A 72,089-nucleotide genomic window follows, 5' to 3' on the forward strand; every position below is an offset into this window, starting at 1 on the left:
GAATACTGAAAAAAATTGAGTTAGATAAGTGATGTTTATATCTTTATAGGGATAAGTACACTAATGGTGCCATGTTGTGTACGGCGCTCACTTTGGTGCCAAAAGTTTCCGTCGGATCACTAAGTGCCAAATCGGAGGAAAACGATCACTTTGGTGCCACCGGCGAGAAATTCGGCCAAAATAATTACGTGGCCTTTATATTTAAAAAAAAAAAAAAATCGATGTGGCTTAAGATTGTCCACGGTGGATAGCATAAAACAACGTTGTTTTCCTTTCTTCGTAAAAAACGACGTCGTTTCTTGCCATCCATCGTGGATTCACATAAGAAACAACGCTGCCTTGCTCCATAGCAAAAATGATGTCGCTTGCAGAGGGAGTAAAATAGGGTTCGTATACGGTTCTCCTCGATGCCGGCCGTAGCTTGCTCACCCACCGTCATTCACCTATCGCCGTTCGCTTGCCCGCCATCGCTCGCCTGTCGTTGCTTAGCCATCGCTGTAATTGCGCCGTCGTTCACGATCGTTTAGGTTTGTCATGTTCTCTACGTGGATCAATTTTGTGAAAAATTTAGGGTTCCGATGGGCAAGTTAGGGCACGGAGGGCAAATTGAGGGCTCGGCTCAAGGGGAAAGTAGTGAGAAAAGTGGTGGGGATGTCACTTTTATGGGGACGGAATAGAAAAATTGATTCTTCCATCATTCGTTTGCTTTCTGTTGTGGGGACCGAATAGAAAAACAGGGTGCGGAGGGGCTTGACTCGGATGGAAATAGTGGTGGGACCGAATTTGTTTGTTTAATTAATTGGACTGCTTTTGTGGGGGAACCAAATGTGAATGTGATTAAATTGAAAAATTGGTGGTGGGGACTCACTTTGTTTATTTAATTCGGTTTCTTTTGTTTCGTAAATGCACCGAATTTGGGAGATTTTAGTCGCATTTGTTCCTTGACAACAAAACGGCAAGAACCTGCATGTGAAGTTGCCGATTCTGTCATGTGTTTCCAACAAAACGACAATGACTCTTTTCCTCTTTTTTTTCATTGGGTGCAGCATCGACATGGACGCAAATCAGGTAGGCGTCATTGTTTGCTATGGTGGAGAGTTTGTTATTGGCACTGAAGATTGGGAATAAAGTGGTGGAAATGAAGGTACTATTTATGTCAATGTTTGGAAGCCATCATATATTGATTTTATGAGGGATTTGGTATATTTTTTATGATGCAAAGTGCAAAAACTACATTACTGTGTTTTTGGGAAAGAATTGAAGGATGGGTTGAGATTTTTTAATGACAATAATGGTATTAAGGATATCATTTACCATTATCTTCACGGTGAAGAAGTTAAGGTATATGTTGAGTATTATAGTGAGGATGAGGATGAGAATGAGGATGAGGATGGGGATAAGCAGACCACCACTGAAGGAGGAGAAGTGAGGGATCATGTTCAAGCGAGTAATCAGGTTGTGGATGAGTTTAGGTTAGATGGAGGGCAAAATGATAGGGAGATAAGTCATATTGATAGAGATGAACAAAGAGGGAGATGTCCTGAAATCTTGGATGAAGATTTGGGTGAAGATGTGGACGATGAAGACTTCATTGGATTAGAATGGGAAATTGCTTTATCTAGTGAATCGGAAAATGAATGTTTGGCTTTAGTAAATTTCCCAAGTGACGAAGATGATGATGAACTCGCACAGTCAAGACAAAAGCAAAGGGAATTTCGAGAAAAACTTGCTTCGGTAAAAGGCCCGAGCCGGTAAATAGGGATGGAGATCCCGCTGAGGGTAATTGAAGTGAAGATGAAGAAAGCTGTGGCAATGAAGTTGCTGGTTCGGAAAATGAGCTTGACAATGATGATGAAGAACTTGCTCCTCGAAGAAAAAGTAAGTACCCTTGCTATGATCCAATTGTTGATAAACCTGTTTTGTCGATGGGCATGAGATTTGATGATGCCAAACAATTCAAGGAAGCTGTTGTGAAGAACTCAATTGATGAACAGATGAGCGTTAAATTCATTAGAAACACGAAGGAGTTTGTGAGAGCTAAGTGCTTACAACCTAATTGTTCGTGGAAACTCTATGCTGCGCTTAGTAAGAATGGGGTCATTCCATATTAGGTCCTTTCAGGAGGAGGATACTTGTCCAATTATCTTTAACATTAAAATGGTAACAAGTGTGTGGTTATCAAAGCATTTTTTCAATACTATCAAAGCAATGCCCGAGATCAAGAGTCTTCAATTTCAACAGTTAGTGAAGGAGCAAGTGGGGGTTAATGTGTCGAGGAATCAATGTAAGAGAGCAAAGATAAGGGTGATGAAGATATTGATGGGTGGGTATAAAGAAGAATATGTGTAGGTATGGGATTATGATGGTGAATGTATGTTTCAAAACCCATCTAGTAGGGTATATGTAGAGGTTGTGGAGAGGCCACTCCCTGATCTTGGGCCTAGATTTGATAGATTTTGTCTGTTTTGATGCATGCAAACGGGGCTTCTTGGCTGGTTGTAGAAGAGTTATAGAATTGGATGAATGCTTTCTAAATGGTTTATGCAAGGGGGAGTTGTTGGCTGCTGTGGGGAGAGATGCCAATAATCAAATGTTCCCGATAGCTTGGGCAGTGGTAAAGATGGAGAACAAGGATATTTGGTCTCGGTTCCTAAAAAATTTAATGGCTGACCTTGAGATAACCGATGAGGGAGGATGGGCATTCATGAGCGACCAACAAAAGGTAATTTCATTGTCAATTAATTCACTCCCTTTTAATATTAGTCACTTGCATATTTTTCTTGACTTGTATTTATTGGTTTGAATTTTTGTAGCGACTTATTCCTGCATTGGCTGAATTGATGCCACATGCTAAGCATAGATTATGCGCGAGGCACATATATGCAAACTGGTCAAGGAACTTTAAAGGAGATAGGCTGCAGGAGCAGTTTTGGCAGATAGCAAAGAGTACGAATATGGCTGATTTCAGATTAGCCAAACAAGGATTGTTGCAGCTGACAAATGAAGGTTTTGATGCACTCTTCCAGACAGAAGCTAAGCACTGGTGTCGGGCCTTCTTCAGCGAAGAGTTCAAATGCGATATCATTGATAACAACCTCAATGAAGCTTTCAATGGTAGAATTTTAGAGGCTAGGTGCAAACCAATCATTAGCATGCTTGATGATATTCGAGTTATGGTTATGACTAGACTGCATAGGCAAAGAGATGAGGCTACAAAATGGAGTAGAGACTGTGACCCTAGGATTGTGAAGAGATTGGATGCAAATATTGCTGCTAGTAGGTTCTGTCATCCGCCTTGGAATGGAGATAATGGATATGAGATTATTCAAAATCAGGATAAGTATGTTGTCAACCTGGATAGAAGAAAGTGTTCATACCGAGCCTGGCAACTGAATGGAATTCCCTGTGCCCATGCCATTTGTGCTATTCGGATGAAGCAATAAAACCCAGATGATTACCTACATGATTGGTACAAAAAAAACTCATACCTTGCTTCATACCAATTCATGATGCAGCCTATCAGAAGCAGCAAATTTTGGGAGCCAACAAATCATGAAAGCCCTCTACCTTTACCGCTGAAGAAGCAAATAGGAAGGCCAAAAAAGAGACGAAGAATGCAGCAAGAAGAGGCATCAAGTCAAAGGATGAGTAGGACTGGATCAAAGATAAAATGCTCCTATTGCCGCAAGGAATGGCACAATAAGAAAGGTTGTGAGCTGAAAAAGCAGCATCAACAGCAAGATGTAATGGCTGATTCGGTGCCAGGGATAGGACCTACTGAAGAGTTTCTTGTTGGGCCTATTGAAGGGAGGACAGAAGGCCCTGCTGTAATGCCTATTGAAGGGCAAACAGAAAGTCATGTTGTAAGGTAAGTATCATGTTTGTCTTAGTAACTTTACAATTCTTATTCGATAGTGTTGTTGGTCATAATCCTAATATAGTACATTGTTGTAAGGCCTACTAAAGGGCCAGAAAAAGGCCCTGTTGTAGGCTCAAGTGCAGGGATAAGGATTGGAATGGGCAGGACAGCAACAACAACAATTGAGTCCACTGTTGAGCAAACAAGAAAAAAATATCATGTAAGTTGCACATCGCTGTGTTTGGTATTTTATGGGCTAAAATTTACATTTGTTATGTGTTTCTCAGGTGAGAAGATGAGCAATTGTACAAGTTGCAGAGGTTGCTACAAGGATTATTGCTACTGAAAATACAGGGAACAAGAGGGGCTATTGGAAAAAGATTAAGGCAATATGGTTATGGGATTTACACAGATGAACGTACTGGAATGACTATTTTGAATGTAAGATTTATAGGCCTCATGCATTTAATTTGTTGTATTCCAATTCATTTGGTTGACAATATCACTATGTTCTTGTAGCTTGGGAGAACTTCGGAGATACTTCTCTCTCAAGGTGGGCCAACTCAAGAATCAAGGGCGCAACCAAAGAAGAGTGCTCCAAAGAAGAAGAAGACATCGGGTACAACTGCGAAACAGCCATCCAAAAAGAACCCAGCACCAGTTCCATCTCAACCAACGATTGGGAGTAGTAGTGATGATATGGACCAACACATGACACGTGGTAGAACAAAAATAGCTGCCGTCAAAAACAAGGAAAAGGAAAATGAGGTGACAGAAAGCCTAGCTAAAGAACCTGCACATCCAATTCGAAAGAGTGCTCGGATTATGAATCAATTCAAAGCTCCAAAAGGAAAAGGAGATCAAGGTGTTGTCAATATTGACTGATGGGAGGGTGCTGGACATGGTCTCTTTTTATGTGATGCTGGACATGGTTTTTTTTTTCATGTGATGTTGGACATGGTCTTTTTCATGTTTTCTTTTTTAGGAGTGTGCTGAATTGATGGTAGTTGTTGCCTGCAATGCCATTGTTTTTTTTTTTTTTAAGAGAGTGTTGAACTTTCGATGATTGGGGAGTGAAGTTAGACATGCTTTTCTTTTCTTTTGTAAACAATCAATCAATGTTAATGGCAAGTACTGGAATGATTATTCATTTTCCCCTGTGTTGGTTTCGGCTAGAATGCTAGCAAGTCAGTTATGCTACTGTATATTTTATTTTTGTTGTTACTGCAATGTTGATGTTACTGCACTGTTGCTATCAGCATTGTTGGTTAAAGTTGTGGATTATAATAACTTTGTGGGGTTTTGATTATATGTGTTGCTATAAGAACACTTTGGATGCTGGTACATCTTGTTGCACCTGGGCTAGTGTAAGAAGATGCACCAGCAACTCAACTGGTGCAAGAACAAGGTGCAAGAACAAGGTGCATCTGGAATGTGACGTTTGACACTAACATGTTCTTTTTTAAAAAACTTGTGCAACATAAGTGATCACTTTGTAATCGCGACCGGCACTTAAATAATCACTTTTATAAAAACTTGGCACTCAAGTGATCACTATTTACAACTTATGGCACTGAAATGGTCAATCGTGAATTTGCCACCATCCTTTAATTTCAGCCATGGTTTGCAGCTGTAGCAAACTTGCAAACCAGCAAACTAGCGAACTATTACCAAATAAAAAATGCAACAAACCATCATCAAATAAAAAAAATGCAGCAAACCATTACCAAAAGCTTTCAATGCAACAAACCATTATCAAATAAAAAATCCAGCAAACCATTACCAAAAGCTTTCAATGCAGCAAACCATGACCAAACAGAAAAATGCAGCAAACCATTACTAAAAGCTTTCAATGCAGTAAAGCATTACCAAATAAAAAATGCAGCAAACCATTACCAAACAAAAAAATGCAGCAAACCATTACTAAAAGCTTTCAATGCAGCAAACTATTACCAAATAAAAAATGCAGCAAACCATTATATTTGAAGCAAAAACTAATCAAAACAAACATTGACAATATACAACTAAACAACCAAACTTTTAAGTACTCACAACTAATGCATTCCAAGTCCAACCTTGCATTTCTACCCATAGATTACAACAACAAAACATTCTGCTCCATACAAAAATTGCAGCAAACTAAAAAACACATTTTACTTATAAATAATCCAATACAAGTGCATATTTCACGTTTTTGACTATGGTAGACATACAAACTTCTTCTCATTACTCTCTTTACATTTGAATAAACTACCTAAGAGAATAAGAACACAATCAACGCTCGATAAAAGTTTCTTTCGATTTTCAGCCTTGAAACCTCCCTCTTCAAATGATCCACCAGAGATGTTAAACCCTTCATTTGAGCTTGCATTGAGTCGACATCCTCCAACTCGGCCATTAACATAGGTGGAGGTTGATTTCGGCCTTCAAGTAACTCCAATATCACCTCTGTCACTCGATCAAAAAATTTTCTATCAATCCATTTGAAATATTGGCACTTCAAGCCTTCTCTATATCTACCGCACCCATGGAATCTTCTCCCGGGATTCAACCGAGTCTCAGATGTTCTTCTCGGACTCGGTAACCCACAATAACAGTAATACTCACCATCTAATTCGCTTTTCTTATAAGAATGTGAGCCGTTGCTGAAGCTTTTGTCCTCCATTTGCAAGAGCGAGCTGATAACTTTGGGAGAAAATCAAAGTATGTACTCGAAATGATCGAATTGGGGATTTAGGGTTTTCAACTTCCGGTTCTAATCGAAATTGGGGATTTAGGGTTTCTTATTTGGGGAAAACGGTAAACGGCATCGTTTTGTTCTTTGTATGCTGATTGTATTCTCCGGCGATCCACGTCGAGGTCAAAAATTAATAAAAAAACTGCCACGTCGGATTTCCGGCCAACCAAATCGGCGATAGCACCAAAGTGATCGTTTTTCAAAATTTTTGGCACTTAAGTGATCCGACGGAAACTTTTTGGCATCAAAGTGAGCGCCGTACACAACTTATGGCACCATTAGTGTACTTATCCCTATCTTTATATATTGTAATTCATTTTATATATCTAATAAGTGAATATTTTATTTAATATCTTGTTCTTCTTTTTTGAAGATATGGATTGTCTTAATGAATAGATTATCGTCGATAAATAGAGTTTACCAGTTAAAGCGAAATCAATATATGTAGTAAGGCATCTAATACTTATTCTAGTTTACCAACATCTCTTGTTACACTTCCATCCAATGGCTTTAGTTCTCATATATAGGTTGATTATGTAATCAAGTTGAGCATCGTGCTATGCTATTTTCTGTATGCTCCAAAAGATGTTAGTTCTTTTCAAGTCCAAGGAGCACTTACTTGAATTGCGATGCCGGGTTACCCTGCATATGGTGAACTTTCAATTGTAAAGAAAACGTTGTAGTTGTAATATCAAATAACCGATTCGCAACACTTCAATTTTAAATTTAAAGCTATTATTAACTTATTAGCTATAATTGTTGTTTCTTTTGATTTTAGGTGATCGAACGTTGGAACAAATTTTTATGGATGTTTGAGGACCAAAAACTCATATTTCTTTTAATGTCATATCTACAATTTTAATGCTCTTGTTTTTATGGTCTAGTCCATTCTATTGTGTTATAAATTTCCCGATACAAAGTTCCAAAATAAAATTTATGGTTTAGTGAATTTTGTTCCATTTTAATGCAGACTTTGTTTCCATTTCCTCTCTTTTTTCTAGTTGAATTCCTTGCCAAGAATTCATTTTCCTTTGTTGATATTTTTGTTCGTTTTGTATTCCCTTTGATGAATGACAAGTTTGTTTGTTATTGTTGTGTTCATTTTCATTTTTTAACTATATATGTTGAACCCTAGAACCAACCCTAGAATTTGTGACACAATAGGTTGCAGATTCTTGGTTCCGACGGGTAGGTTCCAAGTTCCAAAAAAATGATGAACCTGTACCCGAGGATAGGTTCCAAGTTCCAGGCAGAACTTATAAGGAATCTAGAACCGCTCACCCCTAGTCGGAGCCATAATGGTATTAAAATTTCAAATAAAGCATAGTAAGAATGTTGTAAACTCATGGAAGCTAAGCGTCTCCCTAATGGTTTAGGGAGTTGCCCAATAGTGAATGGCAACTATTTTCTTTGCATCAACTTAAATGCCTTACACTCCAACAATATACCCTAAGAAGAGAAGTCGGTATGTCATGAAACTACATTTCTTCAAATAAATGTACAATTGGTTCATATGCAAGGCCGACAAGACATCCCTTAGATGCTCCATCCCTTAGACACTCCATTTTGACCACATCACTAATAATGGTGTTCTTTTAGGACTTTTTAATTGAAATAGATAAACAACATAACTATTTTCCCTTGAGTTCAACCCCCTTTACATATCCACTTGACTATATAAAGGTAGAGTACTCTATCTTTAGTTATAAATAGTCATTTAGGGCCTTGGACACTATGTTCTCACAACTACAACTATTAATGATGACATCCCAGACGTCGTCGTTGACAATGCAATGAGCATGGAAAATACCATTACGTTGGGTGTCCTCTCTTCGCAACAAGCAACAACCACTTAATGACGTAGGTAACATGCTCACCCTCTTCATCCTCCACTTTTTCTTCATCCACCTAATCATCTTCGTATATGTCGTCATTATACTTGACAACATTGCCCATCTTCCGCCATGGGTAGTCGCTTGAATGATCACCTAGTTCATTACACTTGTAGCATTTGATTGGTTGTGGCTTAGCATATGGGTCATAGGCATTCCGATTGGTGTTACGGTTGTTTGCAGCAACCAGTTCTTCGAGCACCTTCGTAGTATTCCTCGAAGCTTGATTCATATTGCTAGTTTGCTAGTTGGAGGATTCTAGAACATTTTGTTGTCTCCCCCTTCCAATCGGTCAACAGGCATAATAATTATTATCCCAATTAGTGGGGCTAATTCTCTCAAGTTGCATCTAGACCTTTCAGGCCATTTTTTAGACATCCTCAACAAAGAACAAACAATATAATGAAATACGATCTAGAATGTTGAGTTACAAGCCATTGATGTACCTAGTAGTCTATTGTGCCTCAGACTCAGCCAGGTTATTATGCTTAGAGAGTCAACGAAACTCCTCCATGTAGGCTTGGATTGATCAATTGATTACTTACAATTCTAGAATTGCTGATAATCAATTAGGAAGAACCTAACCTTCAACATTGTTTCATTCGATTTGTAACGCCCTCAAGACCAACCCCATAATGATTGGCCATAAGGTCCTAAAAGGATCGATCATGGGCTATTGGACATGGATCGATCAGTTCAACTGGTAAGAAATCACGGATCGATCAGTTCAACTGGTAAGAAATCACGGATCGATCATAGACCAACCGACCGACCGACCGATCACAAACTGATCAAGGTGTCGGCCGTCAATTTCTACCAACTATACCGATAGGATAGGATCACCAGCTCATAAGATGACCTTTTGATCACGAGGATTGATCACGGGATGATTTTGGATTGGCGGATGATCATGATCGATCATAGTGCCCAGCCGTGGGTGATTCCGTCTAGCTATGCACCGATATACGGACGATTTGACTCGATCAAATGTGATTATCTTCCAACCAAAAATGCATCATTCCCTATTTAATTATTAGTGAACGAAAATGATTCTTGAATTGGTGATGTCCGATCGTGGATTGGTAATGCACCGACCATGAGCCATACGAATGGATCGGGTGCCAACCAGAATGAGCTCGGGGATAGACCCGGCTATTCTGTCACTAATTCTAAGGTCTATGAGTGTCTCGGCTTAGTGCTAGGCCATAGGTAACCTTAGGATTGGCCTTGAACCAACCGAAGGACAACCAACCCTTTAGGCCGACCAACCGTCCAAGGGAATGGTTCAAAGAAGCATGGGGCGTGATGGCCGAACCTAGAGTGTACATGATTCAAATTTTCGAGGTGTACCTAATAATCCCTTATGCAGCCCCGGAACCAACTTAGACGACAGAATTCTCTAGACCACATTCTTGAGGAAGAAAAGGACAAAATTGAATTCTCTAGAACATCCTGGCTTCTTCATGAAGGATGTTGACTTATCATTCCACCTAGATTTTTCTAGATATGGTCATGATTACCAAGGATTTACCTTGGGGATTAAGTGAAATATCCAAGCCAGGTGTTCCAATAAAAATAAGACATATTGAAACTAGTTATGGCTATCATATAGCCTTGATGCCACCCTATCTTTTAGAGTGCCACCTATCCATAATGAGTTGTCCCCTTAACAATGAGTTAAGTACTAATGTGGTTCAATGAAATGGAGACAAGCAAGGCCTTCAATGATGACACTAAGTCATTAGATCTCCACCTCATAAGCCCAGGTGTCCACTTGAAGATTTGGTAATGATGGCTTGAAATTTTCCTTGGAGAAGAAGTCGGTGACTTATAAGCTCAGGTGTCCTCTAGAATCTTAGGTTATGATGAGCCTAAAGGATAGCCTTGGTAAACAAGGCAAAGGCCAACCAATCAAGAGAATACATTAGGCATCAAGGGGCTTATGTGTCCCCTAGGGTCATAGACACATCATAAGCCTAAAGTGAGCCTTTGAGGGTAAGTAAATAGATTGACCAATCACAATCAAAAACGAATAAGTACCGATATATACATAAGCATGATATGTTGATGTGTTCATTGATATGCTAAAGGTAAGCATGCATTGAAGTATGCGGTAACAGACATCTGCATATATTTGAGGATAGCAATAAGTTTGCTATTGATCTACCATCAACATTGCATTGCTAGTGTTGTACATATTAGATTTTGATGATGAAATGTCCTCCTAGTAGAGAATTAGGGGTTTCACTTACTGAATCCACGACTCATCCCGTTATTTTTCAGAATTGTAGGCATGAAGGAGTTGCAATCTCGCTAGAGAAGCTAAGATTTACCCCAGCCTTTTGAAAATGTGGTAGTTATAAAAATAATGGCTCAAAGGGCAAAAGAAGAAGAAGAATATATATATATATAACAGCTCATGATATAAGGGCTTGTAAACGTAGTTGATGTAATTGTGTGTTGGAGGCCACCCTTCACCTTGTATGCCACCAATTTTACTTAATAGTCCTCTTCGACCTCCATGGCATCGAAGAATTTCTCAGCCTACTAAAGTTAGTCCAAAAAGTCTTCGATAATCAAGTTGTTAATGAAGGTTGGTAAGTCAATCTTATGTTGATATTGCTTAAGGCCTCATCTTTATCCCCCGTTCCGATAGCCACCACAAACAAGTCCATCTAAGAACTCTTTTCTTTTTCTTTGGAGTCCTTAACATAGATTTGTCCCCTCTTTTGGGGATTTGCCTCATGTTTCATAGCTACTACCGGAACTCGAGTAGGTTAAGCGCATTCAGCTAGAAGATTATCTAGTTTGGAGTTCATGGACAAACGCTAGATGGTGACACCGATTGCTCTATAAAGTAGCTGAACTTAGCTCATGTAATGGGCTCGTTTCACTACCCTCAACTACCGGTAGATTGATATTGACATTATTAGTCATCATCATAGAAGAGAATTGCTCTAATACTAAATGACGCAAAGAAATATATACTTAGAAAAAGATTCCAAAGGATCATGTTTATTAAGAATAATGAAGTACCATTTACAATTTCTTAGATGTATATTTATACGGAAGTCACCCTCTAGGAAACAATCAAATAATTAAAATCAAATGACATAATTAAGAAAAATATTGATAAAGGGAAAGTCTTCAAACACACCTCAAAAATCTCCAAAACACCTTGGAAATCTTTGAAGGCCTGAAAATAAAGGAAAACTTGTGAATTTGGAGATCAAATATTGCCCAAATCATATTCCATTTGCATCTTCAAAATTCTCACAATGCTCTTTTTGATTTGATATGTTGGACGTGTCATAACTCCCCCTAGATCAAAAGTTATAACAATTTGAAATTGACCCATCATTTATGGCATAGGTGGGACTTACGTGCTCTTATGACACTCAAAGGTTTCCATATAAGCATTTGCCAACTATTTTACATTAGAAGGTCTTGAAAAATGCAAGAAAATGGGTAATATGTAACAAAAAAATCGAGTGCTTAAGTTAACTTACTAATGGACAACAAATTCATAGGATGTTGGAGAACATGTAAGATAGATTTTAAAGATAAAGAATATGTAAGTGAAACAACCCTTGATCCAACCACCTATGTAGATTAACCATTAGCTAAAATAACTTGAGTTGAAGAACTAGAGTTATGGTGGGAAGAGAATAATTCTTACTTACCCATCATATGACTAGAAGCTCCCTAGTCAATTACCAAGTGCTAAAGGACAAAGTAGAGAAAAATGTCATGTCACCTATATGTACAAGAGTAGCAATGGATGAGAAATTGGAAGCCTCTAGTTGCTGGACACTCTGAAAAGTTGTGTAACCAAATCATGCCGAGATGCAAAGTTAGAAGAACTACCTGCAATTGGGATGGATGGCTTCGTTTTGCCAAAAGACACATTTCCCAGCACTCCCTTCAAACACAACAGCATTTGTAGTAACTAATCATTGATTCCACTTATGCTTGCCATGATTGGCCCAACAAGTGTCCACATCATGACTAGATTTGCCACAATATGTACTTCAACAATTGTCTTGATCAAAAATCTATCCCCCATGTCCACCACCATGACCACAATAGCCTTCCCCTGAACCATGGCCTCTTTTAAAACATCCACCACAATCACAACCCCTACTACTAGCCACAAGTGCTTAACTATCTTTAGAAAATATAGAAGATGGAGAGACAATGCATTGAATCCAACAAAATACTTCATTCATAAAAAGAGCTTTCTCTCTAATAAGAAGTTGGCTCTCATAAGCTGCAAGTTTGTATTTAGCCCAAAAAAAAAAAAAAAAAAAAAACTTGACCACTTGAAATTCAGCTCACTAGGCTTTTAATTCTCAAGATTGATAGTGATGGGCTAATAAGATTAAGTTCTTTCCACATGCCTGTCAAAGCACTATGACTCTCCAAGAGACTTATCTCCCTCGTTAAAATTAAAGATCTTCTCATATAGTTCATGAACTCTAAGACATGTTTTTGTCTTGTGAGTAGCTTTCCATAAGATCATCTCACACTCCCTTGGCAATTATGAGGAACATAACATTAACAACCATGGGTGGTTCCATGATATTCTGTAAACAACACCAAAAGTATATATTCTCTCTCAACCAGTCACCATGCTCTTTAGAATTTATAGCAAGGGTTTGTTGTAAGATTCTTGAGTTTCCCATTGGTATTAATAAAGACCTTGACAACTTGAGCCCATAACAATAACTGGAGGCCCCATTTAATTTGATGGTGGTAACATGAACATTGACATTGTCTGTAAAAGATTTAGTGTCACTCATAATGATAATCTCAATACAAATATATCTATCACATCTCAAGAACACTGAAACTTCAATGCAAGAAATAAAATAGCCCTTGGCTCTATATAATCAACACCGACATATGATCAAACACAATTGACTAAATCGATTTTCACAAAGGGAATGTTGAAATCTCATAAATTTAGGCTGTTGTATAAAAGAAAATATTTGACCCGAAAAAAAAAAATTCATGATTCAATTAATTATATTTTCAATGGAAATCCTGCAACATCAATCAATCATAATTAACAAAATATTCTAATACTTGAATCCACGGTTCAATAAATGTTTTAATTTACAATCGCAATTAAAATTTGATTAATATGATTTCTCCTAGTCTTTTATTTATTGAGACTAAGAAAGAAAATGGGTTGAACTCGCAGCTCTGGGTGGCTCACACCAAAAAGGAAAAGAGTTAATAAAAAATTCTCAAACCAGCAATGGGATCAAGGAATCAAATATTTAGATTTGCTTTGATATCATGTTGCAAAGCTAATTAGAAAACCTACAATAAATAGCCAAGAAAGAGGAAGAGTGGAGAAAAAGAGAAAAACATAGATCGCAAAAGTCAACGAGGGGCTCTTGATTTCTGTATTACTAAAGTCCTACATCCATCACAATATATTTATTTTGAATATAAACTTTGCATGACCATAATGCCCTTACGTATGTAAAAAGGAATAAAATCCCAAAATAAAATCACCACCTCTCAAGTAATATAACCTCTTCCATGAATGACAATCATAGTGTGAATGTCATTTGAAGCTTTCTTATTTTTTGGTAATGGGAGGGGAAACCTTGAACGGAGTTGCGGTTTGATGGAGTCACAACCAACATCCCTTTTCTCCTTGAGTGGTCTAGCCTCATTTACATCTGAATTCGCTCATAAGAGTCGTTTTCTTTTTTTGGTCGAGCAAATGAAGAACCATTGCAATAAGTTTGAAGGATTAAAAAGGCAAGTGCTGAAGTCGCGCCTACTTTGCTCCAAATCGAGCCGCAATTGCTGCTTGGCTGGGTGGAGCTAGCCGTCACAATAATTTGCTGCCTAGGGGTGTGCAGCGCAAGCCGTCCGGTTGAGGGAACCGGGTCAGGTTCCCGGTTCCAATTTATTGGAACCGGTGGGTACCGGTCCGGTTCCCGGTTCCGTGGGCGGATCCGCCCACCCGGACCGGACCGGAACCTTTTTAATATTAAAAAAAAAAATTACTAAGAGAAACCCTACATCTCATCTCACTCTCTAGGGAACCTTTACCTTTGGTCAAAGAAAATTTAACCATCTATGGTTATTTGCAAGTAGGAAATGGGAGAATGTTGCATTCCATCTGTTCTCGTTTTTTTTTATCTACAAGATACATTTATAATTACAACAAATGAATCTTTGTTCCACGTACTTAAATTTGATTTTTCTTTCTTTGGCTTGCTTTGATGTCACGTAATTTTTTTTTTTTGGTAAGTAATGTCACGTAATTGTTTTATGTTGAAAACCAAAAAAATTTCGTCAAAATTGGTTCCATGGATCCACCCGGGAACTGACCGACCGGCGGTCCGGTTCCTGGGTGGATCCACGCAACAAATGGTGGATCCCGGTTCCAATTTTTCGGAACCGGTTCTTAGCAGGCGGTTCCCGGTTCTAGGTCGGGAACCGCCCGCCCGGACCATGCACACCCCTAATGCTGCCCACGAATAGAGAGAGAGAGCAGGAAAAGTACTTGATTATCATCAATAAACGAGTGGCAGGACCACAAAAGTGAAAGTGCCCTGAAAATCACTCAAGATTTCAAATTCAAACTATTTCACGTCTTAGAGATCAGATATGCACAGCACTATTTACATAAGGACCGAAATCAGTGACATAGTTTGAGTATTATCTGCCACTCTTAACGGAAAAAGGAACAAGCAAAGCCAAAAAGTCTGTAGATAACAGCAAGCACAGCGGTACAAACAATGCTGCTCTCCATGTCTTACATTGAGACTATATAACATTCATGCATTACATATACACCCCATTTACACAAATCAAATGGAAAGAGGCACAAAAAGAAATGAACAAATCACGATCGGGGATACACACGACCAAATCAAAGAATTGTAGCTTGCCTACCATATTTCAAACTACTATCCCCGACCGACAGGAGACAGCAGCTTCTAGAAAGGAGCATTTGAAAAAATAACACTCTTCCAATGGCGGCACAACCCATACCGGTCTACCAACAGCTACAAACTCATCAAGGGGCAAAATGCCAGACAGCAGTCCAGATTGAAGTGCACCAATGAACTCACAACTTTCTGGCAGAGAACACATTCAATATTGTGAACAAGGAACTCTAAAAAATGAACACAGCAGCAGCAGAGGACCAATTTTTACTAAAACAAATCAACTTTCTTCTTGTGCATGTCCTGCTTCCATTTTGGCAACTTGTAAAATGCATCCTTTGTCATCCCTAGGACAGCCTGAAATTCCTCTTCCGACAGATAAGCCTAGCATGTGAAAAAGCACGACATGAATAACCATCCAAAAAATTAATCAGCTAAAAAAAAGACCGAGGCTCACAATGTTTACTGACCTCTCTCCTTTTAAAGTCAATTCCAGTCACTGGATTGTCCGATTTAGCCTTCAGTTGATCATAACTGAACACTGTTACCATATTTTCACTGGTGTTAACATCCTGGAGTGGCTCTTGCTTGGCTTCTGATTGCTCCTCATTATTCTCGGAGACAGTCGTAGATCCCTCTGTCTCATTGTCTTCTGAGGCTTCCACCAGATCATCCACTCGGGAAAGGGGTTTTTCACCTTTTGTGTCCACTGCAGACAGTTAATTTTAACATACTTTTTGCCCACATTTGTTCATGCAGAAAATGGATGCAAAAGAGTGCTAAATACTCGGAACAAAGTGAGTTAAAAAAATTTCCAATAATCAAAGATAGGTTTCAACCTTTAAAAGGTTTGTCAAAGCACTACAAGGCTCGAGTGGTAAAATTAACTAACAAGCATGGAGGAAAAGACAGTTTGTCTCTGTCATGATCACACATTGCAGTTAAATCCTTAGCATAGCAAGTACATGCTAAATAAAAGATCTAATGTGGAGAGACTTCCTGCTGAGTTTAATAAATTTTACCTGGCGGGCTACTTTCTGGAGCAGCTCCACTAGACCGAGTGGGGGAGTTATCTGGTGACTTCTCAGCAGTTAGAACAGAAGAAAGAGCTGCCACAGCCGCTGCTCTTTGTGATCCCTGACCAATTCCTGATGGCCTTTGGGCAGAGAGTTTTGATGGTGAAGAGGAATTAAAAGCAGAGGATAAGGCAGCTAATGCTTCAGCTCGTTGCCTGGGTCCGCTACTGTCTGAGCCATTGGATTTGTCAACACCCTAAGACAAACATACACATTAGAAAAAGCATCATAAATTAAATTTCGATTTCACAATTTGGTTAATTTTAGCCCAAAACTAATAAAAATAAGATCATATTAAAACATCAATAAGCTTGAATAATCTGAATCCATGCATAGAAAATAGATGAAGAAATGATGTTTACTATGGGACAAAATACACTTTCAAATGCCGAATTAAAGGAGAGTGAGAATTTCATCACCTCCAGTGGTGATAAATGATGTAAAGAGGCACCTTCGAATGATCTCCTGGACCTTATGCAATCAAATCTAAAGGGAAACTAAAAATTTTATCTCCTCTAATAGTGAAAAATGAGGTGCAGCGGCACCTTTAAATGATCTTCAGGATCATTTTTTAGAATGTCAAATGGCAACAAAGTGGGAAGGTGGTCACTTCCTTTCTTATGACAGATGAATTTTCAACCAATTGAAATGTCTATCTTTTGTTTTAACGGAGTGCGAGATGACTAAAGAACTGCGACTGCAAGGTAGAGCGGCTTTAGAATAATTTTGGTTTTCTATAAACAGTTGACTCTTTGTGGCACATTGAAAACAAGACAAAATGGAACTTGATGATGGACAGAGAGCAGAGAGCCACTGATCACTCTTTCATTCAAAACTGCAGCTAGGAAGGTACCAACTTCAATTGGAGGCCAAGTTGGCAGTTTAAATCTCCAGCAATGGCACATTCTCTTACTTGACAAGCACTACAGACAAGTATTCCAACTTTAGAGAAGTTACCAATGAGATGGAGTCAGGTTTATGGATGCTTCTATACAAGAAGTGAAGCTAATAATGTTAATAATACGCTCTATTAGAGACATTGTGGATAGACTATTGGCAGTAAAAGAAAAGGTAAGCTTATATAAGAATCAATGACAATCCGGTTGGCCTGGGTCATCAGTCAAGCTTATATTGCTATTTTCTGGATACAACATAAGGAAAAGGTAAGCTTATATAAGAATCAATGACAATCTGAGCACTAAAAGCAACTGGCTAAAACAAAATAAAAAACAAGAAACAAAAGCGAGAGGGTTGAGAGTGCAAAGCTTGAGATCGTGAGAACTTGTTACAGGATGGGCAAAGGCCTTGAGGTTTTTATTACGGCAGGGAGAAGTATGCAGAGCTGCACCCAGCTCAACCATAACATATATATATATATATATATATATGTTTCTTATTTTCTAAAGTCAAGCAAACTAAAACCTAAAACAAATTTGAAGAAATACTTTTCCCCAAAAATATGTTGGACCTTGAACAATTGGAATAAAATGTTTGGTTCAAAGTTTTGGACTCAACAGGTTTTGGAACATCTCCAACTGAAGCCTCACTATGAAAATTTTCTCCTGCTTTCATATATAATTTGAAAAAAATAAGCAACTTCTCAACTGTAGCAACTCTGTCTCAATCTTCTCTAGACTGAATATGCTCAGCATTTAATAGGTGGAATGAACTAAACTGATAGCACTAGATATACTTTCTCAACTGAGCCCATGGAGGTCTCTATTCTCAGTATGAAGACTATTTTCCCTCTCTCAGAGTAGTGAGAATCATTTCTCTAATACATGGTCAAATGATGAAAAGACCACTGTATAACTTAAGGTTAGTAGATCCATGGAGCCTGTTGCATCAATATCTTAGTTGTGGCACGTGGAATTCCCTACATTCACTAATACCGAGATTATCAACAACCACTACTGCTGTTCTTGATTCTTAAAAATGCAAGCAACTTCTGCAAAACTATTGTGGAAGACAAGCCATGGTAGGTCCGTCTCCCAATTTGAAAGTGTATATCTTAAGCAAGGAGTTGACGGCTCTCGAACAGGGAGGCTGAGTTAAATGCAAGTCAACAACTAAAGACTTCATTGAATACTGAAAGTGACCCAACACTCATCTGAGTTACCAGGGTTATATTACTTATGCAGACAGAAGCTTGCACAATTTCAGAGTACAAAGTGCCTACAGCTGTCTTCTGTGTACTGCACTAACACCAGTTGCCGTTTTACTTATAAGAAGTGATCACAATGACATTACAAACCTGAAAAATAAGATGAAATAGATTAAAACAGTGTAGGTGAAAAGACACATACTGAATAGGATGACTTCCCAGAGGACGGATTAAATGCAGAAGATAACGCAGCCAAAGCTGAAGCCCTCTGTGTTGGTCCTCCTTGATTGCCATTGGACCTATCCTGGTTCTGCAACAGCATGGATTGCCATAGAGCAATACCACAGGGCAAAGATAAATCACAAGCTCAGAAAGGTCTTAATTCAATCAAGTAATAATTGAGTCAATTAACAAAGATAATTGACATGGCACTAACCAATTTTGGCGAACATTATGTAAATTAAAAGCATTAGTCACTAACATAGTTTTCCTTTCTATTTATTCAATACATCATTCAATAGGATACTCCTCGGTCAAGTTCTAAGTTCCACAAGAACAGGATGCCTAAGCATATCATCATCATCATCATTATCACCAACGCCAACATAACCACCATCATGATGATGATGATGATGATGGTGGGGGTGGCAAACCCAAATACCTCAGTATTGCAAATTAGTTTCAATAGATCATGAACAGAAAACATATAGAAACACAAGGTGCCTCTCAAAACAATTCTATGAATTTGACCAGCAAAGGTGCAGCTGCTGTTGAGAAAGAAAATGAAAAGAAAGAGATAGATCAGTTGCAATAAGACCAATTTCCAAAGAAGGAAAAACAATTTATACTCTAGTTATTTCCCAATTGGTCTCCACAAGGCAACCCAATCAAGCCATCCATGTGAAGAATATCTATTCGGAATAGAACTTCTACCATGAGACCAGTTCATAGAGACATACAATGATTAGAATGTCCAATTGAAAAGCTTAAACCTTGAGCTAGTAAGTGAAAGGAGACGACGTCAATATAGGCTCATGGAAGACGGGAGATGTACTTTAACGCAAAATATGGCAGATTATATGTCATCAATGCAAAGTTGTGAATCAAAAGGAACACAAGCAATAATTGGAGTTTCCCATATAATAAGACTGACAACTTGTCTATCACATATACCTACAACAACAGGTTAAGCTGCAGCATTGTCAACCAGACAAAGCACTTACCTCCACAGCATGACCTAAGCCAAACAATAATGCCACCTTCTTCTGGAATGAATTTCCCTGGACCTGGTTGAATGAGAGCTATGATAAGCAATGATAAAAGATGGTGACTTATTGCTCTTTAGCATAACTTCATTAAGCTTTTCTTGAATATTCAATAAGACGAAGAACTAAATGTTGAGAATTGTATCATATGCATGTAAAATGCCCTAAACAGAGGACCATTTTAAAGCTTCCAAATATACCGATTGGCAAAATTGGAGTACAATTCCATCACACAGAAGCAGAGTAACAAAATCCATGGACAATCCATAAAAAGGCAGCAGGAAGTTAAAATGGCCTTGCACCTCAAGATAAGCATGAAAAAAGATAGAGAGGAAGGTGGCAGATAACAAAATACACAATCTATGTTCATAAGTTGATGAGAGATCCACTTTTTCACTCCATTATCTTACTGCTGTGCATTTGACTAATCTTAATCACTACAGAAATCCTCCATCACAATTATTTCATGGCTCAAGATAGGATGCAACATTAGTTCTTCACACAAACCTGCTCAACTATTAGTGTCCTAAATAGATTTCTGCACATCTTTCAAGTATATTTCACCTAGGATAACTGGCCATCCAAAACATTTATTCAATTATCACAGAAATGGGGATATACACCAAGGCAGAAAAGGCAGTGCCTGTCACCACAGGACGTACATTGGCTTTTGCAGGATCCCATGAGAAATAAGTGGTGAAGAAGCATGGTTCATTTCCTTCAGTGACTCTGTAAAGTGGAACAGTAGGGGCCAGATTTTCTAGAGATGCCGCCATTTCTATGTATTTCTGCCAACAATTTTTACAGTGAATAAAATAATCATTTAACAAAAGAACCAACATGGAAAAACAAATTTAGGCCATACCTGACCACTTTCAAAAGCATTTTGCTTTTCTTTGGAGTCTACACACTGACCAACCCAAACGAATACCTCTGCTTGTGTATCAAGTACTAAGATATCCTCAGTCAAAAGATCATCTTGTGAGAAGTTATATACCTCCTCGACCTACAACGAGTACTTATTGTCAGATATAGCATGCTAATGTTAAAACATGTCAAGCAATGCTGATATTCGTGGATGCAACTTACCTCAAACTTTCCTGCATCATCCACATGGTAAAAAGAGAAAAGAAATACTGTCAGAACTGATGGCCACAAGAATAACATGGGAGATTCGAAAAGCACCTCCACTCTAGAAGCCATCATATATCAATTGGAGAACAAAATACAAGAAAAAAGTTAGCTTCTGCTGAACTATATATGAAGTTTAACCTTTATTGAATGAAAATGTGAACAAGTGTGGATCTCTGGCAATCTCCAAAGAAACTTTTTTGCTGGTGTAACTTTGTTTTCCTCCCAGTGCAAACCAGAAACTTGAGCTTTCAGTTCCTTCTTTAGCATGTTTTAAAGCTACTCCAGGCTGTAATGACAAGGCACAACACAATTGGTCCCAGTAGTAACCAACTTCAAGTATAGTCTAAGCAGCTCACAATGTTAAGTAGCAAAGACTAAAGGATGCACTTTGAGTAAATTAGGTTCCAAGCTACTACATTTACTGGAAGGATAACGCATATGCACTTGTATGTAAGCTACACTCAGTATATATGATGATGTCATGCCCAGAGAACATATACGACAAGCAGTACTGTTCTAGCAATGGTGATGATGCTGCGACAACTGAACAAACAGCTGTTGTTGAGAGCAGCCTGCACTAAAGTAATCACAAGTACCATTCTTAGTGAACTTCTGCATGAACCTAAAACATGCACAAAGGACAACTAGAGCACTGAGACTAACATGCCTCGATTAGCTTATTGTATACCATGGACCAAGAAAAATCTGAACTGTGCAGTTCAATCAGTGACAATGACGGAAATTTTGCATATTTAACCAAACAATGTGGGTTTATTGTACCCAGCTTTTTCCTTTCAATAATTGTTATCGTGGTCTTAGTGCTTTAATGACAATGATATGCACACATATTGATCCTCCTACTAAATGAGGATGCTCTTCACAGGAAAATGTACCAAAATTGTCAATATACATAATTAAATTCAAATAACCAACATGGTACATCTAATAACAGTTGATAATAAGATGGAAGAATTACTTTTGAATTTTAAAGACCCGATATTAGTTTAGCTATCCGCAGATAATTATGAGAAGCTAGACATCAAAATTATGCTGTCATCATGGATAAATTTGATCTTGGCGTAATTTCAAACAGGTCACATCTCACCTTCAAGAACTCAGCAACTTTTGCAGCCAGCTGTTGCTGCTCAAAGGTGCTCTGGTTTCCATGCCAGTTGAAAACAGAAGCTCCAGATTGCAGAAGGAAACACTTGGCAGAATCCAGTGATGTTGCCACCTGAACAATAAAGAATTAACATGGACTGGCATGATTTAGCAATGACTGACGCAGGCAATGTTTAGTAAGAAATTATAATTGAATCACCATTAGTTAAAATCTATCGGCATATACAGAAGACCTGAGGATGAATAAGAAGTAACATGGTCAGAAAAGAGGCAAAAACTACAGCAATTGCAGATTTATTTTACCTTTAAGCTAACTGGCAAAATGAAAGAGATTTGGTAACAGTCGCACAACACAAGAACTGTTCATGCAATATCATTTAGCTTCACTCTTTGGTTATCAGCCTCCTATTTTGTTACACTGAGAAACTAGCAGTGACCTCCTGTTGACTGGTATTCTTCTTTTCATGCTAAATGGACTTGAAAGGCTGTAGGCACCTAAACGAAAGGCCTCTGCCTGTACCATTGGCTCTAGTGAAGTATGCAAAAGCCATTCTCTAAGCTAACAATTCCTTCGCTCCCCAGTATGGAGTAAATCGGGCTACCCATCATCTGTTCATAGTTTGCTTTTGGTGTATCCCATATATTTTCCTAGAGATTTTCACAATTGCAGTCCAGGAGATTAAGACTTACCAATCAATTTACTCAAAAAGAACAGAGGGTTGGTTCCTTTCCAGAGGGGGGAGTCTCCAAATGATATCTTATTTAAATGGGACTCTTCTCTCATCTGGCCATGTACACCGGGGGAGGGTTATTTAGCATAGGTGCCGCTTTCGCATCATCTCCAATGTGGCTACTGATTATTGAGGATGCACTCGCGAAAAGGTGTCATTAGAGGAAATAACAAAGCCACTGTGTTTGCTTTAAACAGATCTCTGTCGTCGACCATGTGCATAATTCTTTTTTTTTTTTTACATCAAGTTAATTGCTACAATAGATGAACTCTGCATTTTCAACTGAAAGACCAAGATAATTGCATTCCGCACAAGCTTCAGCCTTTTCACAGGTTTAGTAGCTTGAAAAACCTTCCACATATTTTCATAGTTAGCAAAATAAATTTAAACAATTGATATTTGGTAAGTCAATTGGCTCAATCAAACATAATGAATTCAATGGCGTGTCAAATCTCTTTCATTCTGACTTGATTTTTGCCATCACTAGGAGCACCTGATTTGGCATGCTGGATTGCCAGCAATCCATAAAATGGAATGTCCATTCCAAGGTACAGGTTGCCCGTGACTTAGCAATTTCCAAAAATTATCAAGAGTAAACTAATCTCCTATTTTTACCAATAATTTTCCTGAGAATTTCAGTGACCGACTGTATGTGCTGCCTGATGTCGATAGCAAACAGTCTCTTCTTAAGTATGCACAATCAATTAATAGTTGACTTAAAAATCAGCAATGTTCAGAATCTACTCCTTTCTGTGACAAATATGTCCACAGTCCTCATAAGCTATAGAATTTAGCGGTTAATAAGACAAAAGAAGCACCTATACAATGAATCAATAAACAAAAATTGGGGGAAGTAGAATGATAATTAGATTTTCTAAAAAGCAAGAACAAGAGGACCCAGAGCAAATGTTGATACCCCAAACTAGGAGGTGCAATTGGGACATTAATTAAACCATAGATACAATCAGATCTTATGTTGTTCTCACTTTTAAAAGCAACTACAGTGATTGAACTTTGTCACATGCCCAATTGTAGGAAGACAAAGTCCAAATGAAAAGATATAAGAGACACAAGCTCACTGGCATTCTGTGGGACAATAATCCCTTTCAATTGTTTTGGCTCACTAAATTTTTAACATGGGCGTTGCTTGGCATTTTGGCTTTCCACATTTAATAAACTCTAAATAAACTTTTCATCCATATTTGAATTTTTTCTCAACAAGCTATGTCAAAACTTGAAACTCAATCTTGTTTTAGAATCAGACATGTGTAAATGAACTATTCCTACGAGTATCATGCTCTATAAATACAGTTTTCATTAAGAATGTAAGAGTTTTCAACCCTCCACTATCATCAAAAGATATAAATGAAGCACACTTCGTTGCTCAAATGGCTAACTATGCACAACAACTTCAACGACGGGGACAACCATCTAACTAACAATCAGCTCAATGGCTAATGACCAACAATGGATTGAACTATTTCATGGTCAAGATTCAACAATGAATGCTTGGCAACGTTCTTCACGCAAAAATATGGAGACGATCTCTGTTATTCACAATTAAGAAGCATCACAAGTATGAGATCCTCTCATTTGCTAACACACTATTCACTTCTTAAATTCTTGACTTGAACAAAAATAATAAATAATAAATAAACAAACATATGTTCAAGTTTTGTACTGATCAAACTATCAGCATCACAGCTCAAACAAGTTGTGGAACCTATCAAAATGAGGAGATAAGTATTCAGAAAACCTAAAGGGCAAATTAACAACAGAAGAGGAACAACAAACACTCTTGTCTAACCATGAACAATTGCTCCATATTTTTCCAATTGATTCAGGCATGTAGTTCCACAAAAGTTAAAGGCACATGTTCAAAAACAGACTAAATGTCAGATATCAATCTGGTGGCTGAAATTAATAGCAAGCCATCTATACATTAGTAGTCCGCAAAACAAAATGAAACTCAATAGCACATACCGCATCCACTTGGACTGCCTTATTGTTGTGAATGGAAGTCCCAGATATACATATTAGTGCCACCGATTCTTGCGTGTAAGTATCATCCGTTAAACCTTTTTCTGCTATTAGCTTCTTGTAACCTGAGCTCAAACCTCCCTAGGAAAGATTTCAGATAGAAAATGAGCCTCATAATCCAAATTACATATTCCAATCCTGCTGCATTTTGAACCATTGCATCATCTTGAAGAAGCACAGAAGATACCTTGAGGATCACCATAGGCTGAAAAAGCGCAATGAATTGTGCTGGCTCTTTCCCTTGAAAAATACGACCCTATAAGGAAAATCGATTAAAAATATGCGATATGTCATTTCCATTGCCCAACTGGAGAAGACCCAGAAAACCATACCTGAACAGGTCTCCCCTTTAACGAGTTGAAAATTGTGTTAGACAACCGAGCAGCCATCTTTTGTTCTTCCTGAAATGAAGAATAAGTTGTAAGTCTCCTCTTCTATCATAATCTGGTAATCACAGTGCTTTAATGACTGACCTAGTCAATAAACCAGCTAACTGACAGGTTCGTGGTTCAACTAGTTCAATCAATGGAACCCCCGTTCAGATTATGTTAAGTACGGTTACTTCATAAACTGGTAATCACAGTGCTTTAATGACCAACCCAGTCAATAAACCAGCTAACTGACAGGTTCGTGGTTCAACTAGTTCAATCAATGGAACCCCCGTTCAGATTATGTTAAGTATGGTTACTGATATTACCTCGTATAATGAAAATTTTGGCTCAGTGTTTTATTATTTTGTCATAATTGAAAATACCATGTTCAGATCGCAATCTTGCCAGGCTTGTATCTTATTTTTCAATGAATATTGCATCTACACTAATGGCAGTAGTGACTAAACTCTATTTACATGTGTGTGAAGTATAGCATGGACTACTTGGCCCGGTGTCTCATTGCTTTGTTTAGAGCCAAAGCTTCTACCACTCTTTAAGATATATAGTGTGGACAATAATGACAAATGAAGCATTGCGGTGGAATGGTGTTGCATGCATGCTGGTGCCTGAAAGAGCAAGATAAACACACACTGCACGTGTCTCCTCACGCATTTTCCCAGCACGATGGGAGCAGTCCAATGTTTTACGCGGTTCGACTGTGATCAATACCAATCCAATCCATTTTAGACTAGTCCAGTTTCAGAGGGCTGACCAAACCAGACAACAGACTGACCATGGGTCCAACCAAATCAGCCAATCCAGTCCACTTTCCCAAACATTGGCTAATCATAAACAGATAATATCTACTATAGGTCTGGAAGATAAACTACAGGTTTTTGAACTCTTTCGGCCATCCACTTCCTCATTTTCTCCTTTCTCTTCCTCTGAACTCATTTCAATGACAAACTAAGGGCAAGATCCATAGATACATTTTTTTGGCCACAAGGGCATGCCTATAATCAAGAAGGCATATGTGGCAATAGTCAGTGTCCCCTAAGAATTGGTAAAATTATTTTAAAGACATGAGCCCTTTTAAATAAGCAATTTAACTGTCTTCCTATGCTATACAATACCTTGCTTTAACATGAATCCAGATTAGTTAAAATACAAAAAATCCATCCCACAATCATTCAACACATCCTGTACTTAAGAGATATTTACCTCAACGCTATCCTTTCCAATCCAGCAGCTCAGGAAATAATCTTCTTTCCTTTCCCCAGAGTGGTAGGTGTAAAGAATGATGTAGCAATCTCCACTATAAAACTTACCAATATCCTCATTGGACAACGGAGTCTTGGCACTGCCATTAATGCGCCAAACCTACCAATTCAATCAGTACTTTGAGAAATAGAGTCCCAATTATCCTTAAAAGAAGACATATGAGATGGAAATAAAAGCTAGACCTCCAATTTTCCACCTCCTTCCAGTAAAGGTGGGACTTCTTCATTCACAGAAGGACCTTTTGCCATTCCCTTGACACCCATTCCTTGTTGCTTAAGTAAAGCTGAAAAAAAGTACAAACCAATGATCAATAGTGATTATGCTAAGTGAAAAACTCCACCCATTCAGAGTACAAATGAGAACATGAAACATCACCTGCTACTTTTCCTCTCCCTTCCTCAGAAGGAGGAGCTGCAGAACCAGATGGCCATGTGTCAAATTTGGATTTAAATGAGTGAGTCTCATAACCCTGAATAACTCTGGTTATGCGTGTTGATTTTGGTCTGTTCTGGCTACTGATAAAGTCCTGCAGACAAGTTAGGTTTTAGTTATAATTTATCCAGTTAGGACAGACTAAAGACGAACCTCTACACTCTACCTCAGCTGCTTGGATGGCTGTCTTTCTTTCATCCACTTGCGTAACTCGACCAACCCAAACAAAGACCTCAGCACCACAATCCAGTAAGTAACATGTGTTGTTTTCTAACATGCCCTTGGATAATTCACCTTCCACAAGCTTCAGCTGACCATCAACAATGCTACAAAGAAAAGCAACTTGACTGAGCACCCAGAACAGGTAAAGGCCCACTTTCTTGAACAGTGATGTTTACCGCATGAATGGCGGTGATGGTCACCTATGTTTATCTTATAGCTTAATAAATGAAAGAAATTTACCACTAGAGATACGATTGCATAAGCCCCAGAAGTACTATAATTAACAAGAAACGGCAAGTGTGAAGACAATAATGACAGACATAAGCAAATAACCACTAGCATCTGTTCCAGTCATTATAGGGTCATATCTTAGGAGTACCTCTACATATTTAAACATCAAAATTTATATGGGAAAATATGAAAATTAAGAGTCAGGTAGACATGCTTGCCAAAGCAATTCTCTCAGCTTGCAGTCACTACCTGCATTCCAAGAATTCAACATAGTTTCTGTACTATTTATTGCCATGACAACAGCTACACAAACATGATATGGGAAAGCCATATACAAGTCAAGCCCATTTTTAAAAAATTTGACTGATCTTTCAGAATATTCATGTAATTCTCCATGTACACATATTCCTCTTTCATAAATATTAATTGCTCATATTATGAGAAAACAACTAAAATACTTCAAGGCCCAATTAAAAATAAGCATGTCTCAAGCTGCTGGCAAACTTTTGGCAGAGTAATATGTATGTTCCCTTCTAAGGAGTCTTCTAGGAGTTAGGATGCAATAATCTTTGCCCTCTTTTCCCATCTTTAAGTGTCACGTGCACTAATTTCTAGTCATCCAAAAGCAAAGCTCTTCTTTCTGGGTTATTTGATCAGAAAATAACAAAAGCTGCCAAATTTCATATGTACAAGATGCACACTGCAGACCAGAAGCACTGGCAGTCCTCCATTAGTTTGAAATAGTAGAAACCCAACCTCCTAGAAAATAATGGTACCTATAGAGCTTGGCAGGAGTTGCTTCTAGAATCGCATCATCCTCACTTGAAACTTTCTTGCCAATGGGAGCAAAACCACCAAGGAGAACCCAGAACTCGCCTGAGTCTGATTCAGTATCTAACTTCCCATCATCTGGCATGAATGGCCACATATGCACGAATAAGCAGAGATAGCAGCATAAATGATTTAAAAGGAGTAAATGATACAAATTATAAATGTAAAACATTAATGAATGAGGCAAGAGCCTACCAACAATTGCAACATCACACGTTCCCTCATGATACTTCTCTTTCAAGAACTGAATGACTTCCAAAGCCTTGGCCCTTTCCTGGATATTTGAATTTGCACCATTGAACTGATAGATTTTCTGCTGAGTGTCTAGGATAAAAACATCATCATGATTCAATGAAGACCGAGCAAACAGGACCTGCAGGAGTTGAAAAAAAAAAAAAAATTGAGTTACATGCCTAGCAGAAGACTGATATGTCAAGGAACACAAGGATCAAACAATAACACTCAAAGCAGAAATCTCCAGTACCTGCTTCAACCTAACAACTCTTTTTCCACGACAGACATATAAACGCGTCTCAAACTCCTCTTCCTTGGGTTTTTTGAATCCAGATGCTACACCGCCTTCCAACGGTATTATACAAGGTTTGAAGTAGGATAAGAATTTGTCAGATTCATGGCCTTGAAGTTCCCTGTGCTGTACAGCACGTCCTCCAAGGGCCGCATCAAGTTCAACAGTCTTAATTGCTGCTGTTCCAGCTTCATCCTATGAAAAAAAATATGTTGGGGTGAGACCATGCCATGACTTAAGTCATAGGTAAGGCAACTCCAACATCTCAAAGGTAGAACATATCCATCAAAGAATACCTGACTTGTGTCTTTTCCAATCCAAAAGTGTATGTCATACAAATAAGCACCTCCCTTGCCAGGCGTTGTCTACAGGAGTTTAGTTGAATATTAATCAGTGGAGATAAACGTAATAACAAAAACTCATAGAGGACAGATAGCCTTGTATTTCATATGCTTTATATTGATAAAAAAAAAAAGTTCTGTTTTTTATCTGTATACATTGCTCTTTGACACAATCACTATATATGTTTTATATAGTTTATTTAGCATTAAACTCTCAGTAAATAATCATAAACTCCATTGATTTTAATTTGACTATAAATTCGACTGTAATAATTTAAGAGTCAGACAGACTTTCACAATAGTATATTACAAATGTATCAACACTGAATGTCCTACTTATTCCTATAAGATGACAACCAATAACAACTTGATATAACAGCATTTGGTCTTGTGAGGTTGGTAATAGTAGATCCTGCCAGTAGTGTTCCATTCAAGAAAAGGACAATGCAGACATCTAAATTAAGTCCAGCAATAACTCAAAAATTGTGAAATGAACCAAAAGTACAAACAGCATGATCGGCCATGCTCATCATGCTAGAAAATGCAGTTGAAGTAACACCAAAGAGGCTTTAAATTAGAACCAAAATTCTAAAGGGATGATTTGTCACTAGCAGATACTTAGTTATTGCAAAATAAAGAAAAATCGATGATAGTCTGCAATATTTTAATTACATAAATCAACAGAAGTACTCGTCTTGCCGGTTCACCGTCATACAGAGGAGTAAGAACTATTTTCACCTGTAATACAATGTAGGAATCGCCCATGTAGAATTTCCCATGTTCGGACTTGGGCAGTGGAACTGGCTGAAAATCCTCAATCCGCCAAATTTCAGTCCCACTACAAGCTGTTAAGCTCAAACATGCTTAAGATTCAAAATGGCAGCACAGAGACTACCACATTATATAGTACATATATGTAATCTTTCGTCTAGGTATTCATTCACAAACATCCACAAACTAGGAAATTGAATGTTAATTAAGAAATCAAACAATAGGTAATGCAGTAAATCAATAGCAAGTAATTTTAAAAATCCAGGATACATCCTCTGGCCAGCACCCTGAAACGCAGGATCCAAAACCTTTGCAGTGCTAGACATCACCTGATATTTATGTTCTTACTTTCTTCTGGATGGTAGATATCCTTCAAGCGCCGGATTCTGGCGTCTGATAATTCAGCAAGAATTCACTGCAGAAGCAGAAAATGATCTTGTAGAGAATCTGCTAAAAAATGCAATCTAAAAGGAAACAGCAAATTTTATAATCTCTGATTGTCATTTGCTTAGAGGTTGGATTATGATTCTATCACAAGATTAAACCTCCAAGGCTCTTCTTGGTCATTTATGGATTCTCTTTGTTGAATGTAATTATGTGTTAGTAAACTACATCACATTCAACAATTGTGATTTAGATTCCATGCAAATGATGGTCAGGGACCAAAACTGCTCAAAAAGACATTCAAGGAATAAAAACCTCAATTTTTTAAGATCAAGGACCAAACTGCAAAATCAGTCAAACTTAACGGATCCTGGGTGTTCTTATCCCATTTGAGAGCTTCACAAAATCTAGCCAGTCAAGCCTGCATAAGAATATGAGTTACCCACTCTACCTACCTCAAGTAACTGCATCACCCACTAACCATATCAAGTAGATAAGCTAAAGTATAATCAGAACTTTTTTCTTGCATTTTTTCACTTCAAAGGTGTATATACACATACACATGTATATAAGGTTCACTATACCAAACCTATACCTTTGTAGAAATACATCTGTTAATATCATTGAATATCTATATCATAACAAACCTCCTATGAATCAATATCTCAATTTGAACTGCCCACCTACCCCACAACACAAGCAAAAAGAGAAGGCTCCTGCAAAGCGTTTCATAAATGTTGAACAACTGCTTTCCCCAAAACTTAAACTCAAGCTGCTAGTTAAAATGCCAACAATGTCTATAACATAAATGTTAAATCAACCCCCTCGCGCATGAGTTGGACCTTACAAGTAAAACATGGGATGGGGACTTAACTGCTTCAAACAACAATCAGAAGGAAAACATGAGTAATAGACAAAATGGTAACAACAGGAGTATCAAGGATTGGACCCTTGACTTGAAGCTCCGATATCATATTGAAGAACAGTTGCTCCTAAAACGCTGAGCTTAAATTGTCAAGAAACACGCTCAGTTCCTTGTCTTCATCCCATAGAGAAAGACTAACACGAAACATTTGGCGGCTCTTTTTGCCAGCCTCAAGCATAGTTCTCAATGATAAATTAACTATGCTACCAGTGCTTGCGCTTCAATAGGATGCACTAAAGAGTATGTCTTGTCAGCCTTGGACATGAAGGACTCATGTGGTACTTCTCCACCTGCTGCCTTTCTCAAACCTCTCTGGTAATTTTAGCATTTACATTGCTTTTAACTCCAATGACTGCCTTCTAAAATCAATTTTAATGCGAGCTTTAGTAGTTCCATTTTCCAATGTTGATTACCGCTTCAATCAAAGCTATGACAAGTGAACAGCATCGTAGAAGAGTAAAGATGCACTAAAGAAGAAGAGAAATTCATTATAACCAATATGAGTACACAAGAACGTAGAGCATTTCCATACTCCAAACCAGCACACCCAAATTACAAACCCAAAACGCGAGAACAAGCATAAACATGCAAAAATCCTAATAACAACCAATCGCAATAGCCAGTCTATCTAGACATATATTTTGGCAGTTACCTTCTAACAGGATTAGTGTCTGTCTAATCGGATTCTCCAAAGCTACTGCCTATCTCTATCTCCATTAGGAAGATTTTCTTTTTATGGCTTTTGTTCCCCAAATTTCTCAAACTAACTCTTTCACCAAAGTTCACTTATGTGTCACAGGATATCCCAAAAAATGATGACATACTTATGTACATCTATCTTTATAATCTAATTAACCTTGCTTTTCATCTTGATGGCATCAGTCTTCTCAAAACAGGAACTTTAGCATGACCACCTTTATTCTGATTCCCATTATAATTTTCTCTTAGGAATGTTATGCAAGTACTGATCCAAACATGGAGAAATTGAGCACATTATGAGTTCCACAATTCCTCATTCAACGGCCATTAATTCCTGCTTTGAGAATCATGTTCGCTGATGTAAACCTCAATTGATAAATATTTGACCTTCTGAAGAGCATCATCTTGTCACTTGTTAAGAATTATTCGAATATAGAAGCTCTTCTTGAGAGTTTGCGGTTCGTTATTTCATCTAAACAACCATCCTTTCTCCAGATTGGCAATCTTTCCATTTTCTAAATTTGTACTGCCAAACACACATAATCAACTTAAATATGTATCATTTCAGATTTTGGCCCAACCATTCTTTTTCCATCAAAGTCACTACCAAGTCCCTTGCCTCAAAACTGCAACCAGCTCACCACACACATTCCCTCCCAAGACGGTCTCAAGATGTATTAGTATCAATCATCCGAATACATAAAAATCAATCAGCAGTTACTTGTCCACTATTTTCAAAAGCAAGGCGGGCATAACAAAGCCAAGCTCTTCAGTACATCGCCATCGAAAACTAACCCAATAGAATAGAAACAATTCCAGATGCACTCACTGATACCGGTGAATGGCTACAGCCGCGAGCCGAGCAGATAGAAGCTCTCATTCAAGCCGAAACTTTCAAGCAGGAAACTAACGCTAGTGCCGCAAGTAATGACCCCCGATCGAATCAGTCCGATAGGGCGACAAAAAAACAAGACATCACTCCAATCCACGGACACGAACCCGAATCGTTCCGTGATCCTAGCCCACGCAATCCGTCCGAGGACACGGCAACATTGCCCCGGCTGCACATGCACGCGATCCGCGCGAGGATTAGATCGCCACCTCGACCGACCAGACAAAAGCCGAAGACACTTACGACGAGAGAGAGAGAAGGCACGGGGAGAGAGCAATCAGCAACCACGCGACACTAGCGCGAATCGCTGCCACGCGACGGGATCACGAAGGGAAAAGACGACGGATCAACGCGGCGGCGACGATCCAATCCCGTCAACACGTACACACTCCAAACTGATCAGAACGCAGGAAGGCGAGGGAGGGGATTGATCGCAGAAGCAGCCGTACGTACCTGACGGATCTCCCCGGCGGACGGTGGCGATGATGATCACGACGACGACGATGATGAGAGAGAACGAAGAGAGAGAGAGAGAGATGGCAATGGTGGAGAAGGAGGAGAGAGAGAAAGAGAGGAAGGATGGACAGAGGAGATGGGGGAGACTAGCTGGAAAATGAAAAGTGAATTATTGCCGTTGCAGGGCAGGGCGTGTCAACATTTCTCCTTCTTTTTTTTTTCCTCTTTTTTGTTTCTTTTTTTTTTAATGGAATTTTTTTGTAGGAGCGAATTATGAATTTCACATGGTCGAATTTAAAAAGCGAATTAAATAAAAGAAAAATAGGGGGAAATGGATAGAAAAGAAGGGGAGGAATTTGAGGGGAGAGAGAGAGACAGTGCGTGTGCCTGTGAGAGCGCGTGGGGCCCGAGCCAGACACCGAGTCCCCCGTGTTAGGGCAAAGATCCGGTGACGTGGCACCAGCCAGCTGTCGGGTTTTCGCCTTGCCTTCTTTTTTTTTAATATTTTCTTTTGCCTTGCTAAGATTGGCCGTTGTTTAATGGATTTCATTTTCCAGCGTGGCCCAGGAGAAAAGTCTTCGCACGTTTCTTTTCTAGTTTTGTGCTTTTTAAATTTTTTTAATTTGTTTATTTATATACATAATTTTTTTAATTTTACCAAGTGAGTCCTAAACATTTTTTCACATTCTATCAATTGCTAAAAGTTGCTGATGTAAATTTCGATCATCTTATGTGACACGATCAGTATTGACATTCACAACTTTTAATAATATTTTTTTTCTTTTATTTCTTTTCCTCTTTCTCTGACCGATTGACAACCTTGGGCAAGCCTTGCCCGCCCCCTAGCAAGGCTCAACCTCGTTGTTGCTAGGCAAGGTCAATCTTGTCGGCCCTCACCTCTAGCCGTCGTCAAGGCCTAGCGACCGACTAAAAAAAGAAGGTAAAAAAAAAGAAAAAAGGAAAAATATACAAATTTGAAAAATATAAAAATATTATTAAAAATTGTTAATGTTAGCGCCATTTATACCATGTAGAATTGTTGGCATCCATGTCAGTGATTTCTAGTCAAAATTATCCAAATGAACTCAATTGGTAAAATGTGAAAGTATTTATAACTCAATTGGCAAAATTAAAAAATTCAAGATTTAATTGACAAAAGTTCAATAGGTTTAAGACTTATTAGAAATTTTTTTCCCTTACTCATAATTATTAAAACATAGCCCATACTAATTACAATGATGTATTCACGAGCGAACAAAACATATTGAGATTGAGATAGACTTTTATTTTGTCACGGCAACACCTTCCAAAGATGTTATTGAACTGGTATTGACCGATTCTCTATCATATCTCAATATGGTTAGAAAGACTGTCTTTCATGCATTTTCAACCATGAACTTTGTAATTCATTACCATTTTGAGTTTTAGGGAAGATGCAACATATATTTTAGGGTTTGCAATATGTATAATTTGCTTCCTAATTTGTTCGTCATCCTATGTGCAAAATATAACGTCAGTAGTTCATTTTAGATCTTTTGTGTATATATATTCTTCCATTTACTCTCTTAGTAACTAAGATCAATCTTTTGCTCATATTTCATGACTACTTTCTTTGTGCAAATTTCACGCTTGTTTGGCCGTCAGTGTATGTAGGGTTTTGGAAAGAAAAACATGGGATGAATTCATTTTATAGAGCCGAGGCAAGCGGTATGAGTGTGCATACAATTTGAGGAATAATTATCAAAAAATTCAAAAATCTATTCTACAAATGCTAATCAATCCTAAATATTTTTATTTGGCAAATTTAATTATTAACTTATTGACAATTTATCAATGTAGCCCCTTCGACTAATTTTGGCCAGAATAGTCGATATGGATAGCAGTCGTCTTAAGTGGCACAACCAATGCTAAGTAGATTTTGCAATTTTTTAAAAAAAAAAATCTATTTTTTATATATAAATATATTTTTTTGTTTTCTCTTTATTTTTTTATTTTTTTTCAATTATGGCCCTAACCTGTGACCCTCACCATCCACAATAAAATGAAAAAAAAAATTATTAAAACTTTTATAAAAAGTTAAGAATTTTTAAAATTTTTTATAAAAAAACATTTATGTCAATGCCAATTGTGTGACTTAGGGCGGAGATATGATACAAACAAAGTGCTTTATGTGGAGGTAACTACCCACCCAAAAAACCACTCAAATGAATGGAATTTTTAATCTATATTTGGTTGTTATATAATCATGAAAATCTTAAGGATGTTTTAGTTTCTTTTAGACATGGGGTGGACACAAAGTCTAGATATAACAAACATAATCAATCACATAAGAGTCATATTAGAATAAAAGTCTTCTATGAGATCCATTACCAGTTTTGTTATCTCTTAATATATGATTGGCTTGATCTAGTATGATGAATGCTTGAAAAATATTCTTTCGTGGAAGTTCCGTCATTAATTTATTGTGGTACTTGAACGACCAATGAATGAATATTGAGCATATACCATGCACGTCCATGTACTAAATATTGCTTGGAATATCAAGTCCATCAAATTGTGATATTTGGTGGGATCAGCATGAGCCCTGCTTCAAAGAGAACTGACTCCACATGCTTCATGCATATACATTGGCTTTCCCTTTACGTCGACAATAGAACGAGCCTATACAATATTTTGTAGGCTTTCCGAGGTTAATATCGACCACCTACCTAAACTAGAATAACATGGAGAGGAAAACGCACGAGAAATGGAGTCATAAATGCTTTTGTTCTGATATGCGACGAAATGGGTTTGTTCTGATTCTACAGCTAAACTCGCTCGGGTGAGGTGCTCCCAGTTTGCTTCCCCACTTAGCAATTACCTGTTCTTCCCCATCCTCAGCAACCAACCAAAACCGGGTAAAACCCTGCTTCTAAGACAATCAAGCCCACCTAAAAAACTTTCGAATCGGTTCGATCCATGATGTGATCGTTCCTCAGACATCCAAGGTTAAGTCTCGGAAGTGAACCCTGCAGTGACGTTCTAACAACCCTCTCCATGATTAGGAGGAGAAGATGGTGCGGGCGATGACCCACCAAAAAGCTCCAACTTGAAGCTGTTCCTCCCTCGTATTCACATCGGTCTTTTCTCATCGTGGTCACTTGTCGTAATGTCTTCGCCACACGTCGCATCTGTAAGCTCAATGGCTAGACGGACCATATTTGTAAATAAATGCAGATGTCAAGATGCAAGTTGATACAAAATGACAAAACATAAGATGGAAATTGTGGGTTTCAAAAGTAGATATGATATTTGATACGTGGGTATGGTTTGAATTACAGGTGGTTTTTCCGTAATTATCTTCATCATACCCAAAGTGAGCAAAAGGGAAAAAGGTGTGCATATTTCGGATAGAGACCTTATGTTGATCTAACCTCACTGGATTTCTTAACAGCTACTTTAGTGGCGTCCAATGAAGAGATGCTACATTGTATGTAGAATGGTCTATGTTTTCAAGATATTGAAAATGGAGGTGAGTATGGTTTCAAATTAGAACTAGAAACCAGAGAATCGGTCCAATTTAAGATATAGAACTAGAAAAATAAAATAAAATAAATTGATTGTTCCGGAGAATCGGTCCGGTTTCAAATGATTATTTTTGCTTAGAGAAATAAAAAAATCAATTTCTAGCATACAAATAACGCAATCATAATCCACTAAGGACGCGTTTGATAACCATTTTATTTCCAACAATTTCTGATAAAAAAATGATACATTTTGATTCTATTCTCAAGAATAATTTCTAAGTATCTTAAGACGTTTGATAACTGTTCAAAATTTATATTCTTAGAATAAAATTACGTTTGGTACCGTTCTAAAATTTCTACTCCAAATCATTTTCTTTTAATTTTTTTAATAATTTTTTTTCCTTTTTTCTTTTCTTTTTTTCTTTTTATTTCCTTCTTCTTCTTCAACCTCGCTTTGCCGGTCACTGGCCTTTGGATGGTCATCAGGCGGATCGGCGGTGGTTTAGGAGCTCACCGAACGTAACCCAACTAGACGACTTATGGTAGTGGTAGTTAAAGAAGAAGAGAGAATGAAGAAGAACAAGAAGAAAAGAAGAGAAAAGAGAAATATATATATAGATGGGTTGCCTTGATTATGGAATTGTTCCGGGAATAAATAAATAAATCAACTTTTTTTTACTCATTGATTCTGTTTCAAATCTCTTCCTTGAAACAAAAATTTACCAAATAGATTTATATTTCAAATCTAAATCCGGAAATAAAAGAACATAAATTTCTATTACTTGGCAAGTTGCCAAACGCAGCCTAAAAGCTTCAACTCAAAGCTCCTCCCTCATATTCAGGTCAGTCTTTTCTCATCACGGTCATTGGTCTTCATGTCTTTGCACATGTTGAATCCGTAAGCTCAATGGCCGGACGGACATCACATGTGAACGGCTAGACTGTGCCACATATACATGTGTATGTGTATATTCACTTATGAAATGAAAAAATGCAAGAAAAAAAGTAGTGATTATGCTTTAGCTTGTCTACCTGATGAGGCTAGTGGGTGATGCAGTTATTAGATGTAGATGGCGTGGCGATGACCCACCAGAAAGCTCCAACTAAAAGCTGCTCCTCCCTCGTATTCAGATCAGTCTTTTCTCATCATGGCCGCTCGTCATTTATGTATTCGCACACGTCGTATCCGTAAGCTCAGCGGCCAGACGGACATTGCATGTGGACTGCTAGTGCTAGACGGTGCTCTCCATCTACTCCCTACTGTGCACGTTGCTTGCTCCGCCAAGGATGGGCCATAGCTTTTCCTTCCCAGAAAGAGAAAAAGACATGGGCCATTCGCCTTTTTCTTTTCGTCTGGCGAACAGACATTGAGGAAAGTGATGGACGACTGAATTATCGACGGGCGAGGAAAATGTAAGGGAAAATAGAAAATATATCGCAGAAAGTTATTGACAAAGTTTTTTTTTTTTTTTTACCTCAGATACAATAACAAAAAAAATGAGAGTCCCAGTAGTTTCATTAACTCAGTGTTTAATTATAAATTTGCAAGAAATTAATACACTACCTGAGTTTAGGTCATGATCCCACACTTAAGAAAGTGTATGGCTTTGATTATATTTTAGGAATCAAGTGTATTTTTATATAGGTTATGCCAATCAGTACTCTAAGGGTACTTGATAAATGAGCTAAATAGAAAATAATTCACTTTCCAAAGAAATGATTGTGCGTAACATTTAGACTGCTCAATGCATTGCAAAACCACGAGGTTTCATTACTTAATTGCATATCAGGTGTCTCTATGGCTTTGCGGCACTCATCGATAAATTTTTTTAAATATTTGTTGAATAGATCTTTTGCACTAATAACTGTAGATTTGTCATTTGTTGTTTTTTTCCAGTTTAAAACCCATTTTTGTTTGTTGGTGATGATTAATCTAATCCAACAGTTAGAAAAGAAATTTTTAAAATTGAAGATTTTTGGAAAGAAAAATATGCGATGGAAACGGAGGGATCCGGCAATAACTTTATTTGACCATGTATTGGTGTCTAGTCGACGTCTAAGGTTTCCCGTTTATTTTATCTATTTTTTGTTAGGCACGAAATTAAAGTGAAAGGAATCTTGACCTATCATCAAATAAAAGCAGTAGCCGGCACCCACGCCGCTGCCGCCGCCCTCAATGAAGCTCGCGGCTCTCGGTCATAGGCCGTCGAGCTCAACTCGACAAGAGAAGGCTCACGTCAGCCCAGCGAGCTCCGCAGAGCTTGCGGTAGCACTAGCATGACCATGGGAGACTATTATCACGATCTAGTCCAAATCAAGGGGGTAGCCTTCGAGGTTGGCACGGTCGGGGACGGCAGGGGGCTAGTCAACTGATCAGTAATGAGGCAGGAGAGAGATGGTGGATGAGAGAGAAGTTTAGGTTAGGGTTGGTGGGTTATTTTGAGGGCAAAGTAGTTTGGGAAGTAAAACGGACCATATTTCATATTTGCAAATAAGAGGAAAATTATCAAAAAAGTCCTAAAATTTTTCATCAAATTAATTCAATTTTAAACTTTCTTCATATTGTTACCAATTCAGTCTTAAACATTTTAATTTGACTAATTAAATACTAAATCTTTTTATATTAGTACCATTTCAAAATTTGGATAGTTGATACTACGTAAACATCAGTTGGGTGACAAATGTTGATATGGCAATTTTTAAAATTTTTATTTTTTTATTATTAATTTTTTCTTTTTTTCTTTTTCATTTGCTCTTCTTCTCTAGTAGTGGCCGGCAAGCCACTAGCGGCTCACCTACTAGGCGAGGGTCACGGGTGAGTCTAGCCTCGCATTGGCCCCATTGCGGTTGGCAAAGACAGCCTCGTCTGCAGCGAGGGAGGCCATGACAGCCTTCACTCAGGTCGACAAGCCTCCGGCAACTCCTCAACCATTGGGCGAGGATCATGAAGCCCTTGCCCACTACTAGCGAGGGCTTCACGACCTCGCCCGCTTGCCCCAGGCCACGAGCAAGGTAGCTTTGTCTAGATCTAGGCAAGCTCGGCCTTGCCTTGGCCTCACCGCAATTGGTGAAGGTGGCCTTGCCCGAATCTAAGCGAAGCCACCTTGCCCACGGCCTTGGGTGAGTTCGCAAGCTAGGGCCACAAAGCCCTCGCCAGGGGCTCACCCACCATTACAAGGAATTCAAGGAGAAAGAAGAGAAAAAAAAATTAAAAATAAAGAAATTATTAAATATTGCCATGTTAGTGTTGGCCGGACGGCTGGCATCTACATTAGTGCCATGGATGGATTAAATTGATAGTAATTTGAAAAGATTTAGAACTAAATTTGTCCAATTGAAAGGTTTAAGACTAAATTAATATTAATATGAAAAAGTTTAAGACTAAATTGATTCAATTGAAAGGTTTAAAACTGAATTGGTATGAATATCATAGATTTAGGACTTATTTGGTACTTTTCCATAAATAAGTGTAGATGTCAAGATGCAAATTGATGTGAAATAACAAAACATAAGATGTAAATTGGAGATTTCAAAAGTGGGGATGGTATTTGATACGTGGGTACAATGTAGACTTCGGGTGTGGCTTTTTGCCGCTATATCTAAGGTGAGCAAAAGGGAAAAAGGTGGGCACCATTCAGACAGGGACTTTATCTTCACATATCCTCACTGATTTTCCAAATGGTTGCTTTAGAGATATTTATTGAAGGGATGTCACAGAGTATTATATAGTATGGTCTACTTTTTCAAGACATTGAAAGTGGTCGAGTGGAGTATTTTGATGCACCACAAGAACTCGACACAAGAAAAAAAAGATAACATTTTTTATAACTTGAAACAAACTAAACACAGCATTACCAGTGTCCTAAAGTCATATTTTCCCCTAATCTTAGGATTTTGTGTTAATCTGGTGGAGAAACACACCACCTCCCTCAATCAAGAACTCCCCTTCTGGTACTTTCTTTCTATCAATTAAGATCAAGTACCAAACCATTTACTCCAAAAGCTTATGCTGTTAAATTACCGTGCAAAATATACCTTGACTCTTAAACATTTCCCTTGCATGTAGGTCGATTTGATGACAAAGATCTTACGGGTGGATTCTATCATTCTAATACGCGAGGCCCGCGGGCAAGGTATTATTAAAGCCCGAGGCACATAAAGAAGCGAGCTTATAGGCGGGTTAAAGAGGGAGCTCCGGATACGAAGTTGAGCACCGATCTGTTTGGTCCAGATAAGTTTAAACTGGTATAGCACGGCGCGGAAATGTACCGTTCGAGTCGACGCGATCGGGGCCAAAGAAGGATTATGGTCAGGGGCCAAAATCCAAAACTTTCCAAATGGATCTGGAATTGTTCAGCTCTTTTCATCGTTGATATGTCGATTTGCATGCTTGCTATTACATTGGCCCAATATGAAATTCAGAGTAGGAATGCAAAAAGCCCATATTTTCAAAGGCATTTTCCATCTCTTGGGTCTGGTCCATGGGCCTAATCATTGGAGAAATCATTCAGGCAAACCTGACCATTTGTGGGAAAAAGATATTTATTTCAATTTGTATGGACCCAAAAGAAAAAAAAAAAGTTGAAAAAACTGCAAAATCGCAAATGCGCAACCTCCCGTGTTTTTCATTTAATTGAAAACAGAGAGCAATTTTTTCGTTTAAAAAAATGAGATAGTATTTTCTATGTTCCTAATTAGAATGAAGAAGCTGGATTTATTTATGAGTGACTTTCAAATTAACTATGGGAAAGGAGAGATTATGAAATTCACTAACTTTTAACTGTACTGCGGACATAACCCCCCCCCCCAAAAAAAAAAGTAACTGGAAAATGTGATCGGATTGAGAGAGGTGAAATAACAGAAATTACACAAATTGACAATTAATTGATAATGTATTGAAATAACAAACCAAACGAAGCCAAATCATCGAAACTTTTGATAGAAGGGAAGGGAAAGTTTTCTTCGAAACTATATCGAGTGTCGATTTCTCTATACATTATTAGTGACAGGCCACATGTCACGACCAATTACTATCCCCAGAGATAAGAGCATATCGATGTAGTGTCGAGTCGGTTTAGGTTTCGAGGGCCCGCTAGATGAATCTTAATCCCGACCTAAATCTGTAGGATTTTTCCAAAGTGGGGACACCTCCAGATTACCCAAAACATCCAAGATGTGTGTGTGGGGGAGAGAGAGAGAGAGAAAGGGGGGGACCCTTTGATGCCATGGACAGGAGAGACAGGCCATGATGCAAGGGGGGGTCATGATGCATGTCTACTAAAGGGAGAGCCCAATCCCAATCAATCAAGATTCTCATCTCCCCCAGCAGGTCCAATCGCCATACCACCTTTTGCTTTGTTGTTTTTTCCCCCTCTCTCTCTCTCTCTCCTGGTTTTGCGTGGTTCCATATGGAGGACAACCATCCAAAAGTGGGTTCCCCACACCATCACTCGAGCACATGCCATTGGCACAAGGGGTGGACAGTGGAGTCATGTCTGTTAGAAAGTGAAGTGAAAAGATTTTGGTTGGGGAGGTGGGGGGGCTTTGTCGCTTTTTAGCTGTTCCTGGTACAGAGAAGGAGCTCCTTTTCGTTGTTTCTCTTTCTTTTTTTCAATTTTTTAATTGATTTTTAACCCTAGGGTGACTGGGGAGATTCGTAACTTTAATCGATTGTGTGGATTTACCACCATTTGGTTCAATCAAAGCTCTTGAAGGTGCACTAAGTTTGGCATGAAGCATCATGCATGGGCTGGAGGATTTACTAGACAAAACCAAACACACATTCAATGAAAATTATCAGCCCATGTATGATTGGACATTTTAGAGGGAGACGGAGACGGAGTCCATGGAGCCAAATATGCCTCTTGCAAACTAACAGAGACAACCCTGTTAAAAAAAAAAAAAAAACAGAGAAAACAGTGTCCTTTAAGGGTATGATGATTATGAACTTTCAGAACTGTTCGAATACAATACATATGATGTTTTGTAGTTTAATACTCCCCCAGCACGAGTTAAGGGTTCGATGATTATAAATTTTCAGAACTGTTTGAATACGATGCGTATGATATTTTGTAGTTTAACTCTCCCCTGGCGCAAAGACTAATGGCAATGAAATCTTCGATTGTTTGAATCCGATATGCATTATCCGTGGGCAAAGTATTGTAGAAATCTAAGGCAAGAAAAGAAGGAAGTTCATAAATGGGCTAAAGGAGGTGTTACGAAGAACAACCGAATTCTAGTCATTTGATATTTATATCAATATGCATGCCATTCTACTTCAAAGATGATAGTATAACGACTTAGAGGATCCACGTGGGTCATGCCCTCGCGGAGTTGACATCACGCTCGTTGTTTGACAAACTTTCTCAGCAATATTCATCGTGGTTTAGTTCATTACCATCCTCCGGTATCCCAATAATCTGTAAGTAGTTGCACTTTATTTAACTCCTCTTATTCAACGATCATTTTCTACACTTGTCGGATCAACTAAGACTATAAGATGTCCTCAAACCAAATGTCTACTGAGAGGATCTTGCTTATAATACCATCTATCATCAACCGACATGATTTAGGTAAGCCAAGCCCTCGAGAAGGAGTACTAAAGTGGTTATCATTTGGCAGGGGGTTTATATATAGCATGGTAAGCCCTTTTCTATTTGATGTGAGATTGCAATACATGTTCTGTTTTATGGCTCAACTCTAATCTCGATTGCTTTTCCTTTTATAGTAATTTTGCGGTAGTGGGAGAATGAAACATATCTTCATTCCTTGAAGAGGAGGCAGGTATATGAAAAAGAAGGGCTGCCGTTGCCATTAATCTTAACCATATCAAAAGGCAGATTCATCTTAAAATCCCCAAAGGTCTTTCTTTCTCACATATATTGATGTAACATGGCATCTAAAAGCCCTCATCCGATGGTAAAGACTTTCTTGAGCAATTTATAACTAAAATCCGCCTCAAATAATCACTTAATGGTGCCTGATGGTCATGCTTGAATACTTATTTTTTGAGTTTAGCTTACATAGGAACGGATTGGGTTATAATGAATGGCATCAAAGTAGGATATCTTTTAGTAGATGTGTGATTCGTGGATGGACTAAGTCCATGCTCACCCGACGGGAGAAAGAGAGCGGCCATTGGGCGAGAGAATTGGACAAAATGCAACTCCTAACTGGCTTCTAGGATGGCAAGGGTGGACAAAATTGACTAAACCATGCATCAAATGAGAAAGAGCATTGCTGGAGAAAAGATAGCCGCCAACACTATGGCAATGTCAATGCAAAGTTTGCTATATCTCAATTTCTTGTTCTGATTAGAAAGGGTTCCTTGAGCTTGAGTGATTACAATTGAGCACTCATATTAAAGACTTGCATATAGATCAAGCCAAACCGTTTTATATTGGGCTAGAGATGATAAGATTGATGAACAAAATGAGTTACATACTCTTAGTGAATGCTTGTATATGACCTCCTATCAAATCAACATCCTTCTTTTGTGCATCATTTATTGCACCTTAATGTAATAGGTGTGTTGCTTGCGAAGTTTAATCCAACAACATAGATAAGTCGATAATTTTCAAAGGGTAAATTTCATGATGATTTATAATTTTTTATTAGATTAATTAGATGAGAGATGATATTTTTCAAGATCAATGATATCTAATAATCTGTTTCTACCAATACCATAGTAAACCCTCGTTCCTAAAGCAACAAAAAACCTTAACTTAAATATCCAATCATTGCTATTCTGCCACGACAACTGCTTTGACCGTAGTTGCCATTTTTGTTGGCACTGCTTCCCTTCTCTTATCATCTCTCCAATTCTTGCTTTCTTAGCCACAATCGACGAAGATGGAATGGCATAGGTTGTAGCATCAGTGACCAACCTCTAGTTTCGTCACTGATGCCACACCTCCCTGCCGCCGCCACCCCTATCGCCGCTGCCGTCGTGCATACAAAGAGGAGATAGAAAGGTTGAGACTTGGGTTTCGATGGATGTGTAACTTCATGCAAAGTGTGGAGTCTAATGCAGGGACATTATATTTGTAATTTAGCTAAAATCTTGACTCTCAATTATTTATCTAGTTCGTTGTCCGCTTGCCGACCAAATAAGGACAACAAATTAGTCACTCCATTGCGGATTCTTAGGTAATCTAGCTAAAATCAAACGAGGAGTCTCATGCATACATGAAAATCCAATTAATATATTTCTAAATTTCACCTCCTTCCAAAGCTCAGAGCCTCTTTCTCCGTGATGGGTCGCTCCCCAATTGAAAATACATCACGTCACATCGAATTAGTTAACGCTCCATTAAATGCATTTATTATAAAAATTAAAAAGGGTTTCATAAGGGGGGCCCCGCCAATAGTAGTGCAAGCAATAGAAATTGCTGTCTGGGCACGCGAGCCGAAGTTCCATAATAGCTTGCGAAATTCCCGCCCCTAGCCACGACCATTGCCATTGCAACTTTTCGATTAAAGTCTCGATTGCTCATTCAAACATTAATCATTAAACACAACACCAAAAATAATAAAAAAATTAAAAAAATGTCTTTATAGTTTAATGAAATATAAAGTTAGGAAAACGTTGATTGAAAAGTTTGGACTTTAGGCCAGCGGTCCACGTGGAAAATTGCCGCATATATTGACGCTGCATATCCGCTTATCATGAGCAAAAAGTTGCTAGGGCATCTATTGGCACAATGATGTTGTCCATGCCCCTTTATTTTTTGTACTTAAGTTTTTCGCGTATGGTCAAAAAATTGATTTATCTTTATAGTATATGGTATCTGAAAAGAAATTGGGCAAAAGGGCCCACAGTCCAACATGAAATGATTCACGGCAATTATGTGCACAAATTATCTTTTTCATGGGTGGGGGGGGGATTTTGTCTTTCGGCGATGAATATATTAAATGGTACAGAAAAATATAATATTCTCCATCAAAATGCCCGTACAGGAGAAATATATAAAAAAGAAAAGTAAAGAAAAGAGAGACTTTAGTTTACGGAGAATATTCAGAGTTAAAAAGACAAAATAAGAAAAAAAATCAATTTGGTGATTGTTTTTTTATGACGCATGGCCTCTTACTTGGTTCTGTTTCCACCAGTCATGTGCGCCGAATGTAATTTGTTTTTTCTTAGGAGAATTTTTTTTTTTTTATGAACTACATGGTTTATTATTTCTCAGCAAATTTATATAGTATAGAGAAGGACTGGCCATAATAAATTTGCAGTGCTGAGAGGGGACTACATCTCGTAATTGTCTGGAATTTCGAGTTCGATTTTTGTACGTGGCAACTTTGGAGGAGCGAATAGTGGTTAATATGTCGCATTAATTAATATATTGTACTTACGTGACACACTTACCTTTTATTAAATTTCTTAAAATAACTTTCAAATCAAAATAATGTTGTTTTTATCTCACTTTAGTTATGTGAGTGTCATATCAACATCGTTTATGTGAGTAGATTTTAATTGTGTATATTGACAGAATTTTGATAAAGGGTAAATATTTTACACAAGTATAAGTTTAGGTTTTTTTTTTTTTTTTTTCGTATCAAATATAGTTTGAGGTATTTACGACGGTGAAAATTGAGAGAGAGAGATATTTTGTGTTGTTCAAAGACCGCAAAGGCAAGCGTCCACTTGGGGGATAATGAACATGGCAGACCCACCTGAGAGAATCCTAGGTTTGCGTTATTGTTTTTGCATGGACATGTTTGTTTGTTTCTTTTTTTATTGTCTTGCCCATTTAAATATATATATATTTTTAAAGTAGCCCAAGGGGAAGAAGAAAGGCTACCCTTTTCATGACAAATTTTAGAGTATCCTCGTGATTAAAAAGATTGAGATGAACTTTGGCCATGATTACCAAAGTGAAACCTACTTTTGGGAGAGCTAGGGATTGGAATGCTTATACAACATCATCTATGTTGATTCTCGCGAGTTAATATATCCATCATTTTCATTGGATTGAGATAAATAATAATGATATTCTCAATTATCGAGTGATAATTTAGATAGCACCATAGTTTCCTTCTTTACTCTCACTTTTTTAGTTACGCGTGGCAATGGAATGGGATAGGGCTTATATATCCTAGCCTCACTACACGGCCATTGATGTTGTGTGCAAGTCCTATCCTCCTCCGTCTGTGGCTAGCTTGACAATCAAGGCCATAACATCCCATGCCTGTGCGGCACAATGATATAGAGCTTTGCATTTTTTCCCCATTTGCCTTGTCAAGATGTTGCTTCATAAGATCTTAAATCTAATGTACCACTTCTAATAACAAGGCTTTATTGGAATGAAAACGCTACATATGGTAGTAAGTTATAGAAGATCTCAAATTGAGGAGCTTTTGAGTTTTTTTTTTTTTTTTTAATGCAATAAGGGAAACTTAGTAGAATAATGTAAAAAAAAGGGTACTCACTTTCAAGTAAAACGTGCAAAAAAAAAAAAAAAGAAAAAAAGAAAAGAAAAGGTGTGAGGTTTTAAGTGTCATGTTTAGTTTTTTTCTTTTCATTATTACTCATGACAATATGTCCCGTCATAAGAGAATGGCTCTTTGTAAATTCCCAAATGCTTGAGTGGAGAGCGTTACCTTAGACTAAAAGAAAAATATAGTTTGGTATGTAGAAGTTGACTCAAAATATCTTCAGTAAGCATGCAAAAATCGCACATGTTGTAAAAATATGCCCGATAAATGCAATGAAGATTGTGGTGCAAGAGCCCTGCATAATGATAAGCCGGAAAAGAAGAAAAATAGATTGTCAAAGACTACAGTTTTAAAGTAGAGAATCTTAAGGCATGCCTATTTCTCAAAAGCATTAGGGAGGCTTTTAAGTCAGATATTGGCTCGTTCGTGTCTTTTGAGAACGAGACATAGAAGTCAGGATTAGAAGATCTATAACTTACTTTTAATCGAATCGAAACACAAACTCAATCAAAAAGTAAAAGATAGGTTCGAAATATGACGGACATAGCATAAAACAAGCCACAGCGAGAAGCAAGGCTTTTGAGCATCATCTCAATGGTCATAATCTCAGCTGATGCATACTCCTTTGATGTTGACAGACATTGGTATATTACCATATCTCCTGCAGCACTTGAGAGAAGAGTTTTCAATGTTATCTCGGGAGAAAAAACCTGATAAAAAACCACAGCGAGCTCAATGTGGAGAACAGAATGATTCAATAAACAAAAGCAAAAGCAAAAACAAAACATTAATTAACACATGAACCCCCCCGTCTTGGAACAGCAAAAGCAAAGCCAGCCCCCCGACGTTGTACCTTCCTCTTTCCCAAGTTAAATTTGCTGGGTTTTCTCGTGCCCCGTTTTGTTAAAGCCAAAACAGGAGAGAGGGAGTCACGCAGGCTCCGCATTTCTCGTGACAGGACGCGAGCATAACACCAAACTCTCTCTCTCTCTCTCTCTCTCTCTCGGGGAGAGACAGAGAAACACCTGGCCCGTGAAACGATTGTCCTCTGTAGTCCAGTGTGCTCTGTGCCTTTCCACTTCCCCCTCGCCTCTTCCTCCACGTTTGCGCTCCTGGTGAGCGGGTCTCAATCTCGAAGTCGTTTTCTCGCTCGATTCCGTGCGCTGATTTGAGAGGAAGCAGGGACGGGCGCTCCCCTGCCCACAGCCCACGTTCTGTGAACTCTGCCCTGCTCCTTTTTTGGTCTCTCTGACCTTAGTTCTTCGTTCCCTCGTCCTTGTTCTCTAGCGCTCGGTATTATTGCTGTTCTGCATCTAAATGGGTCCGTCTGTTTCACATCAAGTTCGAATCTTGTCGTCGGCAACTTTTCCCTCTTGAAAAGTCCGGTCTCGACAGAGTTGAAGTCGAGAACTAATCGGGACGGGCACTGGGGGGACATGGTCGCTGCTAGTGAAGAAATCTTGAAATGGGTTTCGTCGTTTCCGGTGGATTTATGAAAATGTGAGTGTTTTTGTCGAGAAGGGAAGAGTAAGCAGAAGTGGGTTCCGTTTCTGATGATATAAGGGTTACTTTTGGAGGAAATGCAAGTGAAGAAGGGGCGATAGGCTAAAATGGCAACGTTGCGCCTTCTCACTCTTTTAATAGCAGGGGTGTTGTCAAATTTGGAGCTTGTGGGGTGTGCTCGGCTCAGTGATGAAGCTACACTCTTGGCCATCAATGAGGAGTTTGGGATACCTGGATGGGGCATCAACGGCTCGGATTTCTGCTCTTGGCCCGGCATTGGCTGTGGCCTGAGCAATTCCACCGTGGAAAAGCTTGACCTCTCTCGTCGATTCCTCAGAGGTAACGTCACTCTCATCTCTGATCTGAGAGCACTCAAAAGGCTTGACCTTTCCAGCAATAACTTCCATGGTTTCATCCCTCCCGGTTTCGGTAATTTGTCTGAGCTTGAATTTCTTGATTTGTCCACGAATAAGTTTGGTGGGTCGATTCCGAAGGAGTTGGGTGGTCTCAGGAATCTTAGAGCGCTAAACCTCTCCAATAACTTGCTCACTGGGGAAATACCTGATGAGCTAGAGAGCTTGGTGAAGCTCCAGGATCTTCAGGTGTCAAGTAATCAGTTGAATGGTTCCATACCGTATTGGGTTGGTAACTTGAGCAGTTTGAGGGTTTTCTCGGCTTATGAGAACGGATTAGGAGGAAAGATTCCGGATAATCTTGGTGCGGTTTGTGAACTTCAATTGCTGAACCTTCACTCGAACCAGCTTGAAGGATCAATTCCCAAAAGCATATTTGCAATGGGGAAGTTGGAAGTTTTAATTCTCACCCAAAACCAACTGAGTGGGGATATTCCTGAAGAGATTGGTAACTGCAAAAGCTTGTCAAATGTTCGGATTGGGAATAACAATCTCACAGGAGACATTCCATGGGCGATTGGAAATGCGAGCAGCCTTACTTATTTTGAAGCAGACGACAACAATCTGTCTGGCGAGATTGTTTCCGACTTTGCTCAATGCAAAAATCTTACCCTCCTAAATTTAGCTTCTAATGGTTTTACAGGATCAGTCCCCGTGCAGCTTGGGATTCTTGGGAGTTTGCAGGAATTGATTCTTTCCAGTAACTATCTCTTTGGTGATATTCCCTTGTCGATTCTTGCATGCAAGAACCTCAACAAACTCGATCTTAGTAACAATAGATTTAATGGCACCATTCCTATGGAAATTTGCAACGTGTCAAGGTTGCAGTACTTACTTCTAGGTCAGAATTCTCTAAAGGGGGAGATACCTCATGAGATTGGAAATTGCGTGAAGCTACTTCAGTTGCATATTGGTAGCAATTATTTGACCGGCAGCATTCCTCCGGAGATCGGTCACCTCAAGAACTTACAGATATCTCTGAATTTAAGCTTTAATCGTCTTCATGGACCACTTCCCCCTGAGTTAGGGAAACTGGATAAGCTTGTCTCTCTAGATGTCTCCAACAATCAGCTCTCTGGTGCTATCCCACCTGATTTTAGGGGAATGTTGAGCTTGATAGAGGTAAATTTCTCTAATAATCTTCTCACTGGACCAGTACCTAATTTCGGGCCTTTCCAGAAGAGTTCCAATTCGAGCTTTCTTGGAAACAAAGGGCTTTGTGGAGAGCCGTTGACCTTCTCATGTGGGAGCTCTAGTGGGCCTGACCATGAAGGTTACCGTCACAGGGTTTCTTACAGAGTCATATTAGCCGTTGTTGGCTCTGGTTTGGCAGTTTTCGTGTCCGTTACTATAGTTGTTCTTTTATTTATGATGAGGGAGAGGCAAGAAAAGGTGGCTAAAGCTGCAGGGGTTCCAGAGAATGAAACCAGTGATCTCCCAACAATAGTGGCAGGGAATGTCTTTGTCGATAACCTCAAACAGGCCATAGATCTTGATGCTGTCGTCAAAGCCACAATGAAAGATGCCAATAAGCTCAGTTGCGGTACTTTCAGCACAGTTTATAAGGCAATTATGCCTTCGGGGCTGATTCTGTTGGTGAAGAGACTGAAATCTGTTGATCGATCCATAATTCATCATCAAAACAAGATGATTAGAGAGCTAGAAAGGCTTAGCAGACTCTGTCATGATAACCTAATGCAGCCTATTGGGTTTGTGATTTACGAAGATGTTGCCCTTTTGCTGCATCACTACTTACCAAATGGGACTTTAGGGCAGTTACTGCATGAATATACCAAGAAACCCGAGTATGAACCCGACTGGCCTCAAAGACTATCGATTGCTATAGGGGTAGCTGAGGGTTTGGCTTTCCTTCATCATGTTGCAGTGATTCACCTCGATATATCTTCTGGAAACGTATTCTTAGATGCAAATTTCAATGCTGTGGTTGGGGAGGTAGAGATATCTAAGCTCTTAGATCCATCTCGAGGCACTGCAAGTATTAGTGCAGTGGCGGGATCCTTCGGGTATATTCCTCCAGGTATGTTTCTCTGAAAACACTAATGATGTTCGCTTTTTCCTTCTGAATATATATTTCTTGCCCGTGAGGCATGTGTTGTTTAGCCCCCTTTTTTGAACTATCTCCATGTTTTATCTGCTGACTGTTCACTACAATGCTCAGAGTATGCATATACGATGCAAGTCACTGCACCTGGAAATGTGTATAGTTTTGGTGTAATTTTGCTCGAGATCCTTACGACAAGGATGCCAGTGGATGAGGTCTTCGATGAAGGGGTGGATTTGGTGAAGTGGGTTCACAGTGCTCCGGCAAGAGGGGAGACCCCGGAGCAAATTCTCGATGCGAGGCTCAGCACGGTCAGTTTTACGTGGAGAAAGGAGATGCTGGCCGCTTTGAAGATTGCATTGCTCTGCACCGACGGCATCCCAGCGAAACGCCCAAAAATGAAGAAGGTTGTGGAAATGCTTCAAGAGGTAAAGCAGAACTGATCATCTCATACTTTTAATGCCATTGGATCTACGGTCCAGAATTGGTAATCTTCAGGGCCTAGAAGATTGTAACTGGTGGACGCACAATGCATCTGCTGGAAAATGTCATTCTTTGAGGGACATGGCAAGTTCACTGCAATGCTCATCATCCATCGACTAGATTTGATCAGGTTTGGAGCTCATGTTGATAACATTCACCAGTAGTGGGAAAAAAAAATTGCCTAGAAGGCATCAGTTTTACTGAGCTTCTTATTTTATAGTGGGCCTCCAAATGTAATTTTGATGTTCTCTAGTTGGAACTGTGTTGAGTTCTTTGCTATTATACAAATCATATCTACACTTCAATGGGAGTTTTCTGACCTTGAAGAGGGTTATTAGCTTATTTTGAGTTGAACTCTGAGCGCTTTTCATGGGAGGCATTGGATTTAAGATGCAAAAATGTTGTTTTCGTTCCAAGTTTTTCGATTCAAAAGAAGTATTTCACCATTTAGTTCAATTACTAGTATTGTGCGGTCTTGGGCCAGTCTTCGCCAGCTTCAGGCTGACATTGCCAACTCAATTCTCCATATCCTACCATACCTGACTCTCGTTTGTGGTGAATGTAATGCTATCACGAGCTGCAATTGCCGAGGTCCGTGACATCGCTTAGTCACCCGACGGTAATGAAGTTAGCCTATTATAACAAGAAGCCGCTAAATGTTTAGGGCGAGATAAGCAGCAGCAGCAGTTGCTGCAGCACTACCGTCGATCAAAATTTCCAGATTTCCCATTGTCTCCGAAGTCCAACTCTTAAGAGAACCCGAGAACGGGACGCCACTCTCTCCTAGACTCTTCTGTTTCATCGTTTAAGGACAGCTACCTGTGATAATCATCCCATAGATCTCTCCGAGCGATTTCCTGAGTTCCGTGCATCCTGAGACATCAAGGAACTGCGAACTCCGAAGCTTACAAACAGAACGTGGTAGTTTCTTCATTTGGCAATTTCCTCGCGAGTCAAGATATCGCAGCTGCATTATGTCGCCTATGGAACTAGGCAACTCCTCAAAGCTTCGAGAACCATTTGATACTTACACTTTGAGAGGCATGTACTAGCAAATTTTCTCTTAAATTCTAGATTGGCAAACCTCGCATGCATCATGCACGACCTGCTTCAGTTTAGGTTGTTCGTGGATCTCGAGATCTCATCGTCATTCAAATGCTTTTTGTATCAAAGTCTCTGAGAATGAAATATATCTGCTGCGTTATGGAATTCTGTTAGCGCTCAAAATTCCAGTCAGATGAAGCTAGATCTTGCACATGCATTTTCGAATAGCAAAACCTCGCCGAACTCCTTGGCTTCTTGGAAGAAGGATCTCGACGATTAATCTTTGACATAATTTCTGCCAACTTATACGAGGGCTTGGTCTTCATTCGCCGGACGTATGATTCCACATGCGCTCCAAATATTACTCAAAAGAGAGCTGGGGTGCCAATGTTTGGGAAACCAACGAGTCTAGGGTCCTCTCCAGGGAAAATCTAGAAAATTTTCTTTAGTTGATTGATTTCTAAAGTTATTGGTAAATTTCTGATACCGTTGGTAAAAATAGCATGAACAGTAATTTGATTTTCAAGTAACCGGTTGATAATTTACCAGCTTTCAAGTTATATAGTATTTGTAACATACGCATTGCACATGGATTGATTGAGTCACGATTTCAATGGACAACTTTTCATATAAAAATGAAAAAAAAGAATATTGATATTAACTTGTGGGCACATCAGTTTGTTCCTATCTATTCAATTTGTAATAAATAATCCTTATTTCTAGGAAATAAGATACATCAACTATGGGTAGAAATTTTTCCTTCGATATAGCAATAAAAAAAATAATGGGGACCCTTACCAAAAATAAAAATAAAAATAAATAATGGGGACATAAAAAACGTCGAATCTTCAAATCTCATAATGTAAAGACTTGCAACAAAAAATTTGTCAATACAAAAGGTCGCTAAAGATTAGGATTTATTTCGTTTGGTCTTTGTTAAAATTAGCGTTGGCCAGCAATTGAAGGAGACAAAAGTACTTGTCATCATCCTCATAAACTCATTGCAAACTATTCTTGGAATGAATGCACCAATTTTGGAGTAATAGAGAGTGAGCTACATGATTGGTCATTGCCAAACTTTTCATAACCACGAATTCGAACTAATGTAGTTGGGAGACTAAAGTTGAGAAGGCTTTGAGCAGATAACAAAAACTCATATTGTTCATGCAATTAGCCCTTGTGCATTCATATTCATAAGATCTAGTCTTAGGAGCAGTAGGGGGAATGGCATAATCTTCCTATGCAGAAATGAAGTAAAACAAATTACAAATGGAAAAAATTAATGTGGTTCTTTAAGTACATTATTTCATTTAAATCCTTTAAATAGTCTAGTGAAATAATTATACAATGATCAAGTGACCGACACTAATTTACCACAATAAAATTCGATGGTGTATCATGATTTGACATTGTCCATAAATGAAAGATAAACCTCATTCAAAAAGACTTCAAACTCATATAATGCACAAATATGACATCCCCCGTAGAGAAATTTGCAGTACTAACACAAGCAAATACTAAAGAACAACAACCATTCAAGATAAAAAGGAAAAAAAAGTACAATATCAATGACCATCATTTTCATCATTGAAAAAGAAAGAGATTGACGAAGGGATTAGCAGAGTTTACGATCAAATCTTTGCGGAGATCCATAGAGAATGACAAATAGATCATGGAAAGTCATCAGTGCAGAAGGAAAAAGAGAGAGAGAAGGAAATGAGCTTAAGAGCATCTATGCTATGGTATTATGGTTTTTATTGTTGCGTCCTACGAATTTGTCATTTTTTGATATTTTATTTACCCAGATATTTTTCATTAGTTAGCTAAATTAATTTTTTTTATGGATGTTAGATTTCTTTCAAAAAAAACTAATGTACAATTTTTTTTTTTTTGTATAACAAAAGATGTAAAGATTTTGGTTCTCAAAAGTTTTTCTACTTTTTTTAAAAGAATAATAATAAGCGGGAGCCGTACATTTTATTTGTTGTGCACATACTGGGTAAGCAATTACAGCATTTAACAATATTATACCTTAATCTCCTTTTCTTTTAAAGAACTTCATAGCGAAGAAGTTATCATTCCAGAGGGCATTGTGATTTGCAGCTTCGAAAGAATTTTTATGGTCCTCGCTTCATCCACACGCTTCTTTTGAGCCCTTATGCTAGTACATTTTAAAAGAATATTGTTGATAACTTTTCACTTTCATGTGTTGTATTGTGAGAGTTATGCATTTTATTTGATTGTGGAAAGTGAAAAATTATTTATTAAGAAAGAGCGGTTATGTTGAAAAACACATTAGAATTAGTCACAAGAAGTTGAAGTCACCTTCAACAATCATGAACATATAGATATGTGCAACTAGTTTGATTTAACAAATTAATTGAAGACATTTTGACATTTATATAGTAAGATTGCGAAAATAATTATTTTCTGGTGGGAAAGTTAGGTCAAAGTGAATAGATTTTGCCTATGGATGATTTGATATATTATTGTTGTAGAATATTTTCCTAATTAGTCACAAATCACTTGTTTCTAGATATTTGGTGATCATTACAAATGCAGATTTTGAGATTCGTCCATGCCAAAAAACTATGGGCAATTGCAGGTTGTAATCAAGGATTTTGTTTCTCGAGTTGTTATATCACAATTCAAAGCCCACACAAGTCCAATCACTGCATCATGCTTTGATCCTAGCGGAACTCGTCCGGTCAATGACTCAGTCTACGGCAACAGTTTATGAATTTGGTATCATGCATCGTGCACATGAGGACGACCTAAAAATAATTGTGGCCCACATAATATTATTAAATTATAGTTTAGTAATTATCTAAATGCTAATAAAACATATTTATTATGAGAAGGTGCAACTTTTATAATAAAAAAAAAAAATGTACTTTGATGGAATGCATCTATTGAATACATCTATTAGTAGCTCATATAAAGCGTCTAGTCCTCTTTGTACCACAGACAAAAAAGTCGCATTCCATTATCCATCAGAAAAAATACATTAAAATTGAAGTGGGTTAAAGAGAGAAATCATATCTTTTCGTTTCTCCCATTTTTGTAGTAATCATCCTTCTTAAAGTCAATACTATGGAAAAATGTATGTCCGTTACGAAAAATTTATGAAGATCTAAGATTCCTTAATTTAGAAATTTCCACATAAAGAATTTTAAAGATTCTAATACTCACGATTTTCCAATCATTAAAAATATATATGGTTTTATTAATGATCTCCCATTGATGCCATTGAAGATATATATATGTATATATATCGAATTAATTAATACAGATACTTGCTTAATGAAACTGATTTTATCATCGCATGAGAGATTATCGTATTATTTCTTTTGTCAATATTTGTTACACAATCCAAGAAAAGCAAATAGAGGACGTTGGGGGTTCTGATGGTCGGGACGACGGATTCTCCAGCGAGGAGGTCGTGGACTTCCTGGTGGCTCTACTCGTCGCTGGCTGCGAGGCCGCCTCAACAATCGCGACGCTCGGCATCAGGTTCCTCACCGAAACGCTTCTCGCCTTGGCCCAACTCAAAAGGTATGCGTATATTTAAATTTGTCCCCAAGTGTTCAAATGATAAGTCCGCCCAATTGAATTAGATTAATTATGACCCAAAAAATTGCTTTATGGGTCTTCCAATCGTTGGCTTCCTTTCAATAATGCTAAAAATTATAAAAATCGGACCTATAGAAGTCCATCCTGAAGATGAAAAATCCATTTTTTTTTTTACACTCAGCTTATGCATTTGCTGCGGGAATGTTTGCATAATAGCATAGCAGTGAATCACATCCTCGCTTCGACAGGTTTGAATGTTGCTGCCACTTGTGGATAGTTTGCTCCATTGCAGCAAAGGACATTCTGGCATGATTCGGCGGTCCCCAATATCCTAAGCAGTCCCTTCAGCAAAGACACTAGGAGGTGTTAAGAACTATATAATGAACACGCACTCTGTTGCTGGTTCAATCACTGCGGCTTCAACAAAGAAAGGAAACAAAGATGCTGCTGAGAACAGAGGAAGTAAAGTGAGCAAGTCTGGTGCTGCTGATTCGACCAGGAAGGAAAGGAATGAAGTCAATAGCGAAACTTTCAGCTTCCTCTGCAGAATCGTTATTATGTTTTAAGCATGTAACGATTTACTTTCTTGTTCTGTTTCTTAGTTAGTTGAACTGTATCTTGGCGGTTCTTTAGATAATCAGCTTGTAAAATAAATAAGATAGAAGAGCAAGCAAGACGTAATGCTCTCAGATGAATGTTCTTCCTTGAATACAGAGAAAACAAATCCAAAATCCTTCATCCATTCTCATCTCCTTTTCTCTCGTTCTGTTCGTAAGTCTTCACAGGAGGTGGATTCGCGACAGTATCCTAAGCAAGGTCCGGTTTTATAGACCTAAGTGACATGTCATATGGGACTTTTGAGTCATTTAGCCAAGCAGAAATAACTTTGCTTTTGGAAAATCCGATTAGAATTCCGAAACTAGCATCTCTTTGTCTGTCTAAAGCAGAAGAGTTTTTTGCATCCGTTAGTGATGGTTTTATGTGATGGGCTTAAGGCCCGTCTGCCCATGTTGGGCCTAAAAGCCCGGCCCACAAGATTAGGGCCCATGGATGAAGGGGTACGTTTCTATTTTGGAGGGGACGTATATAAGGGAGGAAAGAGAAGGAGAAGGCACCCTTTGGCATTACGTACGTACTTTCCTCTCCCTCTCTCCCTTCAAGAGAAATACAAACGCAAAAGGTGACGCTCTCTTCCCTCCAAGGCTAATCGACGTCATCGGATCGAATGGGATCGGTTTTCTCTTCCTCTTATCGGCATTGGTGTTTAATCTGTGGCTAACAAGGTACGCTTGATTCCGTTGTGTGCTTTAGGATCGGTGATACATGTGTTTCCCGGGCTTGTCTTCTGCATTCGTTTTAGGGGTTCGATTTAGTGTCGAATCCGATTTTTGGGAATCCGATAATCCCAACATTGGTATCAGAGCCCTAGTTCATGTTTTCCCGACCCTTTTCATGTTTTTTGATTGATTTTTTGCGAAAATAATCGGTCGACACAGATCAGGGCGATAAATCCCGACACCCGAGCACTGTTCATCCATTTTTTTGAGTTTCTGTAAGTCGAAATCAATTTCTAAAAGCATAGGGTGAAAGAGCTCGTCGAGACGAGTCCGTCGACATGTCGTGCGCCGCCGAGCGACGCGGATGCGCCCACACGCGTGGCCGAAGCCGGCTGCGCGTGGGCGCCACGCCCGGTCGGTGAACCGCACGTGCGCGCGGCGGCGGCGAACCGGCACGCGCCGGTCGGCGAACCGACGCGTGCTGACGTCACCGTGACGTCACGGTAACTGCCGGGATGACGTCATCGATGACGTCATCGCCGACGACCATTGGCCGGTCGGTCACCGGCCGGCGGATCGACCGGCGACCCGACTCGACCGACGACTCGACATGCGCGGAAGCTCGGCGAGTGCCGCGCGCGCACCGGCTAACGTCTGCGTGACGTCAGCCCGCGCACGCGCGCGCACGTGCCCGTCGGTTGGCCCGACAGCACCCAACCGACCCGACCCGCGCCGCTTGACCGTTGACTGACGACTGTTGACCGTTGACTTTGACCGTTGACCCGAAAAAAAAAAATGTTTCTTTTTCAATTATGTCTATGTGGGTTATAAGTAATCCATTTTTAACCTTAAAAACGAAACCATGGCTCTGATACCAGTGAATGGACCTAGACATAGAACTAGGGAGGACTAAGAAAATTTTCTGCAGGTATGCCTTCCCACAGTGGGCGAACAACTCCCGTTCAAGCCCTTCAGGGACAACCTTTTAGCAGAAAATCACTCAGCCCTTTAGTTCAGAGTCTAGAGACACCCAAAGATGCCAGGATGGAATCGATTCTAACCTATCCAAGCTGCATTTCTTGGAGGATCCTACCAGGCTGGAGAAGAAGAAGGATTTAGAAAGCCATGAGAGATTTTTCAAAGAACACACTTTACTTCAGGGGACTCTGCCCAACACCTTACACCCTCCTCGCCTTTTATAGACGATAAGAGGTCACAAAGACATAAACAAGGACCAAGCTCATGGGTCCGGATACAAACAGAGGCGCCGGAAACTTCCGGGAGGGAATTATTTGCACACTATGAACAAGAATCGTACCGTGAACGATGTACCTTCCTAGCCTAGTGCTACAGTAAAAGTGAACAGTGGAGAACAGTGGATTGCTACAGTGAAAAATGTACGGACTTAGCGATCTCGTTTGTCACGAGCATTGTAACTGCAGACTGAGTCATCTGAACTATCTTCTAGGAGATGTGCCTCGTATTTTTGTTCAATGGCTTCAAGGTCTTCAGGTGAAAGGATTTGGCTCAGCCTTCGTGATGAGGATGCTTCTTCATGAGCCCAATGGGATGCTTCCTCTTGAGCCTAGTTGGTGTTGTCATCTTCTTGAGTGTCGGCAGGGATGCTCGGCTGAGGCCAGTTGGATGGCTATGCATAAAAGGATGTGTCCATGCTTTGGAATAAGGACGAAGGTCCTTGTTTGTAGGGATCCTGGGACAAAGGACCTCCAAAGCGTGCATAGGGGTCTTGAGTGGATTGGACAATATCATCTGTTCCTGTCATTTCATGATCTTGAGAAGATGCAGCTTGTCTGTATTGCTCGAGTGCTTCCTTAGCTTCTGGTGCTAGGTCATAATGATCCCACGTAGTGGGTACATTATTCCAAACATTTTCAGGAATAGTTTTGTTTTCTTGGCATAAAATTCTCTGGAGTTCTCGGTACTGGTGTTCACAAAATTTGACAGATCTTGGATAAGATTTGTGAATCCGGGCTTCTCTGTTATTCAGATGGGGTTTGTAAGATGTGGTTCCTATTTCCTGTGGGGCATCGATGATGGTACCATTGTTTGTGAAAAAATGCCATGGACGTCGGAAAAATAGGATGGTATGGACTTCAGAATCTGGAGTTGTGGTTCTCAGTTCTTTTTCCAAGAGATGTTTCCAATGAGTAGGATGATAGAACCAATTAAGAAAGTCTAAGAGATTCTTATCACTTTCTCTTTCCACATTTATTCCGAGTAAAAATATCCTGGTGAGGTTGGCAATGAATCTTCTGGTTGGAATTTCAATGGCTATTAAGTACTTATTGGTTAAGTACCATAATAACGTCTCGAGTTGATCAGGGAAATCATCTTCCTTCCAGATAAGGGGATGAATGAATGGATAATTCAAATTTAATCTAAAAGGATAAAGAATCGAACCTCCATTAAATCTGAACAGATCTGCGTGACATTGCCACATGAGATTTTCCAGGTTTTCAACAAGATTGTCATTTTGGATGTGTTGAACAATCTCCTGGGGATATTTCCAACTTGACAAATCTTTGATCTTTTCAACCTTGTATTTCACTCCATAATTGAGCACATGGAAGGCAGGTCTCTTGATGTACATGTTGATTTCGGCTGGTGCCTTTGGTCTTGACAGGAAGTCAGCAAGTACATTCTTTTTTCCAGGAATGTGTTTGGTTTCAAAGGAGTATTTTGAAAACCATTCAGCCCATCGAAGCAGTGAGAATTTGGAATGCATACATTTTAAACTTGGTCATCTGAGGGAAAGATGCCATGTCTAATTCTACCAGGAAGTGATGGCCGATGAGATGGAACTCGAACTTTTTTATTCCATTTTTTACTGCCAAGATTTCTTTAAAAGTGGAGTGGTAATGCATTTCAGCTTGAGAAAAATTTTCACTTTTGTGAGCACGAGGTGTCTCTTACCATCAATTTCTTCGAATAGGATGGCTGCCCAAAGTATTCATCACTCGGCGCGCTTGAAGAATTCTTCTTCCTGTTGATGGTATTTGCAGGGGTGGGAGATTCTGCATAATCTCCTTAAGCTCAACGACTGCTTTAGTCTGGAGTTTTCCCCAAGGTGGGGGATTCTTCTTCAGCATAGATTACAAAGGAATCAGGAGCTTTGCAATATTTGGGACAAAATCCCTGAGATAATTGATTATCCCAAGGAATTGCTGAACTTGTTTTGTTGTGAAGTTATCTTCAAGAAACTTCAATAACTCTTGAGCAATATGTGGCCCTAGGTAGTACGTACCTTTGTTAAGGTGCATACCAAGAAATTCGATTTCCCATGGGCGATATTCATCTTTCTTTGAGAAAGCATGATACCATGTTTTTTCACGATTTCGCAAATTGCTCAAGGAGTTGATGGTGACTGCTCATCAGACCGTAGAGCGAATGTCGTCAATGTATACAGCTGCACTTAACAAGATTGGTTGGAAAATACGACACATGGCCTTTTGAAAAAGGGATGGTGCTACCTTTAGGCCAAAAGGAAGAACTTTCCATTGGAAGTGCTGGTTGGGAATACAGAAACCTGTTTTTGGTCTGTCTTCAGGATGGATGCCTAATTGCCAAAATCCGGCTTTGAGGTCGAATTTGGAATAGATATGGGCCTTGGTTAGATCAGCAAAGAGAGAGTCTCTAGATGGTAAAGGAAACTTATCATCTTGGAGAAAAAGGTTGAGAGGCTGGTAGTTGATTACCAGTCTCATTTTTCCCCTGTTCTGCTTAGCGCGCTTATTGATATAGAAGGCTTCACAAGCCCATTGAGAATTGGAGATTTCAATAAGACCTTGCTGCAATAGTTCTGAGCATTCCCTTTGCGCTAAAGCCAGATGTTCTGGCTTCATTCCCATATGACTCGCCTTGGTTGGATTTATATCTTCATTTTTCTTGAAGGGAAGACGAACAAAGACCTCTGGATTTTTCCATAAAGGATGGGAACACTTTTGAGCGAATTCCGAATGGGACTCCGAACAAGACTCTAATAACCTTTGCATGATTGGGTCTAGTAGACTCATCTCGAATGGAAAAGAGTCTCGAATGTTGACAAACTCGAGAATTGGTCTTTATATCTAAGACCTTTTCCGGAATGATGCGAAGTTGAGAGATTTGAGTCATAATGTCTCACTCAATTATCAGATCCTTATTGGGGAGGTTTGATCCAAAGATTTTTGCGGTTATAGAACACTGAGGAAAGAACTGGACAGTTACTGGAGTGGTTCTGACATTTGTAGAGAAGGTATCTCTAGAAGCCGAGTTAAAATATCGGATATAAAGAGTCCAGAATTCTTCAGGAAGAACTTTGGTGTCCAATATTGAACAACTCGATCCTGTGTCAATGAGAGCAATAACAGTGATGGGTTTGGCAAACTTTGAAGTGAGGATTTTGACAGGGAAATGGGGACAGTGAGTTTAACTTGACAATATGTCAAGGTTTGGTTCTGGGGATGAGGGTGATATATGAAAAATATCTTCAGACTCTGAGTCTGATTCAGTCTCACTAGGAGTTTGGTAAAAGGGGATGACACAAAAAGTTTGTTCGGATGGTTCTTCGTCAGCAGAGAATAAGGATTCAATATCATCATTTTCAAGAGAAATACATGTTTCATTCTCAATGTGATGAATTAGATGATTCTGACATTTTCTTGCTTGAGGACAATTTTTGGCAAAATGTCCTTTCTGGTTGCAGATGTAGCAACGGTTTGATTTCTTGTGGCCTGTGCGATCCTTTCTTTTGCGTAGGTATCGCCATTTCTTATTTTTCCGGAAATGCTTGGAGCCATGTTTGGATTTGTTTATCCAAAGCTTCTTGTAATGTTTCTTTTTCCTGGAATACTTGCCACAAGTACCGTCACAGTCTTGCTTAGAGCATTTGATATTTAACTTCTGGCGAGAACAAGCTGATTCAAGGCGCTTGTCATCTGTGATGTAGGTACGGACCATCTGGCGTTTTGAGCATAATTCTTCTAGGCATAGATGGACTTCCTGTTGTATTTCTCCTAAGGGAATATCTTGTACTCTCCTTTGTTTTCCAAAGAAAGATCTTTCAACCATCTGGGATAATTCTTTCGGGATGGAAGTAAGGAAAACATGCTTTAAATTTGGATCTGCACCAATTTGGTAAAAAAGCTGAAGCATCACTCGATAATGCTTATCTAGATGCTTCTTCTAGAGGGAGCAGCATTTTCTTTCGAAAAACTCTCTTCTTTTAATCTCTATGAGATCAGTGGGTTTTCCCACAAAGACATGGTATAAGAGAGTGATGGCATGGCCGAAATTAGGTGACATCAGGAAATGAATCTGATCCTGTTCAGAAATTGATTGCCACCAAAGCTTGAGACTGCCTGTGAATCTTGTAACAAAATTGTAAAGGACATCATTCATATCATGGTTGGTAATAGACTGAGTATTCAACCAAGTATGAAATTCCTCAAGTCTTTCGGCCATTTATGATAAGGAATATCATCGATAGTGAAGAACTGCTTTGATGCTATGGTCACATGCTGTCCATGATTGCTGGTTTGGGCATTTTCTGGCTCAGAATAGTTTGATTCCATTTCATCATCTAGAGGATCAACCATGAATATTGATGAAGTTACTAGCACAATAGGGAGGGAATCAACTGTAGGAATTGAGAAGGATGAAGAGGAAGAAAGAGATACTAAATCTGATTCAGTATCAGGAGAAGTTTGTTCTGCTGGGAACAAAGTCTGCTTTTCTGGAGTGGCAGATTCTGGTTGTTGGATGACAGGGTTAGATTCCTGAGTACTCAAATCCTTTAGAAATGATTCCAATGGATTTGATAACATCATATGATCTGGCCTTTCTCTTATAACAATCGAACTTGATTCTGTAGGCGGCATTTTTTCTTTTCCTTTGTCCTTCTGCAGGGCCTTGAGGCGATTTCGTATTTCTGCCATATCAGGTTCTCTTCTATAGGGATCTTCTGGGATAGTGGCAAAAATAGAGGTCTGTGGTGGTGGGGGTACATACCCGGTTCTAATAGAAGGTGCCAATGGATCAAAAGGTCTAAACCTTCCTTCTTCAAGGAGTTGGATTTACTTCTTGAGCTTTTCTATTTCTGGCGTTGGACTTTCAAGATAATGATACCCAAGATGTTGTCCTGATTCCAAGGCATGAAGCCTTTTCTAGAACTCAGAAAGTATCTTTTTGGTACTTTCATCATACCTTCAGAGATCTTGTTGCACGTTTCCAATCTTGGAATCAATGGCCTTGAAGGCATTGTTTTGTGCTAACAGAGTCTCTGATTGCCAATTTAGAACAGCTTCAGCAGCAGAAGTTTTTCTTTGTCTCCTATGTTCATCCACTTCAGTGGGGGTTGCTATTTTCGGAACATGACGGTATCTGTTTTGTGGATCAATGAATTCCTCTGGAGCAGGAAACGAGAGTTTTGAACTTTCTTTGACAAGAGGAGGAAAATCTGTATCATGGAACATAGTAATGGAAGAAGTGGGTGGTGTTGCTGCTGAACCTCAAGTGGGTAAGAATGCTTCTTAGCCCATTTTAGGATTGGCTTGTAAAATGGGGAGAGGGCTTGCTTTTTCTGAGGAGGAGATGGTGGAGGTGATTTTGGTGGATCTGGTGAAACTTGGGGTGTAGTGTTGAACTCTGGTGGTGGAGGCGGAGCATAAGAAACCATGTATTGGTATTTGTCACACTCACCAAGAGCATCAACGGAGGGATCTCCGTTTAAGTATCTTTGGTACACCTTATTCTTTGACTTTTTCCATCAAGGTGGAGATCTTGCTAAAGGATCTACCTCGTCAGGGGAATTTGTGCAATAGGAACATTGGCAAAAAGGATCCCAAAAACAATGACCATAATTGTCTTTATAGTAATGGACAGGATGTCCATCACCGTCAAAATGTCGAAAAGCTTTTTTGGATCTGGCTCGGGAATTGATTGAGGAACACATGGTTCAATCATGAAGAGGGTTTGGAAGATAGAGGGACTTTCTTCCTTTTCCTTGCCAAATTTGATGGAAACAGTTCCATCTTTTTTCTGAATGAACTCTGAGTCTGTGGACTGGAAAGGCTTGTTATGCTGGTGTAGCTTTTCGTAGTTGGTGATCCAAGTCTCTGGAAGGAGCTTGGCCAACGTATCCTTTGGGATCTGCCTAGGAACATGAATGCATGATGCCTGATCATTTTGCATGGAGATAAACAAAGCATCTTCATTACCATTATTGAAGTTGAGATCAAGGGCATGGTTCTGCACTCGATAAACCATATGGTAATGAAGTGTTGCAGCAACAGATTCAGCAGTTTGAGGGGCTCCAGTGAGCTGGACTTGAACTTTTAGAAAAGAGAGTAACTGAGGGTCTGAAAGGGCGATGTTGAAGTTTGGATACAAAGTCACAAAGACTGTTCCGGCATTCAAAGTGGTTTGGACAGTACCGATGCAAGCATGCTGGTATTGTAGAAACCTGGTATCCAATAATGCTATTCTCGCTACAATTGGCAAACCTTTACGACCATGAAAGGTGAGAGCAAGACGAACAGCGCCATAATGGACATGAGTATATCCCTGTTGAGCTCATTGTCTGGGGAACTCTGGAGGGATTTGAAGAGTGACAAAGTACTCTTTTTCTGTGGCAGGAATAGGATGCTAGTCGAATTTGGAGGACTGGACGTACTCCTTTACTTGCTTTGGGGTTTGGTGAATAAGCTGGCGGATGGAGCGGATGGGTGAGAAGGATGTGTGTGGTTTGGCAAAGGCGGAGTAAGGATTCATGAGGGGAAGTTGGGTCTCAGAGATCTTGGTCCTCCCTGGTTCTATGTCTAGGTCCATTCACTGGTATCAGAGCCATGGTTTCGTTTTTAAGGTTATCCATTCCATGCGCTTGGTAGGTAAATCCAGTGCTGAGAAGATCTCTTCCCATCATGTCTACAGAACCAGAAATTCTTGAAGCACCTATTTCTCTTACTTCTTCCCCTTCATCTTGAACCCAAAGGCCGTACAATTTCACTGTAGCAATCCACTGTTCTCCATTGTTCACTTTTACTGTAGCACTAGGCTAGGGAAGGTACTGTTCACAGTACAGTTACTGTTCATAGTGTGCAAATAATTCCCTCCCGGAAGTTTCTGGCGTCTCTGTTTGTATCCGGACCCATGAACTTGGTCCTTGTTTGTGTCTTTGTGACCTCTTATCGTCTATAAAAGGCGAGGAGGGTGTAAGGTGTTGGGCAGAGTCCCCTGAAGTAAAGTGTGTGCTTTGAAAAATCTCTCATGGCTTTCTAAATCCTTCTTCTTCTCCAGCTTGGTAGGATCCTCCAAGAAATGCAGCTTGGATAGGTTAGAATCGATTCCATCCTGGCATCTTTAGGTGTCTCTAGACTCTGAACTAAAGGGCTGAGTGATTTTCTGCTAAAAGGCTGTTCCTGAAGGGCTTGAACGGGAGTTGTTCGCCCACTGTGGGAAGGCATACCTGCAGAAAATTTTCTTGGTCCTCCTTGGTTCTATGTCTAAGTCCATTCACTGGTATCATGGAAAATTATGTATTTTCCCTTATGTACATTATGGATTATAAGTAATCCATTTTTTAGTTTTGCATTTGTTGAAGGAACTATGATGCGTTATGCACAGATACCTGCAATCCTGAGAACGGACGAGGGAAGTGCAAGACTTAAAAGGCTGCTGACAGAGTTAGCTAATTATTGATGGCGTGACGGTGATTTAGTATCACATGTGGTCAGGGTCAATTAGATGATACAGGAAATCATCTGGAATGGTTATCTTATGCCGGATTTTGAGAAGGTATCGGCTTTGATGAACACTCTTTCACCTGAATGGCAAGCAGTGTTAGATCGGCTATGGGAGGTCAACGTGGTCCCGGGTTATAGGAGGCTAGTGGTAGCTTTTGTTAGAGAGTACTATAGGATTGAGTTAACCAAAACTTCAACCCTTAGAATGAGCGTCACATGGCGCAGAGTGAATGCGCCTTAGAGGCGACATGAAAGCTCTCCAAAAGGTTTTCCATGGTTGGCAAATGTGCCTTCAAATTTCTCAGATATTTTGACTGATAGATTAGAAGAGACATTCCCTATTTATTTCTTAGATTAGTTTGAGATGTTTTTGAATGTGAATATCTCTTTCTAAGTTGATATTTTTCCTCTGTATATATTGCTTAGTGTAATGGATAGTTGTATTATGTGAAAGCATTATTATTCTATTGGATATCAAATATTATTTGTTTTCTGTTATTGTTGACTGCTGTGGGTAGTTCATAGAAGTTTTTGTAACTTCATAGAATTTATTTTGCATAAGACAATTATATTAATAATAATTTTGAGTTAGGATTTTTGGAGGATGATTGGAAACATAGTGACCTTTTGATTCTGAAACCTTACTTGAAATTGTTCATTGATATGATGGGTCTGTGCAAAGTGGATGCATAAATGATAGGCATTAATTATTCGTGCATATATGTCTGATGTGTTCAGATTGATGGTTTCAACAACTAAGAACGTAATTACTGATATGAACGGCAACAATTGTGAAATATTGAATATGAAGATTCAATATGTGCTGGAAAAGCAAGAAGCACTAGAAGCTCTTGACCATATTATGGAAGATCTTGAGGATGTCGTGCGCCACCTTGAGCTAGCAGAGGACCGCCTAACGGCATTTGAGCCAAAAATAGATATTTGAAATGCTGGTTCTAGCTCAGAAAAGGCTTTGAGCTCTAAGCGCAAGCGTATTGATTCGTTCAATATGTGGGAATGCAAAGGATCAAGTCCTTATTGCAAGAAATCAAGAGTTAACCAACACAAGCGAGGAAAACGTCCTCAAGTGAAGAAAATGTCAAGGGTGAGATGTTACAATTGTGACAAGAAATGTCACTATGCTCGCAATCACAGAGCCGAAAAAGGTAAACACCTCTTGTACATTTGAAAACTTTGCTTATGTGTCAAGTTTTGTATTATTTGCTGAATCCAATCCTTTGTGGACTGTAGATTCAGGAGCGACAGACCATGTAGCGAAGGATAGAGAATCCTTCGTGGAATTCCGACGAGTACCAACCGGAACTAAGTGGATCTATGTGGGATATAACTCCAGAGATGAAGTTAAAGGGATTGGCACCTGCCAATTGAACATGCGTGGTGGACGCACCTTGTTCCTACATGATGTTCAATATTCCCCAGAGATTCGTCGAAATTTAGTGTCTATCTTGGTGTTGGTTAAGCTTGGTTTTAGTGTGAACTTCCATAATAGCGGTGTAGATTTGTATTTGGATACAAACTACTATTGTTGTGGTCACTTTCTGGATGGTTTTATTGTACTAAATGTTGACTGTGGTAATGTCAATATTTGTTATTCCCTTGTTTCACGTCTTCTACTTCATATGATAATGATGTGATTATGTGGCATGCTAGACTTGGTCATATTGGCCAACAACGTATGAATAGACTAGCCAAAGAGGGCTTGTTGGGCAGCATTGAAAAAGTCGATTTGCCCATATGTAAGCATTGCCAAGTAGGGAAAACGACAAGGAAACCATTTGGAAAAGGTAAAAGAGCTGAATTTCCTTTGCATTTAATTCATTCTGACGTTTGTGGTTCAATGAATGTGAGAGGAAGACATGGGGCTGTTTATTTCATCACTTTTTTAGTTGATTATACTCGATTCGAATATGTCTATTTGATTTCTCATAAATCTGAAGCATTAAGTTGTTTCAAAATGTTTATAAACTTGGAAGAAAATCAATTAGACAATAAAATAAAAGCATTAAGATCCGATCGAGGTCGAGAATATTTATCTGATGAGTTCAGAAAATTATGTGATGAAAAATGAATAGAAAGACAGTTGTCTATTCCAGATACTCCTCAACAAAATGGTATTGCGGAGAGAAGAAACAGAACCCTACTGGAAATGGTTAGGTCCATGATGGCGCATGCTAACTTACCTATTACTTCTTGGAGTGATGCGTTGTTAACTGTTGCCTATATACTTAACCGGGTGCCTTCCAAATTAGTTATTTCCACTCCATATGAGTTGTGGACAGGTAGAAAACTGGACTTAAGTTTTCTTAAGCCATGGGGTTGTGTTGCCTATACTCATGAGTCCTCTCACAAGTTTGGGAAATTGGGTCCCAAAGGAAAGAATAGTATTTTAATGAGATACTTCGAACACTCGAATGGGTATGTGTTCATAGGTGAGCAGGAAAGTGGGAGTATAACTAAATTTGAATCACGGGATGTCACATTCTTAGAGGATGAATTTCCTAAGAAGGGCGAAATAGGGAAGATTACTCCTATTTGAAATCTTGGATCAAGATAATGATATTAGTGGAGTTCGTCCAAGTGGGAGTGATATGAGAAGTGATGAATTGAATTCAACTCATTCTCAGTTGTAACCACATGATGAGACGACATTATCATTATCTAATCCAAGTGGGAGCATAATGGGGAATGATGTGCAAAGTGTACAATCTCCTATACGGCGAACAAGTCGCCAAAGTATTCCCCGTCGATGTTTTGATATTGAAGGGGAAACTTTTATGATTGCTCCTCAAGATGAGGATGAGCCAAGAAATATTAATGAGGCTCTGAATTGCCCTAGTAAGGAGAAATAGATTCATGTAATGGAAGAGGAAATGAAGTCAATGAAGTCAAACCATGTTTGGGAACTGGTTGATCTTCCAAAATGACGCAAAGCTATTGGGAACAGTGGGTTCTCAAAATAAAGCGAAAGGCTGATGGCTCGATAGAAAGGCATAAAGCTCGCCTTGTGGCGAAGAGGTATAATCAACAGGAAGGAATTGATTATGAAGAAACATTTTCTCCTGTAGTGAGATTTACCTCAATTCGCATTATTATGGCAATAGTGACTAGTATGGATCTTGAGTTACATCAAATGGATGTAAAGACTGCTTTCCTCAATGGAGAATTAGAGGAAGAAATATATATGGAACAACCCTTGGTTTCATAGTGAAAGGCCAAGAAGAAAAGGTATGTCGACTTTGGGGGTCGATATATGGCCTTAAGCAGTCGTCAAGACAATGGTATATATGTTTTCATAATGCCATAATGGCATGCGATTTTACAATGATAGATGAGGATCATTGTGTATATATCAAAAGATCCAAGGATCAATTTGTGATCATATCATTATATGTTGATGATATACTAATTGCTAGAGCAATATGGAGTTTGTTAATATTGTCAAGAGTTGGTTATCTTCCAACTTTGAGATGAAGAATATGGGTGAGGTTGCATACATTTTTGGAGTTAAGATTTCAAGAGATCGTTCGAAGAGATCGTTATCTCTTTCGCAAGAAACATATATAAACAAGGTTCTTGAACGATTTCGTATGCAAGATTGTAAATCCATAGACACTCCTATTGCAAAAGGTGAAGGATTGAGTCATAGACTGTGTCCAAGGACTCCACAAGAGAAGGAACAAATGAAACATGTTCCTTATGCTAGTGCTGTTGGAAGCTTGATGTACGCTATGATGTGTACAAGACCTAACATATGTTTTGCAGTTAGAATGGTGAGTAGATACCAATCCAATCCAGGTCAAGCACGTTGAAAAGCCGTTAAGAGAATACTGAGGTATCTAAAGGGGACTGCTGATTATACGCTGAGTTATTAAGGAAAGGATCTGCGATTCTAAGGCTATTCTGATGCTGATTGGGGAGGAGATTTAGATGAAAGAAAATCTACCTCTGGGTTTGTTTTCTTACCGAATAATGGCACCATATGTTGGAGCAATAAGAAATAAACGTGTATAGCCTTGTCCACGATGGAAATTGAGTTCGTGGCATTATCAGTAGCAGTATAAGAATGTGTTTGGCTTAAGAGATTTTTTGGATCATTTAGGTGTTATTGGAAGTGCTGCAGATTCATTGTTGGTTAACTGTGATAGCCAAGCAGCAAAGGTGTACACCAAAGATCTAAAATATCATGGCAAGACCAAACCTATAGATACCAAGTATAACTTTTGTCAAGGATATGATTGCATGAAAAGATGTGAACTTAGAGTACATACTACGCATAGAATGGTAGCAGATCCTATGACAAAGCCAATACCTAGAGATGTGTTTTGTGGCCATATGAAATCCATATGAAATCTCTAGGATTGCGTAGAGGCTGATGTACTGAATATTGCAATTTCCCTAAGTGTTCACATTTGATGAATTTGTGTTTTTTCATCATTAATGCCTATAAATCTTTGTTTGATCTTTATGCATCTTAATGCTCAGTGCATTACTTTAAGTTGAGAAAGTATGTCGGACAGATAAAAGATTAGCCCACTCACACGGGTAATCGCCTCTATTTACTGTGTGATAAATAGATATGAGACTGTTTTAAAGCTTATTATCTAAGTGATAATCGAAAGCTCAAGCTTAAAATACGTATGTTGCCTTAACTAAGTGTTAAGATGAGGACATAATACTTACTATGTCCGAAAGTAAAATAACCCACATATTTTACTTTATCTTCTATGATGCTAGATGTGAGTTCTGATGAATTTTGTTAATGAGTAGATACGTGAACTCAAGTTAGACATTGGGTATGTCTGAACTATCATCTGTCCGGTATTGAAGGTGTAGACATACGCTCCATGGGAAAGGAGTTAATACCGTAATACGTATTTCATACTACGTATGCATGAGACGACCAATAAGAGTGGCAAAAGTTTGATCTCAACTTTTATGTCGTGTGAGACTCTTGAGGAAAAGAGTTCCTCAAATTTTTAGTCCCCTCATGACTCTTACTTATTCTCAAGATTTCTATTTAGTGTTTGCTATCTTAGGATGTTGCCAATGGTCATGAGTTAATTCGATCTAATGGGACATTTCTAGAAAAGCAAGCTGAACTGAAATTGAGAGTTTGAAGGAAAGAGGAAGATCGATTTTGAAGAATCACATTGTAGTTTTGTATTCACTGGTTAACCAATTATGACTGTCTTTGGGATAATCATAATTGTGAATACAATATATATATCATTGTTTGAAAGAGATCAAGAGAGATATAAATGTGATCGATCGATCTAGGGTACTGCATATTAAATCTACTCAGAGTGTGATGCCCATTATGAGCTGCTATATATTCCTAACAGATGTATAGCAACGAGCTCTCAAAGTATGCTGGTCGCACGGATTATTCACCGGTATGAATGTTGAAGAGAGGTAAAGAGAATCATGTTCGGCCCACCATGTGCGAGTGGGAGATGATGGTTTTATGTGATGGGCTTAAGGCCCGTCCGCCCATGTTGGGCCTAAAAGCCCGGCCCACAAGATTAGGGCCCATGGATGAAGGGGTACGTTTCTATTTTGGAGGGGGCATATATAAGGGAGGAAAGAGAGGGAGAAGGCACCCTTTGGCATTACGTACGTACTTTCCTCTCCCTCTCTCCCTTCAAGAGAAATACAAACACAAAAGGCGACGCTCTCTTCCCTTCAAGGCTAATTGACGTCATCGGATCAAACATGATCGGTTTTCTCTTCCTCTTATCGGCATTGGTGTTTAATCTGTGGCTAACAAGGTACGCTCGATTCCGTGGTGTG

At 39.0% G+C, this 72,089-nt stretch overlaps 2 protein-coding genes across 3 annotated transcripts; one reads left to right on the forward strand and one right to left on the reverse strand.

Moving 5' to 3' along the window:
* Positions 1-15,201: 15,201 nt before the first annotated feature.
* Positions 15,202-33,395, reverse strand: LOC104425468 (villin-3). Of its 2 annotated transcripts, none has more exons than XM_010038151.3 (24): positions 33,237-33,395; positions 30,154-30,298; positions 29,851-29,950; positions 29,068-29,136; positions 28,730-28,966; positions 28,441-28,618; positions 28,191-28,323; positions 27,128-27,287; positions 26,905-27,055; positions 26,712-26,812; positions 26,470-26,628; positions 25,210-25,278; positions 25,065-25,133; positions 24,821-24,958; positions 22,090-22,218; positions 21,123-21,270; positions 20,940-20,950; positions 20,716-20,856; positions 20,513-20,638; positions 19,809-19,871; positions 18,788-18,895; positions 16,428-16,677; positions 15,876-16,102; positions 15,202-15,789 (listed from the first exon to the last, which is right to left on the reverse strand). In XM_010038151.3, exons 2-24 carry the CDS (start codon positions 30,207-30,209, stop codon positions 15,676-15,678), a joined length of 2,937 nt encoding a protein of 978 aa, XP_010036453.2. In that variant the 5' UTR covers positions 30,210-30,298; positions 33,237-33,395; the 3' UTR covers positions 15,202-15,675. The 2 variants fall into 2 exon arrangements, with proteins under 2 accessions (XP_010036453.2, XP_010036452.2); XM_010038150.3 differs by having other exon boundaries at positions 15,876-16,114.
* Positions 33,396-48,026: 14,631 nt separating this feature from the next.
* LOC104425446 (leucine-rich repeat receptor-like tyrosine-protein kinase PXC3) lies at positions 48,027-52,062 on the forward strand. Its single transcript, XM_010038135.3, has 2 exons — positions 48,027-51,136; positions 51,278-52,062. The coding sequence occupies exons 1-2, from the start codon at positions 48,793-48,795 to the stop codon at positions 51,601-51,603; spliced, it is 2,670 nt and encodes an 889-aa protein (XP_010036437.2). The 5' UTR covers positions 48,027-48,792; the 3' UTR covers positions 51,604-52,062.
* The last annotated feature ends 20,027 nt before the right edge of the window (positions 52,063-72,089 follow it).

Source organism: Eucalyptus grandis, chromosome 11, assembly GCF_016545825.1.
Source record: "Eucalyptus grandis isolate ANBG69807.140 chromosome 11, ASM1654582v1, whole genome shotgun sequence".
Taxonomy (NCBI): Eukaryota; Viridiplantae; Streptophyta; class Magnoliopsida; order Myrtales; family Myrtaceae; genus Eucalyptus; species Eucalyptus grandis.

Excerpts from the sequence above, each read along its gene's own strand:
- LOC104425468 (XM_010038150.3), bottom strand. The coding sequence starts at position 30,209 with ATGTCTAGCACTGCAAAGGTTTTGGATCCTGCGTTTCAGGGTGCTGGC. Across the intron at positions 26,629-26,711 it reads AAGGAGGTGGAAAATTGGAG|GTTTGGCGCATTAATGGCAG; the intron begins GTCTAGCTTTTA and ends TTGAATTGGTAG. Across the intron at positions 25,134-25,209 it reads TAAAGGGGAGACCTGTTCAG|GGTCGTATTTTTCAAGGGAA; the intron begins GTATGGTTTTCT and ends TTTTCCTTATAG.
- LOC104425446 (XM_010038135.3), top strand. The coding sequence starts at position 48,793 with ATGGCAACGTTGCGCCTTCTCACTCTTTTAATAGCAGGGGTGTTGTCA. Across the intron at positions 51,137-51,277 it reads CTTCGGGTATATTCCTCCAG|AGTATGCATATACGATGCAA; the intron begins GTATGTTTCTCT and ends TACAATGCTCAG.